The following is a 72,089-nucleotide window of genomic DNA, read 5'->3' as shown; positions in this document are numbered from 1 at the left end:
CTGTGGGTGGGACTGGCTCCCCAGTGGGTGGGACTGGCTCCCCAGTGGGTGGGACTGGCTCCCCAGTGGATGGCTGCGCCCCTTCCCATTCATGTGAAATCCATAGATTAGGGCGTAATGAATTTAATTCAATTGACTGATTTCCTTCTATGAACTGTAACAGTAAAATCTTTGAAATTGTTACATGTTACATTTATATATATATATATATATTTGGTGTTTTTTTGTTTGTAATTTTACCCCCTTTTTCTCCCCAATTTTGTGGTATCCAATTGTTAGTAGTTACTATAGCTACTATCTTGTCTCATCGCTCCAACTCCCATACGGGCTCGGGAGAGACGAAGGTAGAAAGTCATGCGTCCTCCGATACACAACCCAACCGCACTGATTTTTAACACCCAAGCCGCACCAATGTGTGGTAGGAAACACCGTGCACCTGACAACCTTGGTTAGCGTGCACTGCGCCCGGCCCGCCACAGGAGTCGCTGGTGTGCGATGAGACAAGGATATCCCTACTGGCCAAACCCACCCTAACCCGGACAACGCTAGGCCAATTGTGCATCGCTCCACGGACCTCCCGGTCACGGCCGGTTGCGACAGAGCCTGGGCGCGAACCCAGAGTCTGCGCCACCCAGGAGGCCCTACATTTATATTTTTGTTCAGTACATAAACTCAGCAAAAAAACAAATGTCCCTTTTTCAGGACCCTGTCTTTCAAAGATAATTCATAAAAATCCAAATAACTTCACAGATCTTCATTGTAAAGGGTTTAAACACTGTTTCTCATGCTTGTTCAATGAACCATAAACAATTAATGAACACCTGTGGAAAGGTTGTTAAGACACTAACAGCTTACAGACGGTAGGCAATTAAGGTCAAAGTTATGAAAACTTAGGACACCAAAGAGGCCTTTCTGCTGACTCTGAAAAACACCAAAAGAAAGATGCCCAGGGTCCCTGCTCATCTGCGTGAACGTGCCTTAGGCATGCTGCAGAGAGGCACGAGGGCTACAGATGTGGCCAGGGCAATAAATTGCAATGTCCGTACTGTGAGACGCCTAAGACAGTGCTACAGGGAGACAAGATGGACAGCTGATCGTCCTCGCATTGGCAGACCACATGTAACAACACCTGCACAGGATCGGTACATCCGAACATCACACCTGCCGGACAGGTACAGGATGACAACAACAAGCTGCCCAAGTTACACCAGGAACGCACAATCCCTCCATCAGTGCTCAGACTGTCCGCAATAGGCTGAGAGAGGCTGGACTGAGGGCTTGTAGGCCTCTTGTAAGGCAGGTCCTCACCAGACATCACCGGCAACAAAGTCGCCTATGGGTACAAACCTACCGTCGCTGGACAAGACAGAACTGGCAAAAAGAGCTCTTCACTGACGAGTCACGGTTTTGTCTCACCAGGGGTGATGGTCCGATTCGCGTTTATCGTCGAAGGAATGAGTGTTACACAGAGTCCTGTACTCTGGAGTGGGATCGATTTGGAAGTGGAGGGTCCGTCATGGTCTGGGGCGGTGTGTCACAGCATCATCGGACTGAGCTTGTTCTCATTGCAGGCAATCTCAATGCTGTACGATACAGGGAAGATATTCTCCTCCCTCATGTGGTACCCTTCCTGCAGGCTCATCCTGACATGACCCTCCAGCATGACAATGCCACCAGTCATACTGCTCATTCTGTGCGTGGTTTCCTGCAAGACAGGAATGTCAGTGTTCTGTCATAGCCAGCGAAGAGCCCGGATCTCAATCCCATTGAGCATGTCTGGGACCTGTTGGATTGGAGGGTGAGGGCTGGGGCCATTCCCCCCAGAAATGTCTGGGAACTTGCAGGTGCCTTGGTGGAAGAGTGGGGTAACATCTCACAGCAAGAACTGGCAAATCTGGTGCAGTCCATAAGGAGGAGATGCACTGCTGTATGTAATGCAGCTGGTGGCCACACCAGATACTGATTGTTACTTTTGATTTTGACCCCCCCCCCTTTGTTCAGGGACACATTATTCTGTTTATTTTAGTCACATGTCTGTGGAACCTGTTCAGTTTATGTCTCACTTGTTGAATCTTGTCATGTTCATACAAATATTTACACATGTTAAGTTTGCTGAAAATAAACACAGTTGACAGTGAGAGGACATTTCTTAGTTTGCTGAGTTTATAAATATATATATATATATATATATATATATATATATATATATATATATTGTTTTTATTATTAAAAAAAAAAAATTCTATGGGGAAACAATTCTACACATTTTGCCATGGACAAAGAGAAAAATGTGCAGTTTTATAGCTAATCTCATGCTTGTCTACACATTTTGAAATGAGGCTGAGAAAATGTTGCTGTTTTAAAGCTAATATCCTGCAATTCTACACATATTGCCATTGGGCAGAGAAAAATGTGCAGTTTTATAGCTAATCTCATGCTATTCACACATTTTCCAATGAGGCTAAGAGAATTTAGCATGTTAAAGCTAATTTCCTGCTATTCTACACAATCCCCCCCAGAGACTGTGGGCCCCATCTTGCGGCTGCAGGGAGGGGGAGGGCGGATACGCCAGTGCCCTGACCCATATGAGGTGTATCCACTACACCCCATCCAGTACATATGGTTCTTCTCAGCGTAGGTATGTGTAGATATGTACTCATGTCAAGTATGCATGCCTTATGATAATCAATACATATGACATGCCCATGACACCTTCTGACAGCCTTATGTAACTGTGGTGAAAACACCTGTCATGGACGCCCTGTGGTGCTCCGATCCCCATGCATGCATTTTCATCATCATTGAACTGCCTTGGGAGAAGATGGAGGATGGGTCCTCTTCCACTTCTCAGGAATGTATACCCGGGTCCTTTTACAGGAGACAGAATGTAACGGGGTGCTTGGGGAAAAGTTCAGCCAGTCCTCGTCTGAGTCAGAAAGAGAGACAGAGAGAGAGAGAGAGTGAGAGAGAGAGAGAGAGAGAGAGAGAGAGAGAGAGAGAAAAGAGGGAGTGGGTTGGACTTCCCCTGAGAGTCGGCGTGCGCTGGTTCAGACCGGTTCCTGTTTTCCTCTTTCCCTTCACAGACATGTAAATACCGGCCTGGCTTGCCACCAGCATTAGTCACCATTCTGTCTTGTGAGAGAGAGAGAGAGAGAGAGAGAGAGAGAGAGAGAGAGAGAGAGAGAGAGAGAGAGAGAGAGAGAGAGAGTGAGAGAGAGAGAGAGAGAGAGAGAGAGAGAGAGTGAGAGAGAGAGAGAGAGAGAGAGAGAGAGTGAGAGAGAGAGAGAGAGAGAGAGAGAGAGAGAGAGAGAGAGAGAGAGAGAGAGAGAGAGAGAGAGAGAGAGCGAGAGAGAGAGAGAGAGAGAAGTAGAGAGACGCAAATTAAGTGAGGAGAGGCTCACATGAAGAGAGAGGGAGACAGAGAGGGATAGAGAAAGAGAGCGAAAGAGAGAGAGCAAGAGAGAGAGAGCAAGCCAACACCCACTCTGGCTCACAGCTCTCTAGACTACTCTCTGTAGGTGGTTGGACACCGAAAGCAGCGATAAGGCTTCACACACACAGGGCTTCTGGGGTTGTTTGCAGAGAGGACAGGAGTTCTAGATGAAAACCCTGAAGCTGCACATCCTCCCTAGTCTGGGAGGGATTAAGGGCTTTTCAGACCGACGCCTCTGAAAAACTATTACTTTAGAGCAATTATAGCCAGTTTGATTAGTATCCCTTATTGTCCGAAACAAATAAAGGACTTTGTACTGTTGTGAAAATAACGTCGTGACATGACCAATAAAAGGAATGTGAAAAAAAGGAGGAGAATAACTCTCCTAGAATGTAAATATTGATACCACCCCCTCTTCATGTTTCATGCGTCATTTGGGGTCTTATAGATAGGGTCTCGTGGTGATTATACATGTCTTGAGCAACAACAACAACAGCAAAAAAATCCAAAGTAGCTTCAATGACCTGTGTGATGCACATACAGTGGGGAGAACAAGTATTTGATACACTACCGATTTTGCAGGTTTTCCCACTTACAAAGCATGTAGAGGTCTGTAATTGTTATCATAGGTACACTTCAACTGTGAGAGACGGAATATAAAACAAATATCCAGAAAATCACATTGTATGATTTTTAAGTAATTAATTAGCATTTTATTGCATGACATAAGTATTTGATACATCTGAAAAGTCTAACTTAATATTTGGTACAGAAATATATATTTGGTTGTTCCTGACCAGGTTTGCAAACACTGCAGCAGGGATTTTGGCCTACTCCTCCATACAGACCTTCTCCAGATCCTTCAGGTTTCGGGGCTGTCGCTGGGCAATACGGACTTTCAGCTCCCTCCAAAGATTTTCTATTGGGTTCGGGTCTGGAGACTGGCTAGGCCACTCCAGGACCTTGAGATGCTTCTTACGGAGCCACTCCTTAGTTGCCCTGGCTGTGTGTTTCGGGTCGTTGTCATGCTGGAATATCCAGCCACGACCCCTCTTCAATGCTCTTACTGAGGGAAGGAGGTTGTTGGCCAAGATCTCGCGATACATGGCCCCATCCATCCTCCCCTCAATACGGTGCAGTCGTCCTGTCCCCATTGCAGAAAATAATCCCCAAAGAATGATGTTTCCACCTCCATGCTTCACGGTTGGGATGGTGTTCTTGGGGTTGTACTCATCCTTCTTCTTCCTCCAAACACGGCGAGTGGAGTTTAGACCAAAAAGCTCTATTTTTGTCTCATCAGACCACATGACCTTCTCCCAGTCCCTCCTCTGGATCATCCAGATGGTCATTGGCAATTTTCTTAAGCCCATAACCATGTGTGTGAGCGGTATACTTTTGTATTAAAGTAGATTTGTTTAAGACTACCAATAAACACTGTGACCCTGATTTAGCCCACTGCAATAAAAGGTTAATACTGGGGCAAACCTATCTTGATTCAAATTTCAGATTATAGTATAGTGATACCTGTAACTATTTTCTGTGAAATGTACCATGTTATATAACCGTATTTACTAGAGTATGGATCTTATCCCTTTAAAAGGCTAGGAAACAACACGTCCACAAATATGTGCAACAAAGCTTATATTTGAATGTGAGTTCAAAAGTGTTAAAGGACAGGCACATTCAGCACTTCAGATGTTGTCAATGATGACATCCATTTCTATGCCTGAGCAAAAATAATAAACCACCAAACCGGTTTCAGTGCTCAGAGGCAAGTCAGGACCTGTCAAAATCTACAACCCAGAGTGTGATGTCAGGTGTTCAACTGCAGCAGTGACCAATGTTCCCTCAAATTGGGGGGGGGGGACTGGGAAAATGTTAGGTCTTGTGAGTGGAAACTTGAACATTGTGAGAATTTTGTGCAACTTCAGGCGCTCTTATACAGTGAACACTGAGGCTATACCCTTACAGTTTTAGACAGTAGCCAATAGGCTATTGTGGCTATTTGAACATAATGTAGGCCTACCAACAAAACCAATGGAGCAAATCCCAAAACATTTTCACATGGAAATATCTTTTGATTTCTATGATGTAGCCTACAGTATATGTGGTGTTCAATGCAGGTGTTACGTGCCTCCTTGAAGGAGGGAGGTGCAGGGATCAGGAGCAGGAGAGCAAGGAAGTCCCAGTGGCACAATCGTTTATTTAGATGTCCCAACTCAACAACAACATGGGGGGGGGATACACCCAAACGAGGTTGCCACACGCAGGGAAACAAACGCCGCACAAGGAGGAGAAATCTCTACTCCTAAACACATACCAAAACGGTACAACTACTGTGTGAAAGAAAACCTTGTGGTGCAGACACGCACCCCTAACAAAGTAACCACAGCAAAAATCAATTCAAATGTATTTATATAGCCCTTTTTACATCAGCTGATATCTCAAAGTGCTGTACAGAAACCCAGCCTAAAACCCCAAACAGAAAGCAATGCAGGTGTAGAAGCACGGTGGCTAGGAAAAACTCCCTAGAAAGGCCAAAAGCTAGGAAGAAACCTAGAGAGGAACCAGGCTATGAGGGGTGGCCAGTTCTCTTCTGGCTGTGCCGGGTGGAGATTATAACAGAACATGGTCAAGATGTTCAAATGTTCATAAATGACCAGCATGGTCAAATAATAATAGTTGTCGAGGGTGCAGCAAGTCAGCACCTCAGGAGTAAATGTCAGTTGGCTTTTCATAGCTGATCATTCAGAGTATCTCTACCGCTCCTGCTGTCTCTAGAGAGTTGACAACAGCAGGTCTGGGACAGGTAGCACATCCGGTGAACAGGTCAGGGTTCCATAGCCGCAGGCAGAACAGTTGAAACTGGAGCAGCAGCACGGCCAGGTGGACTGGGGACAGCAAGGAGTCATCATGCCAGGTAGTCCTGAGGCATGGTCCGAGCGCTCAGGTCCTCCGAGAGAGAGAGAAAGAAAGAGAGAAAGAGAGAATTAGAGAGAGCATACTTAAATTCACACAGGACACCGGCTAAGACAGGAGAAGTACTCCAGATATAACAGTCTGACCCTAGCCCCTACTAGCAAACAATCCCGCACAAAGACTAGCAGGCAGCGGAGGTAAATAAACCCACCGAAATCAACTAATATAGGACACAGGTGTAAACAATACAGACAAACACAAATGAAAAATGGATCGGTGGTACCTAGTAGGCCGGAGACGACGACCCCCGAACAGGGAGAGGAGCCACCCTCGGTGGAAGTCGTGACAGCAGGCCTACATTGCATTAAACTTTTAAAACGTTATTACATTATGAAGGGCTTGACATGAATTAATTATTGTTTTTTACTTGGTCTGTAACACCATTGGCCAAATAGATTGCATTGTATTGTGTTGTATGATGCAAGAAACCACTTTACAAAATAAAATCTACTATTATTACCTTAAAGAGAATTAGACAATGTAGGCTACCCCTCTGCCCATTGGCTTATTTTGCATATTCAAGCCTGTCTCAAAATACAACACTACCCATTTAGTTTGCCAATGACACAACAGTGTAAGCCTGGTCACTGACAACCACAAGGCAGCCTATAGGGAGGAGGTCAGAGACCTGGCGGTGTGGTGCCAGGACAACAACTTCTCCCTAAAATCGATCAAGACTAAGGAGATGATTGTGAACTACAGGAAAAGGAGGATCGAGCAAGCCCCCATTCTCATCAACAGGGCTGTAGTGGAACAGGTTGAGAGTTTCAAGTTCCTTGTTGTCCACATCACCAACAAACTAACATGGTCCAAACACACCAAGACAGTCGTGAAGAGGGTACGACAAAACCTATTCCCCCTCAAGAGACTGAAAATATTTGGCATGGGTCCTCAAATCCTCAAAATATTCTACAGCTGCACCATCGAGAGCATCCTGACTGTTTGCATCACTGCCTGGTATGGCAACTGCTCGGCCTCGGACCGCAAGGCACTACAAAGTGTAATGCGTACAGCCCAGTACATCACTGGGGCCAAGCTTCCTGCCATCCATGACCTCTATACCAGGCGGTGTCAGAGGAAGGCCCTAAAAATTGTCAAAGACTCCAGCCACCCTAGTCATACACTGTTCTCTCTGTTACTGCTTGGCAAGCGGTACCGGAGCGCCGAGTCTAGGTCCAAGAGGCTTCTAAACAGCTTCTACCCCCAAATCATAAGATTCCTGAACATCTAATCAAATGGCTACCCAAACTCTTTTACGCTGCTGCTACTCTCTGTTTATTATCTATGCATAGTCACTATAACTCTACCTACATGTACATATTACCTCAACTACCCTGACTAACCGGTGCTGCACATTGACTCTATACCAGTAACCCATGTATATTATTGTTATTTTACTGCTGCTCTTTAATAATTTGTTACTAATATTTCTTTTTTTTAAGGTATTTTTCTTGAAACTGCATTGTTGGTTAAGGGCTTGTAAGTAAGCATTTCACTGTAAGGTTGTATTCGCCACATGTGTAAAATAACATTTGATTTTAATTAAGACATAAGCTTTTTACCTGAATACATGTTTTGTACTCTTGTAGGAATCAGAAACTCCCAGGGCTAATAGCTCGCTAACGAGCAAAGAATATCAACAAATGTGCACCCGCGCGGCACTCTGATATGAACTGATCTGAAAAGCGCATTCGCTCGCGGGTGACTGAAAGACCGCTCATGGGCTACCCCCCCAATATAATTATACTCTGCTGCGCTCTGGCTCTCCCAACAACAAAATCATAGACTAAATCTTGCAAATATAGATTTGTTTTGGTTTGTAGCATTGAAAAGGGGCTGACATAATGTTGATTCGATCACAGAAAAAACATTGATCTATATAGTGCAAATTAAACGGGGTGAACTCAGTGAAGTTCAATCACGCCTCTGCGTGGCGTGATATTTCTTCTGCGCGGCAGTTTAGACTAGAGGGACCATTGCCAGTGAAGTGGCTTCAGCTCGGTTACACAATGTTACACAATTCAGCCAAGTTCCTCCGTTTTTCTGTTTTGCATGGCAAATGTATTTATTGCATGTTTTTGTACAAATAATCCCTTTCCTGCCTGTCTGCTGTAAAAAAAACTTGGGGTTGGGTGGTGGAGGTGGGGAGTGGGGAGTTGGGGGAGATTGAACAGACTGGACAATTGTCAGCTTCTAACCTCCTAAAGGGTAAAAAGAAAAAGAAAAATTGCCCCAAACAACAAAAGTGTGATTCACTGAATTGAGGCCAAGAAGCATAAACTAGCTTCAAAATGGGGTTTATATAGTCCTAACTAACATCTCCCCTCTCTCCTTTGCTGACAGACTTTGTAGTGCAAACTCATTCCAATTATACAGACTTTAAGGATTAAAACATGACTGGTATCTGTTTACTACATTCCTCTTATCTGGTAGGACTATTTCTGCAGCTGAACAACATGTCTGCAGCTTCAGACAGACAGGGTTCAGCTGTCGAACACTAAGGGCCCAACCGGTAGAGCAGACCTGCAGGCAGCCAGGCCAGTTGCATCAGACAACTGTTGTTATTGAGGGGTCCTGATAATAACCAGTGTCAGCAGTCACATATTGACATGTTTAGTTGCAGCAAATCAAATCAAATGTATTTGTCACATGTGCCAAATACAACAGGTGTAGACTTTACCGTAAAATGCTTTCTTGTGAGCCTTTTCCCAACATTGCAGAGTTAAAAAAGTATGAAAAATGTTCACAAAAAAAAGGAAATAGTAACACAAATAAATAAGAACAACGAGGCTTTATACAATAAGTACTGGTACCGAGTCAATGTGGAGGGGTACGAGGCAATTGATGTAATTGAGGTAATATGTACATGTAGGAAGGGGTAAAAGTGACTAGGCAAATCAGGATAGACAATCAACAGAGTAGCATCGGTGTATGTGAAGAGTGTGAAATAGTGTGAACGTGTGTCTGTGTGAGTGTGTGGCGTCAATATGCATGTGTGTGGCGTCAATATGCATATATGTGTGGGTTTTATGTGTGTGAGCATATGGAGTGTGTGTGTGTGTGTGTGTGCGTGTGTGTGTGTGTGTGTGTGTTGGAGTGTCAGTGTAGTATGTTTGAGTAAAGCCAATGCAAGAGAATCAGTGCAAAAGAACAGGGTCAATGTAAATAGTCCAGGTACCCATTTCATAAACTGTTCAGAAGTCTAATGGCTTAGGGGTAGAAGCTGTTCAGGAGCCTTTTGGTCCAAGATTTCACACTCCGGTGGTGATGGTATTGGAGTCGTGCGTGGCCATCCAGTCGTGGGTGAATAGGAAGTACAGGAGGGGACTAAGAACCCACCCCTGAGCATGTCTCACTACTCATTCATTCTACTCATTATTCATGTACACACGACTGAGTTTGTACCGTATAATCTAAAGCTATGAAAGGGAATATGCCCCTATCGTCAGTGGGGGTTGTAAGGTTAATAGGGGTTTAGGGGCTATTTAACAAACTACTGTACTTTGTCTGGAACTTTCATCAGAAAAAGCATATTCATCCTCTCAAAGTTTTGCTTGAAATTTCAGGACATTAATGTCACAGCTGCCGACAAACATCTAGTCAAACCACCACCCAACTAATTCTTTAACATTTGAAATCCTTTAATGAGGCCTTTGTTTCTATTTTCTCCCCAAGCAACCACCAGCCGGCTTCATCCAGATCATCTCCTGGTTTCCATCCTCTCAGCACTTCAGGTTAACGAGGCCACCGTCCGTAGTGAAAATGCCATTGCCTCCAATAGGGCTGGCAAGTCTTGGGATAGTGAGAGAGCCTGTGTGTGTGTGTGTGTTTGTGTGTGTGACTGCTGAGCATGTGTGTGTGTGTGTGAGTACGGTGAGGAGGCAATTGTAAAAGACTGCAATGTCACATGGATAAGTAGTCGGCATAGCTCCCTGTTCCCTTCCTCCATCCCTCCCCCTATCCCCCTCCCCCTATCCCCCTCCCCCTCTCTATCTACAACTCCAATAGTCATGCAGTACATGTCTCTCATCACCACAGCCAATCAGTGAGGGCTGAGCACAAAGGTACTTCCTGCTTAGTCAGAGAAACCAAAATGAATGGGTGAGCTTCCTGACCTCTTCCATAGAACAGCCCAAATGTAGTGACACACACGGTTTATTCGCTGGTGTCCTTATAGAGATGCAGGTTGGCCCCATGTGCAGATCTAGGATCAAATTACCCCACTGTATCCTTACCGTGACCATTAGGAGGTAAAATACTAATCTGACATCAGTCCATGGGGGCAACAACATGTTTCACAAGTACAGTACCATTCAAAAGATTAGACACACCTACTCATTCTAGGGTTTTTCTTTATTTTTACTATTACTGTTAAACAAATCAAAATATATGTTATATTTGAGATTCTTCAAAGTAGCCACCCTTTGCCTTGACAGCAGCTTTGCATACTCTTGGCATTCTCTCAACCAGCTTCATGAGTTAGTCACCTGGAATGCATTTCAATTAACAAGTGTGCCTTGTTAAAAGTTAAATACTGCTCATCCTGTGTCTCCTTGACCTGCCGCCACTCCCCCAGTACCCTCTCCCTCTCACTCTCTCTCTCTGTGTGTGATTGTGTGGGCGGATGCCCCAACCCCTCTTGCTCCAGCCTCAGCCTCCGCACCTGGTTTCCTGCAGTCCACCCAAGCTTGCCCTGGCCTGCACTCCATCTTCCCCCTGTGTTTCAATTAATACCTTGGTTACTTCATCCCAGTTTCCTCGTCTGAGTCTGCTCTTGGGTTCCCCTGTTCCACTCCGCGTAACATCCTCCTTAATGCGTTTGAGCCAATCAGTAGTGTTGTGAGAAGGTAGGGGTTTTATACAGAAGAAAGCCCTATTTGGTAAAATACCAAGTCCATATTATGGTTCATTTTCCATGATAGTACCCCAAGCAGTGGTCACGTTCAAGTTATTGTGAAGCCAGCAGGCTACACTTGGCAGTGAGATGAATCGGACGGGGTACATACACTCTTAGAAAAATGGGTTCCAAAAGGGTTCTTCACTATTTGAAAAAAGGGTTCCAAAAGGGTTCTTCATTGTCCCTATAGATTAACCTTTTTTGGATCCAGGTAGAACCATTTTGGGTTCCATGTAGAACCCTCTGTAAAAATGGTTCTTTATGGAACCCAAAAGGGTGCTTATACCTGGAACCAAAAAGGGTTTTTCAAAGGGTTATCCTATGGGGACAGCCGAAGAACCCGAGGTTCTAGATATAACTTTTTTTCTGGGTGTACTGCCAAAACACGTTGCCTTTCAAATTAGAAACAGCTCACAGACACACTCACGACGTAAACGTTTTCCCATCCCATCTCCCATTCAGAAATTCCTCATATCTCCAAGGTTTCTTCAACAAGTGTCCCAAAACTGCTGAATTTACTCACACAGCAAGCAGTTAGCTGAGCTCCAACAGCAATTTCATTGGCTGATAATGGCAATTGGGTTGTTATGGTTAATTCTTCACAGGAATCAGACAGCAACCAGTGGCCCCAAGAATATAAGCAAACGCATGCATGACCAGGACAAAATAAAGAAGTGGTTGTGAGTTTGTATGTGAAAGTGCAATGCAGATTAGTTAATTATTTGTATATTTTATTGATGATATTATGAACTTGTAAATTATGCAAAAATATTTTTAGAGGGCTGACAGAAACACAATTGTTGTTTGGAACATAAACTAAAGAGTATTCAGCTTTGTGCATATGACCATTTGTATAACAGCTTGTTGTTGAGAGATACATCCAGGAACAAGAGCAGCATTGTCTCAGTTGAAATCAGTGAGTTTGTAAAACAGAGATGCCATGCATATGAACTTACCATCACTCAACAACCCCTTCAACTGCAGGTAGTGAGCGCCATCTAGTGTCAACATATGGTAATGGCAACCAGAAAGATAATCTTTTTTTTTTTTTTTTTTAACTAGGTAAGTCAGTTAAGAACAAATTCTTATTTTCAGTGACAGCCTAGGAACAGTGGGTTAACTGCCTGTTCAGGGGCAGAACAACAGATTTGTACCTTGTCAGCTCGGGGATTTGAACTTGCAACCTTTCAGTTACTATTCCAAAGCTCTAACCACTAGGCTACCTGCTCTTTCAATAAAATACTCAAGAAACATCATGAATACTTTAATAATAGTAAAGATTGTACATGAAACGCTAAGGATAATTTTTGATAGGTTAACAAATATTTGTAATCAAGTAAAATCCATGCAAAGCGAGGGCTGTGTACCATTTCTATAATGCTTTCCTTCATGTCTGGTTCCACACTCATAGTTACTATAGGGATTCCAGTCCTTTCCAGACATAGTCCACAGTCCGGTAGTTGTGTACGTGCCATCACTTCCCCTGGAACTCCAAATGGCATTGTTCTCAGGGGTTACCACTGTGTCGTTGATCCACCAAATGATGTCCAACAAATGGTGTGTTTTTAAACCACTGAGTATACACACCAGTGTAGGTGAGGCACCAGGGTTGTGCCCAGATGAGGAGAGGATTACTACAGTGGGATTAGAAGGGTTCAAACCTGAGGAGAGAAAGAACATCAACATGCATGAAGCTCTTGGGGTGAAAGGTGTTGGAACCAAACACGTTTAGAAACATTTGGAACTCTGTACTACAGTATATCTTGAACAAATGTTATTGAATACAGACAATTGGGTCGTTCCACGAAATGAGAGGCTTTTGTGTCTTTTTGATATTTAAGTAGAAATTGTGCACCAATATTGAATTTTAAAGCCTGTTATATTATTATCATGTTTGCTCCCACTCCCCCACTCTGGCGCTCGAGGGTGCCAGGCTGCCCTTCATTACGCACACCTGTCACCGTCATTACACGCATCAGCGCTCATTGGACTCACCTGGACTCCTTCATTTTGTTGATTGCCCCTCTATATCTGTCTGTTCCTCAGTTGTGTTCCCCATGTCAGCATTATTGTAGTTTACTTTTCCCGTGTCCAGACGCTGTCCGTGTCTGACACCACTATTGGAAGCATCAGGGAGTCTTTGTTTTTTGTTTTTGTTGGCAACGTTGGGTCCATATGCCGTCGCCGATGGAAACGGGGGTGCCTCAGCTAGCTCGTTAGGCTTTCACGCCTCACCCGGCCCGTCGGCTTCCACGTTGGCTCGTTAGGCTTCCACGCCTTAGCTGGCTCGTTAGGCTACCAAGCCTCAGCCGGCTAGTCGGGCTTCCACGCCTTAGCTGGCTCGGGACGTTTTCTTGCCTCGGTTGGCTCGGCAGGCGTCCATCCCACGTCATGCCCCAGCCGGCTCGTCGGACTCCCACGCCTCAGCCGTTTCGTCAGGCTTTCACGCCTCACCTGGCCCGTCGGCTTCCACGCCTCAGCTGGCTCGTCGGGCTTCTACGCCTCAGCCGGCTAGTCCAGCACCCATGCCTCGGCCGGCCCGTCAGGCTCACCCAGTTGGGACGCCGGCTGTACTGTCACACCTGCTCCCACTCCCCCGCCAGGAAGCCTGGCGCTCAAGGGTGCCAGGCTTCCCTTCATTATGCACACCTGTCACCAGCATCAGTGCTCATAGGACTCACCTGGACTCCTTCAAATTTGTGGATTGCCCCTCTATATCTGTCTGTTCCTCAGTTGGTTCCCCGTGTCAGCATTATTGTCGTTTATGTTTCCCCTGTCCAGACACTGTCTTTGTTCTGTTTCATGTCTGTGTTTTTATTAAATGTTCCCTACCTGTTCTTGCTTCTCTTCTCCTCCATCTGTCCTTAAAATTATAGTAAATTAAGTAAATAAATGGGATTTTCAATATGAATAAATATTTGCTAAAGTTTCAAAACTCAGCATCAACCCTGTGTAACCTTGGAACATTTTAACCCACTTCACCCAAACTTTCTCCAGGTTTCAAATCAAATCAAATCTTATTTGTCACATACACATGGTTAGCAGATGTTAATGTGAGTGTAGCGAAATGCTTGTGCTTCTAGTTCCGACAATGCAGTAATAACGAACAAGTAATCTAACTAACAATTCCCCAAAAATACACAGTGTAAGGGGATAAAGAATATGTACATAAGGATATATGAATGAGTGATGGTACAGAGCAGCATAGGCAAGATACAGTAGATGATATCGAGTACAGTATATACATATGAGATGAGTATGTAAACCAAGTGGCGTAGTTAAAGTGGCTAGTGATACATGTATTACATAAGGATGCAGTCGATGATATAGAGTACAGTATCTACGTATGCATATGAGATGAATAATGTAGGGTAAGTAACATTATATAAGGTAGCAATATAATAACTAGGTTTCCTAGTTATTATATTGCTTTGACAAAGCCATATCTGAAGATGATTATTTACTTATTGTTATGATTCATTTACATCCATCCCTCTTTTTAAGGTCATCCCTGTTACGTGAACTGAGCTTTTGTTTTAATATGGTGAAACTATTCCTTTAACTATTCCTTTTTCACAAAAAACATTGAACATATAATTGTCCAATCATAGTGTAAAAAACAGCTTAGCTGGTTCTGCTCTTTTTTGGCAATTGTCTGGTGTTGTGGGGAAAACTGAGCGGGTCGAGCATAACACATCAACCCTGTTACCCATAGATAGACAGGCTAGACATTATTTAACAAAACATTTTTGATGGTAAAGCTTGCATGCAAATGCCACTCCCTGTTACACACAACAAGCTTTCAATCCCACCTGTCACAAGGGGATTTATGGCTGATTTCAGATTAAATCCTCAACCGTGTCACAGTTAATGTTGTTACTTTATTTGGCACTTAATAGAGAGCAAAAGTAAAAGGCGTATTTTTGTAGACACTTTCCCTATGAATTGCCCCCATAGGAATGACTGAACTAACCAGAGGTAAATCATGTCCAGAGTCTAGGACTTCAAGCGGTCGAGTTTTATTGCCACTTACTATAGTCATTTATGAAAATGAACAAGTGCTGTTGCCTAGTCACTTTACCTCTACCTATATGTACAGTACATAGCTACCTCAATTACCTCGTACCCCTGCACATCGACTCGGTACTGGTACTCCCTGTATGTAGCCATGTTATTTTCTGTTCCCTGTATATAGCCATGTTATTTTATACTCCCTGTATATAACCATGTTATTTTATACTCCCTGTATATAACCATGTTATTTTATACTCCCTGTATGTAGCCATGTTATTTTATACTCCCTGTATATATAGCCATGTTATTTTATACTCCCTGTATGTAACCATGTTATTTTATACTCCCTGTATATAACCATGTTATTTTATACTCCCTGTATATAACCATGTTATTTTATACTCCCTGTATATAACCATGTTATTTTATACTCCCTTTATATAACCATGTTATTTTATACTCCCTGTATGTAGCCATGTTATTTTATACTCCCTGTATATATAGCCATGTTATTTTATACTCCCTGTATATAACCATGTTATTTTATACTCCCTGTATATAACCATGTTATTTTATACTCCCTGTATATAGCCATGTTATTTTATACTTCCTGTACAAAGCCATGCTGTTTTTTACACCCTGTATATAGATAGCCATTATATTTTCTACTCCTATAGATAGCCATTATATTTTCTACTCCTATATATAGCCATGTTATTTTCTACTCCCTGTATAGATAGCCATGTTATTTTCACCTCTCTATATATAGCCATGTTATTTTATCCTCTCTATATATAGCCATGTTATTTTATCCTCTCTATATATAGCTATGTTATTTTATCCTCTCTATATATAGCCATGTTATTTTCTAATCCCTGCATGTAGCCATGTTATTTTCTACTCCCTGTATAGATAGCCATGTTATTTTCACCTCTCTATATATAGCCATGTTATTTTCTACTCCCTGCATGTAGCCATGTTATTTTCTGTTCCCTGTATATAGCCATGCTATTTTCTACTCCCTGTATATAGGCATGTTATTTTCACCTGCTCTTAAACGCTAGTAAAACCAAATGCATGCTTTTCAACCGATCGCTGCCTGCACCCGCATGCCCGACTAGCATCACCACCCTGGATGGTTCCGACCTTGAATATGTGGACATCTATAAGTACCTAGGTGTCTGGCTAGACTGCAAACTCTCTTTCCAGACTCATATCAAACATCTCCAATCGAAAATCAAATCAAGAGTCGGCTTTCTATTCCGCAACAAAGCCTCCTTCACTCACGCCGCCAAGCTTACCCTAGTAAAACTGACTATCCTACCGATCCTCGACTTCGGCGATGTCATCTACAAAATGGCTTCCAACACTCTACTCAGCAAACTGGATGCAGTCTATCACAGTGCCATCCGTTTTGTCACTAAAGCACCTTATACCACCCACCACTGCGACTTGTATGCTCTAGTCGGCTGGCCCTCGCTACATATTCGTCGCCAGACCCACTGGCTCCAGGTCATCTACAAGTCCATGCTAGGTAAAGCTCCGCCTTATCTCAGTTCACTGGTCACGATGGCAACACCTATCCGTAGCACGCGCTCCAGCAGGTGTATCTCACTGATCATCCCTAAAGCCAACACCTCATTTGGCCGCCTTTCGTTCCAGTACTCTGCTGCCTGTGACTGGAACGAATTGCAAAAATCGCTGAAGTTGGAGACTTTTATCTCCCTCACCAACTTCAAACATCAGCTATCTGAGCAGCTAACCGATCGCTGCAGCTGTACATAGTCTATTGGTAAATAGCCCACCCATTTTCACCTACCTCATCCCCATACTGTTTTTATTTATTTACTTTTCTGCTCTTTTGCACACCAATATTTCTACCTGTACATGACCATCTGATCATTTATCACTCCAGTGTTAATCTGCAAAATTGTAATCATTCGCCTACCTCCTCATGCCTTTTGCACACAATGTATACAGACTCCCCCCCCTTTTTTTCTCTACTGTGTTATTGACTTGTTAATTGTTTACTCCATGTGTAACTCTGTGTTGTCTGTTCACACTGCTATGCTTTATCTTGGCCAGGTCGCAGTTGCAAATGAGAACTTGTTCTCAACTAGCCTACCTGGTTAAATAAAGGTGAAAAAAAAAAATAGAAAAAAAAATAAACCTCTCTGTATATAGCCATGTTATTTTCTGTTCCCTGTATATAGCCATGTTATTTTCTGTTCCCTGTATATAGCCATGTTATTTTCTGTTCTCTGTATATAGATAGCCATGTTATTTTCTACTCCCTGTATATAGCCATGTTATTTTCTACTCCCTGTATATAGATAGCCATGTTATTTTCTACTCCCTGTATAGAGCCATGTTATTTTCTACTCCCTGTATAGAGCCATGTTATTTTCTACTCCCTGTATATAGCCATGTTATTTTCTACTCCCTGTATATAGATAGCCATGTTATTTTCTACTCCCTGTATAGAGCCATGTTATTTTTTTACTCCCTGTATATAGATAGCCATGTTATTTTCTACTCCCTGTATAGAGCCATGTTATTTTCTACTCCCTGTATATAGATAGCCATGTTATTTTCTACTCCCTGTATAGAGCCATGTTATTTTCTACTCCCTGTATATAGATAGCCATGTTATTTTCTACTCCCTGTATAGAGCCATGTTATTTTCTACTCCCTGTATATAGCCATGTTATTTTTTACTCCCTGTATATAGATAGCCATGGTATTTTCTACTCCCTGTATATAGCCATGTTATTTTCTGTTCCCTGTATATAGCCATGTTATTTTCTGTTCCCTGTATATAGCCATGTTATTTTCTGTTCTCTGTATATAGATAGCCATGTTATTTTCTACTCCCTGTATATAGATAGCCATGTTATTTTCTACTCCCTGTATATAGATAGCCATGTTATTTTCTACTCCCTGTATATAGATAGCCATGTTATTTTCTACTCCCTGTATATAGATAGCCATGTTATTTTCTACTCCCTGTATATAGATAGCCATGTTATTTTCTACTCCCTGTTTATAGATAGCCATGTTATTTTCTACTCCCTGTATATAGATAGCCATGTTATTTTCTACTCCCTGTATATAGATAGCCATGTTATTTTCTACTCCCTGTATATAGATAGCCATGTTATTTTCTACTCCCTGTATATAGATAGCCATGTTATTTTCTACTCCCTGTTTATAGATAGCCATGTTATTTTCTACTCCCTGTATATAGATAGCCATGTTATTTTCTACTCCCTGTATATAGATAGCCATGTTATTTTCTACTCCCTGTATATAGATAGCCATGTTATTTTCTACTCCCTGTATATAGATAGCCATGGTATTTTCTACTCCCTGTATATAGCCATGTTATTTTCTGTTCTCTGTATATAGATAGCCATGGTATTTTCTGTTCTCTGTATATAGATAGCCATGGTATTTTCTACTCCCTGTATATAGCCATGTTATTTTTTACTCCCTGTATATAGATAGCCATGGTATTTTCTACTCCCTGTATAGAGCCATGTTATTTTTTTACTCCCTGTATATAGATAGCCATGTTATTTTTTACTCCCTGTATATAGATAGCCATGGTATTTTCTACTCCCTGTATATAGATAGCCATGGTATTTTTTACTCCCTGTATATAGATAGCCATGTTATTTTTTACTCCCTGTATATAGATAGCCATGGTATTTTCTACTCCCTGTTTATAGATAGCCATGTTATTTTTTACTCCCTGTATATAGATAGCCATGGTATTTTCTACTCCCTGTATAGAGCCATGTTATTTTTTTACTCCCTGTATATAGATAGCCATGTTATTTTTTACTCCCTGTATATAGATAGCCATGTTATTTTCTACTCCCTGTATATAGATAGCCATGTTATTTTTTACTCCCTGTATATAGATAGCCATGGTATTTTCTACTCCCTGTATATAGATAGCCATGGTATTTTCTACTCCCTGTATATTTATTTATTTTAATATTATTTCACCTTTATTTAACCAGGTAGGCAAGTTGAGAACAAGGTCTCATTTACAATTGCGACCTGGCCAAGATAAAGCAAAGCAGTTCGACACATACAACGACACAGAGTTACACATGGAGTAAAACAAACATACAGTCAATAATACAGTATAAACAAGTCTATATACGACATGAGCAAATGAGGTGATATAAGGGAGGTAAAGGCAAAAAAAGGCCATGGTGGCAAAGTAAATACAATATAGCAAGTAAAACACTGGAATGGTAAATTTGCAGTGGAAGAATGTGCAAAGTAGAAATAAAAAAGAATGGGGTGCAAAGGAGCAAAATAAATAAATAAATTAAATACAGTAGGGAAAGAGGTAGTTGTTTGGGCTAAATTATAGGTGGGCTATGTACAGGTGCAGTAATCTGTGAGCTGCTCTGACAGTTGGTGCTTAAAGCTAGTGAAGGAGATAAGTGTTTCCAGTTTCAGAGATTTTTGTAGTTCGTTCCAGTCATTGGCAGCAGAGAACTGGAAGGAGAGGTGGCCAAAGGAAGCAAATTTCTGCTTGAAAAAGCTAGCCTTGGCTTTTCTAACTGCTTGATTATAATGGTTTCTAGCTTCCCTGAACAGCTGCATATCACGGGGGCTGTTCGATGCTAATGCAGAACGCCATAGGATGTTTTTGTGTTGGTTAAGGGCAGTCAGGTCTGGGGAGAACCAAGGGCTATATCTGTTCCTGGTTCTAAATTTCTTGAATGGGGCATGTTTATTTCAGATGGTTAGGAAGGCATTTAAAAAAATATCCAGGCATCCTCTACTGACGGGATGAGATCAATATCCTTCCAGGATACCCCGGCCAGGTTGATTAGAAAGGCCTTATTCGCTGAAGTGTTTCAGGGAGCGTTTGACAGTGATGAGTGGAGGTCGTTTGACCGCTGACCCATTACGGATGCAGGCAATGAGGCAGTGATCGCTGAGATCTTGGTTGAAGACAGCAGAGGTGTATTTAGAGGGCAAGTTGGTTAGGACGATATCTATGAGGGTGCCCATGTTTAAGGCTTTGGGGAGGTACCTGGTAGGTTCATTGATAATTTGTGTGAGATTGAGGGCATCAAGTTTAGATTGTAGGATGGCTGGGGTGTTAAGCATGTTCCAGTTTAGGTCGCCTAGCAGCACGAGCTCTGAAGATAGATGGGGGGCAATCAGTTCACATATGGTGTCCAGAGCACAGCTGGGGGCAGAGGGTGGTCTATAGCAGGCGGCAACAGTGAGAGACTTGTTTTTAGAGAGGTGGATTTTTAAAAGTAGAAGTTCAAATTGTTTGGGTACAGACCTGGATAGTAGGACAGAACTCTGCAGGCTATCTTTGCAGTAGATTGCAACACCGCCCCATTTGGCAGTTCTATCTTGCCTGAAAATTTTGTAGTTTGGAATTAAAATGTCTGAATTTTTGGTGGTCTTCCTAAGCCAGGATTCAGACACAGCTAGGTTGGCAGAGTGTGCTAAAGCAGTGAATAGAACAAACTTAGGGAGGAGGCTTCTAATGTTAACATGCATGAAACCAAGGCTATTGCGGTTACAGAAGTCGTCAAAAGAGAGCGCCTGGGGAATAGGAGTGGAGCTAGGCACTGCAGGGCCTGGATTCACCTCTACATCGCCAGAGGAACAGAGGAGGAGTAGAATAAGGGTGCGGCTAAAAGCAATAAGAATTGGTCGTCTAGAACGTCTGGAACAGAGAGTAAATGGAGGTTTCTGGGGGCGATAAAATAGCATCAAGGTATAATGTACAGACAAAGGTATGGTAGGATGTGAATACAGTGGAGGTAAACCTAGGTATTGAGTGATGAAGAGAGAGATATTGTCTCTAGAAAAATCATTGAAACCAGGAGATGTCATTGCATGTGTGGGTGGTGGAACTAATAGGTTGGATAAGGTATAGTGAGCAGGACTAGAGGCTCTACAGTGAAATAAGCCAATAAACACTAACCAGAACAGCAATGGACAAGGCATATTGACATTAAGGAGAGGCATGCTTGGTCGAGTGATCAAAAGGGTCCAGTAGGTAGAGAGGTTGGTTGGGGGTCACGGCGATTTAGACAGCTAGCCAGGCCATCGGTAGCAAGCTAGCATAGGATGGAGGTCTGTTATTAGCCACCTCTTGCGTTCCGTCAGTAGATTAGTGGGGTTCCGTGTGGTAATAATAATAAATAAATAAATAAATTGTCCGATTGTCTATTCAGATAGCAGCCGATAAGACAGCTAACGGTTAGCAGGCCGCACTTGGGCGTTCAGGTAACGTCGCGACGGAGGAGCCAGCCGGATAACTCCTTCAGGTAGATAACGTCGGCAGTCCAGTTGTGAAGGCCCGGTGGGGCTCCGCGTATATAGATAACCATGTTATTTTCTACTTCCTGTATACAGCCATGTTATTTTCTACTCCCTGTATATAGATAGCCATGTTATTTTCTACTTCCTGTATATAGATAACCATGTTATTTTCTACTTCCTGTATACAGCCATGTTATTTTCTACTCCCTGTATATAGACAGCCATGTTATTTTCTACTTCCTGTATACAGCCATGTTATTTTCTACTCCCTGTATATAGATAGCCATGTTATTTTCTACTTCCTGTATACAGCCATGTTATTTTCTACTCCCTGTATATAGAATACCATGTTATTTTCTACTTCCTGTATACAGCCATGTTGTTTTATTTTTTACTCATTGTTATTTGTTAATCACTGTATATTTATTCCTTGTGTCGCTTTTTAAATGATTTTTAAATGTTTTACCTTAGCTTTAACTCTGCATTGTTGGACATTGACCCATAAGTAAGCATTTCACTGTTAGTCTACACCTGTTGTCTGCAAACCATGTGACAATTGATTTGAGTGGCTCTTTATGACAGAATGTTAAAATGACTTGAAATCAAACATTTTTTGGAACACTTCTCAAAAAGCACCGAATTGGTGGAACGACCCAATTGTGGCCTGCGTTGTGGGAGAATGTGTACAAAAACAATTCACCTATACATTTACATTTTATTAATGCAAAAGGGATTTAATTCTAGCCTACCTTCAACAAAGAGTTGGATCCCTCTACTGAATACCACTCTTTGAGGAGACTTGCTCCCATGTACACACCTAAGGAAAAACATGACCATAATTATCATCAGAACACTGCAAAAGTCCACATAGTACCTACAATGCAATCTGGATTGAAAGTTGAGCTGAAAGTTACCCCAGTAGTAGTAAAGTGAAACACAGTCCTCGTGCTCTGTTCATTCTGTCTGTTTCAGTTGGTGCTCTGGAGAGGAGAAAAGCCCACCTGCTGTGAGTCTCTTATTGGTGTCTTGTCCTCCTAGTATCATACAGCTCTCTCCTCTCACATGGACTTCTACTGCAGGGAAAGATAGTTCTTCACCTCAGGTTTTTATTTCAGCATTTAGCCCAATCCTGCTAAGAACCGTCAGTTAATCACTAATTAGGAGAATATCAATAAATGATACAGTCATACGGCTACCTCCTCTAAAGATACAGACTTTCTCACAACTAAGTTGGTCTAGAGGAGGGACACCGGTGCAAAGAGGAAATGTTGTGAAAAACTATCTGGGTGGAACATGAGTTTTTTTTTCCCAAGGCACGTGTTGTCCCCCTCTATTGCAGGCTCAAAACAAGTAGATCAGTTATTCAGTTTGAAGGAGTATAGAAAAACAAGAAGAACTGGCACGAGTGGTTGTGTCTGAAACAAATGTAGACTCATGTACGACTTCTCCAGTTCTGCCCACTCTGGAGTATTTGGGGGATTCTGACAATGAGGATTGTCTGTGGTAAACCACAAGCGGCTTAACTTTACTTCTCCCTTTGCCATTATACTGTTAGTCAACCCACGAGAAATATTCACTCTCAGAACATGGCAATAACAAAACAACAACATCAACCTGAGAGTTTATTAGGAGTTGCTTTGGAAGGCCATTACAGAGTACCTTATACAGATGCAGAATTTTAATTTGAGCCAGTTTGCTACAACAGGAAAATAATCCTGCAGCAACTGGAAATATGAATTATTATGTGGATTGTAATTAAAGGATATTTTCGGTAGGGGTTGACAATTCTTTTTTTACGGCAAATCAGTCAGAAATGTTAAAGTGGAAATTACAAGCCTTAGAAGCCTTTTTAAACATTGAATAAACAACAAGTTTGCATTTCCTGCTATGCAGGAAAATACTCAGCAACAAAAGAGTTATCAAATTAAGATCCTACATCTATAGATACAGTACAATGTTATTACATAGTATACCTTACATTAATCTCTACAAATCAGTTGTTGTTTCTCTCAAGTCCTTCTGTAGGTCCACAGTAATAAACTGCCATGTCATTCTCTTTAGATCCATGGATCACTAACTGCTGCTGGTGAAATGGGCTGCTATCCTTGGTCTGGACAGTGAACATGTTGGGATGGAAGCCTTGACCGTAGAGCAGATGGGAGGTGTTGGTCAGGGGGTAGCTCAGTACTATCTCAATCCTCTCTCCTGTACTCTGCCTGTACCAGCTTACAGTGGCCAACCTACAGTTAGTGGACAGAAGGCAGTCCAGAATGGCATCCTCCCCCACTTTCAATGATAAGCTCTTCAGTGATACACCCAGAGATTCTCCCAAATGTAGACCTGTAGAATTCATAACAGAATGTCAAAGAAGACAAGTCATATAGGCCTAAAGACAGTGGCCCGGTCTAGAAACAACCCATAGTTCTCGAATCAATTCTGTTTAAAAAATGCATTACATTTCATAATGTCTTAATAATATGCCTACTGAACTTCCACAGAGACATAATGTCACAATTACTGAATCTGGTTATTTCAAAATAATGTTTCCTATGATGTTTTGAGATTGTTATTGTGAAATTGACTTACCATTTTGAATGACTGACATGGCCTGGTTCAGTGCTCTATTCTGTAAAATGATGAAAAATAAGCATTCAATCCCAGACTGCCTTACTGTATAGACTCTACTTGAGGTTTCTCTGGGAGGTGAAGGGAGGCTGTGTTTGTTAGTCCAACTGAGTATCACAGAGGAACTGCCTTCCAACATGTAGTACACATAACTCATTAGACCATTTTGACTTCAGATGTGCGTCTATCACAGTCTGCAAAGGTAGCATTACTTTTAGGCTCTCATCTATTGTACTTTATTTTTGGGATGTGTTAATTTATAGTGCATTCGGAAAGTATTTTCTTGACTTTTTCCAAATGTTGATAAGTTACAGCCTTAATCTAAAATGGATTCAATTGTTTTTTCCCCCTCATCAATCTACACACAATACCCCATAATGACAAAGCAAAAACAGGAAAACTGAAATATCACATTTACGTAAATATTCATGTTACGGCTTTCTAGTTGTGATGAAGGAGAGTCGGACCAAACTGCAGCGTGTCGATTGCAATCCATATTTATTCAAACAAACGTAACAATGAATAAACACTAAACACTACAAAACAATAAACGTAATGAAAACCGAAACAGCCTATACTTGTGTCAACTAACAATGCGACAGGAACAAAGACACTAAGGACAATCACCCACGACAAACTCAAAGAATATGGCTGCCTAAATATGGTTCCCAATCAGAGACAACGATAAGCACCTGCCTCTGATTGAGAATCACTACAGACAGCCATAGACCTTGCTAGATAACCCCACTAGCTACAATCCCAAATATATACACACCAAAACCACAAGACAAAACACACCACAAATACAAAAACTCCATGCCACACCCTGGCCTGACCAAATACATAAACACAAATACACAAATACATAAACACAAAATACTTTGACCAGGGCGTGACAATTCAGGCCCTTTACTCAGTACTTTGTTGAAGCACCTTTGGCAGCGATTACAGCCTCGAGTCTTCTTGAGTATTATGCAAAAAACTTGGAACTCCTGTATTTGGGGAGTTTCTCCCATTCTTCTCTGCAGATCTTCTCAAGCTCTGTCAGATTGGATGGGGAGTGTCGCTGCACAACTATTTTCAGGTCTCTCCAGAGATGTTCGATCAGGTTCAAGTACGGGCTCTGGCTGAACCACTCAAGGACATTCAGATACTTGTCCCGAAGGCACTCCTGCAATGTCTTGGCTGTGTGCTTAGGTTCGTTGTCCTGTTGGGAGGTGAAACTTCACCCAAGTCTGAGGTCTTGAGCCCTCTGGAGCAAGTTTTCATAAAGGATCTCTCTGTACTTTGCTCCATTCATCTTTCCATCGATCCTGACTAGTCTTCCAGTCCCTGCCTCTGAAAGACATCCTCACAGCATGATGCTGCCACCACCATGCTTCACCATAGGGATGGTGCCAGGTTTCCTCCAGAGGTGACGCTTGACATTCAGGCCAAAGAGTTCAATCTTGGATTCATCAGACCAGAGAATCTTGTTTCTCATGGTCTGAGTCATTTAGGTGCCTTATGGCAAACTCCAAGCAGGCTGTCATGTGCCTTTTACTGAGGAGTGGCTTCCGTCTGGCCACTCTACCGTAAAGGCCTGATTGGTGGAGTGCTGCAGAGATGGTTGTCCTTCTTGACGGTTCTCCCATCTCCACAGAGGAACTCTGAAGCTCTTGGTGGTTACAAACTTCTTCCATTTAAGAATGATGGAAACCACTGTGTTCTTGGGGACATTCAATGCTGCCGAAATGTTTTGGTACCCTTCCCCCAAACTGTGCCTCAACACAATTCTGTCTCGGAGCTCTACAGACAATTCCTTTGACCTTACGGCTTGGTTTTTGCTCTGAAAGGCACTGTCAACTGTGGGACCTTATACAGACAGGTGTGTGTTACAAATAATTTCCAATCAATTGAATTTACCACAGGTGGACTCCAATCAAGTTGTAGAAACATCTCAAGGATGATCAATGCAAACAGGATGCACCTCAGCTCAATTTCCAGTCTCATAGCAAGGGTCTGAATACTTATGTAAATAAGGTATTTTGCCAAAATGTCTAAAAACCTGTTTTCACTTTGTCATTATAGGGTATTGTGTATAGATTGATGAGGATTTTTTTTTATTGAATCAATTTTACAAAATGTGGAAAAGTCAAGGGGTCTGAATACTTTCTGAATGCACTGTACATAGAGGACTGTGAATGACATACAGTGTGTGTGTACAATAGCATGTCCATAGGCAAAATATGTGGATTCAGCATAACTGCCCCAAACTTTCTGATTCAGTTTTTCGATGGGCTATTCATTGTCTGTTTTTCTGTCTCATTGAAAATGGTGTCTTGCTGAAAATGTGTTGCATCAGTTCAGTATTTCACGCAAGTGTAGTATGTCAGTGTAGTACTAGAGGACTGGACAGTTATATAGCATGGGCGGTAGTTAGATTTCCCTGTCACAACAGGGTCGCAAGTTGGTGCAGTTTGAGCACTTTCCATTTAATTAATACACTGGTGCCAATGGTGGGATAATCCTCGGGCAGTCTCAAGATAATGCAACTGTTCTAATCACCACACGAGTAGCCTATACTGAAATTGGATCCTCAGCTTCAGTATGTGGGCAACACTCCTGCTGAACCCACAACAGTTATAGATTGTGCTCCCAACAGCCGCATCCCTTTTCCTGCTAGTCCAAGACAGACCTTTATAAAATTATGATAGACTTATTGTAATTATTAAAAGTCTAAGTTCAAGTTGAGTTAACTGAGGTTTGTTTTTACTCTAGGCTGAACACAGCTCTACTGGAAAGACAAGTAGAAATGGGATTTCAAAATTTCACTTTCGTTTCCACACAACAGACACGCCCACAAGTCTACTGAGAAACAGATACACAATACTATCAGGTCAAACTGATCCATAGGCTCAGCTGGTTGTGGATAAAATCTCCAAGCAATCTTGCTAGGTAGGTTTGTTTAGTTTACTTTATGTTACTCTTTGAACCATGTTCATTTTATTACGGTCATTGGCTTTAAGAATTCAATGTTGCATGATGGTATATGAATATGTTATTACATTGACAGCATGTCCTTCAACTTCGGGACGGTACCTGGAAGTTGTCCTAATTTTTCTACACCAGTTTTGCATGGTGAGAAACCCTCATCAATAACTTTTGCAACAAACCTGTTGGGAGGGGACGGCAGACCTGACTCGGGTAAAGTCCGCAAGGGGAATGTGATAAATGCACCTGGGGGGTTTGCAGGTAAGCAAATAGGTGTTGACTATCATGATGTTGGAGTACATTTCTTAAAGGTCCAATGCAGCCGTTTTTTATCTCAATATAAAATAATTTATGTGTAACAATTAAGTACCTTACAGTGAGTGTTTCCAATTAAAATGGTCAAAAATAAACAAAAATAGCTTAGCAAAAGAACAATTTCTCAAGCAATAATTTTGCTGGGACTGTCTGGGAGTATGGAAGGGAAAACTGAAAACTAGCTGTTATTGGCAGAGAGGCTTAGAACTCTCTTTCTTATTCGTATTTTAACTAATTTACTGCCTGATGTCACCAGGCAGGCCAAAACTCCATTCCACTCCACTCAATTTCAGGGGGTCTTTTCAAACAGCTCATACACTAAAACGGCATTATAATGATTTTCACAATTTCACAGTACTATTCCAACCTTATAGTGTGGAAATATATATAAAACACAGGGAAATCTACACTGGGCCTTTAATAGTCTAACAGGGAAATCTGCACAGGGCCTTTAATAGTCTAACAGGGAAATCTACACTGGGCCTTTAATAGTCTAACACGGAAATCTGCACTGGGCCTTTAATAGTCTAACAGGGAAATCACACTGGGCCTTTAATAGTCTAACAGGGAAATCTGCACTGGGCCTTTAATAGTCTAACAGGGAAATCTACACTGGGCCTTTAATAGTCTAACAGGGAAATCTGCACAGGGTCTTTAATAGTCTAACAGGGAAATCTACACTGGGCCTTTAATAGTCTAACAGGGAAATCTGCACTGGGCCTTTAATAGTCTAACAGGGAAATCTACACTGGGCCTTTAATAGTCTAACAGGGAAATCTGCACAGGGTCTTTAATAGTCTAACAGGGAAATCTACACTGGGCCTTTAATAGTATAACAGGGAAATCTACACTGGTCCTTTAATAGTCTAACAGGGAAATCTGCACTGGGCCTTTAATAGTCTAACAGGGAAATCACACTGGGCCTTTAATAGTCTAACAGGGAAATCTGCACTGGGCCTTTAATAGTCTAACAGGGAAATCTACACTGGGCCTTTAATAGTCTAACAGGGAAATCTGCACAGGGTCTTTAATAGTCTAACAGGGAAATCTGCACTGGGCCTTTAATAGTCTAACAGGGAAATCTGCACAGGGTCTTTAATAGTCTAACAGGGAAATCTACACTGGGCCTTTAATAGTATAACAGGGAAATCTACACTGGTCCTTTAATAGTCTAACAGGGAAATCTGCACTGGGCCTTTAATAGTCTAACAGGGAAATCACACTGGGCCTTTAATAGTCTAACAGGGAAATCACACTGGGCCTTTAATAGTCTAACAAGGAAATCTACACTGACTGCACCGGACCTTTAATCACCTATTGTGTGTTGTGAGACTCATTGCCACTCTCCAGTAGAGTACAGTTACCTGATAATTCATGATTTTCATTAGTTTGCTCTTACACTATACTCTCTCAACTCTAGGCCTGCTAGGGGCAGAACAGTGGAAAAGTAAGATGGAGTCCCCATGGAGGGAGGTGGCATGGACTGAGGAGTGAGTAGGGTATCACAACAATACACTCAAACTTACCTATGTACACCAACTAGGCCTACTAAACAATCCACCATGTAATCATATTTAATTGATAATGACCAATGTTTGCCCAGTCGCAGGGAGACCCTGATGGAGTCTATCAGTTCCTATAAGCCTGGTTGTGAGGCTTTGTCTGAGGCTCGGGTTCTGCTGCTGGGTCCTGTCGGAGCCGGCAAGTCCAGCTTCATCAGCTCTGTTCAGTCAGTCTTCACAGGAAGATTCACTAACCGAGCCATGGTTGGCTCTTCCTCTGCCAGCTTCACCAAAAAGGTAGAGGTAAAAAAACATAGAAAGTATTTGAGTTTGTTAGAAACTGGGAGTTTTGGGGCTGGATGATATAGATCAATTACATGCGTAAATAAAGATTTAGTTAAGTTACAAAAACTATTATTGGTAATCACTCCATATTGTAAACCACATTGTATATCCTTACACGTATAATTCTGTCTGTGTTCTCTATCTCAGCTCCAGTTGTTCAACATCCGTGGGCGGAGTCCAGAGCAGCCTACTGCGCTGGTCCTGTGTGATGTCATGGGTCTGGGAGATGGGGAGACCACTGGACTAACCCTCCATGACACTCTGGCTATCATCAAAGGCCATGCACCCGAGGGACACAAGGTACGTGAGGGAGCACGGACACAGGTGCCACCGTTGTGTGTAAGAAAGAATGCAAGTATTGGATGTCGCCGTTAAAATTACAGGGGCACAGTGTGTGTAACATTCCTATAACTCGGAGTTGAGCAACAGCGGCCACAGTGTGTTCCAGGTCTGCTCTAACACACAGTGTGTGCCGATTTTTGTTCCAGTTTAGTTCTAACACACCTGATTCAACTAATCACAGTCTGCAATTTAGACCACTGTTATGATTCAGATGAGATAGTGCTGGGTTGGAACATACTCATGCAGGCAGCTTCACAGGATAGGAGTTGCTCACCCCTGATATACATTTCTCTGTTCAGTAGAGAATATTATAAATACTCTCTCAGCTGGTTGGTTTGAACAACCAAGCTAATGTTCTCATCCATCCTCTACAGTTCAGTCCTGAGCAGCCTGTGAGATCAGAGACTGTGGGGTATGTAAAGAAGCCGTCCCTTAAAGACAAGGTCCACTGTGTCGTCTTTGTGGTGGATGCTTCTAAAGTGTCCAGCTACACCAAAGGTCTGGGCACCACCTTCCAACAGCTCCGAGAACACATCAGTGACCTGGGTGAGCAATACAAGAAGCTTTTTCGCAATGGCAGTAATGGTTGTAGGAACTGTGGTCAATTCTGTCAGTTGACAGTGTGTGAAACAAATGTGTTTTGTAGGTGTGCATCAAGTGGCACTGCTGACACACGTGGACCAGGTGTGTCAGGAAACTGCCCGTGACATCACCCAGGTGTACAACAGTCAGATCGTTCAGCAGACGGTATTCTCAATAATACCCTTTATTGACGTTTTAGTTAGCTATTGGAACATCAGCTATTGGAACATCTGACATTTAACCACCCTGTATGAACATCCTTGACTGACTTGTGTATTTGGTTTTACTGTCATGGTGGGGACAAGAAATCCCCACAAGGATAGTAAAACAAGGAAAAAAATACTATTTTAAGCTTAGGGGTTAGGTTTAGGGTTTCACTTTGGGTTAAGGTTAGAATCAGGGTTAGGGGTAGGTTCAGGGCTAGGGTTACGGGTTAGGATTAGTATCAAGGTTAGGGTTAGGATAAGGGTTAGATGTTAGGGAAAATAGGATTTTGAATGGGAATCAATTGTTTGGTCCCCACAAGGATAGTAAAACAAATGTGTGTGTGTGTATGTGAGTAGATGACCAACGCTGGGGCTCTGCTTGGCATGTCCACCTCCTACATCGTCCCGGTGAAGAACTACTCATCTGAGCTGGACGTTGATGAGAACACAGACATCCTTCTGCTCAGTGCTGTGGACCACATCCTGCAATACGTGGATCTGCATTTCCAGGACTGTGCAGCAACATACCCTAAATTGTCTCTTTAAAAAGGCTGTGAAATGATATTTAAAAATGCATTACATATGTCTATCATGTTTTATGACTTGCTTGAACTATTGTTAACTTTTTAATTTGATTTGATTTGATTTAATTTGTCCTTTACAGAAGTCTTGCTTTGACTAAGACAAATAAGTAAAAGCCATTTTGAACGGTGTACATGTTGTCTGTCTAGGAATGTTTTAAGCTGTTTTGTACAATAGGGGCACTCTCACAAGGGATTATGGGTCACTGGCCACATGTATATAGGTACAATGTGTTAGCTCAGCATAGGTGAGCAAGTACAGTGGGGCAAAAAACGTATTTAGTCAGCCACCAATTGTGCAAGTTCTCCCACTTAAAAAGATGAGAGAGGCCTGTAATTGTCATCATAGGTACACTTCAACTATGACAGACAAAATGAGAAGAAAAAAAATCCAGAAAATCACATTGTCGGATTTTTTATGGATTTATTTGCAAATTATGGTGGAAAATAAGTAGTCGTTACAGTACCCCCCCCACCCCACCCCCCCACGACACCGGCCTCGGGGACGACCCGGAGGGCGAGGCGCAGTGCAATCCGGATGGAGACGGTGGAATTCTCGCAGCATGGAAGGATCTAACACGTCTCCACCGGAACCCAGCATCTCTCCTCCGGACCGTACTCCTCCAAGTCCACAAGGTACTGAAGGCCCCTCGCCCGACGTCTCGAATCCAAGATGGATCGAACGGAGTACGCCGGGACACCCTCAATGTCCAGAGGGGGCAGAGGAACATCCCGCACTTCAGCCTCCTGAAGCGGGCCAGCCACCACCGGCCTGAGGAGAGACGCATGGAACGAGGGGTTAATACGGTAATTAGTGGGTAGCTTTAACCTACAACATACCTCGTTCACTCTCCTCAGGACTTTAAACAGCCCCACAAACCGCGGACCCAGCTTCAGGCAGGGCAGGCGGAGGGGCAGGTTTCGGGTCGAGAGCCATACCCTGTCCCCTGGTGCAAACACCGGGGCCTCACTGCGGTGACGGTCTGCGCCAACTTTCTGGCGCAGTATGGTGCCCTGAAGGTGGACGTGGGCAGCCTCCCAGGTTTCCTCCGCGCGCCGGGACCAATTGTCCACCGCAGGAGCCTCGGTCTGACTGATGCCAAGGAGCCAGAACCGGCTGATACCCTAATACACATTGAAAGGGAGAAAGGTTAGTGGAGGAGTGGCGGAGCGAGTTCTGGGCCATCTCTGCCCAGGGCACGAACTTCGCCCACTCCTCCGGCCGGTCCTGGCAATAAGACTGCAGAAACCTACCCACATACTGGTTTACTCTCTCCACCTGCCCATCACTCTCGGGGTGAAAACCTGAGGTAAGGTTGACCGAGACCCCCAGACGAGCCTTCCAGACCCTTGACGTGAACTGGGGACCCCAATCAGACACTATATCCTCAGGCACCCCATAGTGCCGGAAGACGTGTGTTAACAGGGCCTCCGCGGTTTGTAAGGCCGTAGGGAGACCCGGGCAAAGGGAGGAGACGACAGGACTGAGAAAAACGATCCACAACGACCAGGATCGTGGTGTTACCCTGTGAAGGTGGAAGATTAGTTAAGAAATCCACCGACAGGTGCGACCACGGCCGTTGTGGAACGGGTAAGGGTTGTAACTTACCTCTGGGCAGGTGTCTAGAAGCCTTGCACTGGGCGCACACTGAGCAGGAGGAAACATAAATCCTCACGTCCTTAGCTAAAGTGAGCCACCAGTACCTCACATCAAGACAGCGCACCGTCCAACCTATCCCAGGATGACCAGAGGAGGGTGACGTGTGGGCCCAATAGATCAGTCGGTCGCGGACAGCAGACGGAACGTACGGACGCCCAGCTGGAGACTGAGGGGGAGAGGGCTCTGCACGTGACGCCCACTCAATGTCCGCTTCCAGCTCCCACACTACCGGCGCCACCAAACAAGAGGCTGGGAGTATGGGAGTGGGATCCGTGGACCGCTCCTCTGTGTCATACAGCCGGGACAGTGCGTCTGCCTTCACGTTCTGGGAGCCTGGTCTGTAAGAGAGGGTAAACACAAAACGGGTGAAAAACATGGCCCACCTTGCCTGACGAGGATTCAGTCTCCTCGCCTCCTGCATGTACTCCAAATTGCGATGATCAGTCCAGATTAGAAAAGGGTGTTTAGCCCCCTCAAGCCAATGTCTCCACGCCTTCAAGGCCTTGACGACAGCCAACAACTCCCGGTCCCTCACAAAAGAAGGCACAGGGGCTTCAGTGGCGTACCCGAGCGTTGAGAGAGCACTGCTCCTATCCAAGCTTCGGATGCGTCCACCTCCACCTCCACTATGAACGGAAAAGAGGGATTCGGATGGGCCAACACAGGAACCGAGGTAAACAGAGCCTTCAGGTGACTAAAAGCCCTGTTCGCCTCAGCCGACCACTGCAAGCACACCGGGCCCCCCTTTAGCAGTGAGGTAATGGGAGCAGCAACCTGACCAAAACCCCGGATAAACCTCCAGTAGTAGTTGGAAAACCCTAAGAATCACTGCACCTCCTTTATCGTGGTGGGAGTCACGCACGGCTGCAATGCGGTAACTCTCCATCTCCACTCCTGACGTGGAAAGCCCTAGGAAGGAGACGGACTGTTGGAAGAACAGGCATTTCTCAGCCTTGACGTACAGGTCATGCTCCAACAGGCGACCAAGCACTTTGCGCACCAGGAACACATGCTCGGCACGTGTAGCGGAGTATATCAGAATGTCATTGATATACACCACTACACCCTGCCCGTGCAAGTCTCTGAAAATCTTGTTTATACATCAACCCATACGGCATGAAGAGGTACTCATAATGCCCTGAGGTGGTACTAAATGCCGTCTTCCACTCGTCTCCCTTCCGAATACGCACCAGATTGTACTCACTCCTGAGATCCAGTTTAGTGAAGAAGCGCACCCTGTGCATTGACTCAATCGCCGTAGCGATAAGAGGTTAACTATACCTCACCAGGATTTTATTGAGACCTCGATAATCAATGCACGGGCGCAAACCTCCATCCTTCAGGTAAAATGGAGGGCTGAATGTACCCCTGACGCAGGGATTCGGAGACATATGTCTCCATAGCCACCGTCTCCGCTTGTGACAGGGGATACACGTGACTCCTGGGAAGTGCAGCGTCTACCAGGAGATCTATTTCACAATCCCCCCGTCGATGGGGTGGTAATTGAGTCGCCTTCTTTTTACAGAAGGCGAGAGCCAATACGGCATATTCTGGGGGAATGCGCACGGTGGAAACCTGGTCTGGACTTTTCAGCGTAGTATCACCAACGGAAACCCCTAAACACCTACCTGAGCACTCTCGCGACCACCCTGTGAGAGACCTCTGTGGCCAAGAAACAGTGGGGTTATGACAAGCTAACCAGGGTAGGCCCAGCACCATGGAATACACAGGAGAATCAATAAGAAAAATACTCATCTTTTCCCTGTAACCCCCCTGCGTTACCATACTCAAAGGAGTGGTGGCCTCCCTGATAAACCCTGACCCTAATGGTCGACTATCTAAGGCATGAAAGGGGAAAGGCATATCCACAGGAACAATGGGGATCCCTAAACTATGAGCTAATCCTTTATTAATGAAATTCCCAGCCCCGCCTGAATCTACTAGAGCCTTATGCTCGATCATTACAGCGGTAATGATCGATCAGGGCCCTGTTGCTCCATCTAGCGCCGGGAAAATTCAGGAAAAGTAACAGAGACAAACATATGTGCAACAGAGGGCTCTGGATGAGAATGGTGCCTACTCACCTGGGGTGACGCCAGAATGCTCTGCTTGCTACCTCGATTCTCAGAGGAAACAACCCGGCACCGACCAGCAGTGTGCCGTCTGCGGCCACATACGGTGCACAAGCGGTAACCCCCTCCGGTCTCCCTGCGCACCTTTCCCAGTTTCATGGGTATCGGAGAGGGTATGCGGGAGGAGGAAACAACCAGACCCCGATCTGGACGTCCACGAGTAGCCAGCAGGTTGTCCAGCCGGATGGATAGGTCTACCAGCTGGTCAAAGGTGAGGGTGGTGTCTCTGCAGGCCAGCTCCCGACGGACGTCCTCACGTAGACTACAGCGGTAATGATCGATCAGGGCCCTGTTGCTCCATCTAGCTGTGTATTGTTCACGGGTCTCGTGCCGTGTATTGTTTACGGGTCTCGTGCTGTGTATTGTTTACGGGTCACGTGCTGTTTATTGTTTACGGGTCTCGTGCTGTGTATTGTTTACGGGTCTCGTGCTGTGTATTGTTTACGGGTCTCGTGCTGTGTATTGTTTACAGGTCTCGTGCTGTGTATTGTTTACGGGTATCGTGCTGTGTATTGTTTACGGGTCTCGTGCTGTGTATTGTTTACATTTCTCGTGCTGTGTATTGTTTACGGGTCTCGTGCTGTGTATTGTTTACGGGTCTCGTGCTGTGTATTGTTTACGGGTCTCGTGCTGTGTATTGTTTACGGGTCTCGTGCTGTGTATTGTTTACAGGTCTCGTGCTGTGTATTGTTTACGGGTCTCGTGCTGTGTATTGTTTACGGGTCTCGTGCTGTGTATTGTTTACAGGTCTCGTGCTGTGTTATTGTGTGTTATTGTTGTCTTGTGTATTTATTAGGGGTTTAACCTCGCGCTTTTGTTTGGGTTACATCCATGTGTCTTAGTATACGTGTTTGATTTGGGCTTCGTTTCTGTGCCTTTCAAGGCATGTTGTATTTTTGGGTGGAGTATTAAAACTCCCTATTACGTATTCCTGCGCCTGTCTCCAATCAATCAATTATACACGTGACACATAAGGCCTTTGTGGAGGTAAACAAGGAGGGGACTAAGGCAGCGGCTGCCACTGCTGGCACTGTGCCATTCTGTATGATCCAAGTGGAACGCTTCACGGCAGACCACACCTTCCTCTCCTTTATAGACACATCCTGTTCCCCGGCAGGTTTTCCTCTCCTCTGTAGAAGAAGTGTAGAGAGAAACTGAATCCACTAAGTCAAATAAAAAAGACTGTCTAAGTTTATTTTCTGTTTGGAAGGTAGCATTCTGTATGATTAGGTTCTCCCATACACTCTGTTATTATTTGGATTTAAGAGTGTTAGCTAGCTATTATCCCTATCTGTTAAAAAATAAGCATTAATTCCTAATAAATTTAAAAATATTGTGTGATTGGTTTACGTTCACAATAAGATAACACTTTATTTCCATTTTGGTAAAGTGATAGAAACTTTATTGGCATTGACAGAGCTGATTTGTTTTAAACTTACAAGCAATCACACTTTATCAAATATACAGAGTAATATATAAGAAAGTATTTCCTCAAGCAAGCACACTATATAATGTAACAGGGCATCATCTGGCAAATTCCATATCAACAACAGAATTTCAATTATAGTACGTATTTCACAATACATAAAAATCATTGTACATTCTGTTGTTTTGTAATCAATGCATTATGTTGTCATATGAGTCCCGATATGTTCATCTCTGTTTATATCAGATGAGTTTGCTGATAGTGAGGCCCAGCAGCAGAGGGACTAGGCTCAGTCTGATGGACCAGGCTGTGTTATGGGCTTTGGTTACAGTTACAGGTAAAGGGGCTGTGTTACAGGTGAATTGCACAAAGTTTATGTAACTTGAGGGCAGCAGTTGATCAATATAGTTGCACACGTTGGTAGATGTACAGCCCTGGATGTTCACCATATAATTGATTGAGCCAAGTACTGTCAAAGAGAACAACATATTTAGTTTTCCGAACATCTTTCTCTCATAGAACAACTCAAATCTAATTGTTTTGAATCAACAATAATACCATGAGCTCCAAAAGTATTGGGACAGTGACACATTTGCTGTTTTGGCTCTGTACTCCAGTACTTTGAAATTATACAATGACTTGAGGTTAAAGCGCAGACTGTCGGCTTTAATTTGATTATATTTTCATCCATATCGGGTGAACTGTTTTAGAAAATATGTGTATTACAGTTGTCAAAAGTTGAGTATTTGGCCCCATATTCCTAGCACACAATGATTACATCAAGCTTGTTACTCTACAAACTTGTTGGATGCATTTACTGTTTGTTTTGATTGTGTTTCAAATGATTTTGTGCCTAATAGAAATGAATGGTAAATAATGTATCGTGTCATTTTGGAGTAACTTAAAAAAATAAAAAATAATAATAGAATATGTTTCTAAACACTTCTACATTAATGTGGAGGCTACCATGATTATGGTTAATAAATGAATGAATCATGAATAATTATGAGTGAAGACACGACTCTGATGCATATGGGAATATCTTTGGTTTGTCGCCATGACATTCAGAAGCTGAGCTTCGACCTTCAAAAGTTGAGGAGTCAAAGAAATTGGATTTTGGTTAGGAAGTAAATCTTATACAATGTTTGACTCTGTTTATATCAATTGATCTAATCACTTTTTGTCAAATAGAATATGTACAATATAAATTGAGGGTTCATAATAAAACATAATAATACAATTTGGGGAAATCGGGTCTAGACTTAATTTGTATTATTATTCATAATATTATCATTAAAAAGCCTAACTCAAAGATGAATGAGCTTCAAAACAACTTAAACAACATTTTCCTAATTCCCTCAGATTAAACTAAATTAATCGGGTGGAGTCTGCCACTAGCACAGTCAGTTTAGTCAGCTCAGCTATCCCCATTGAGACCGTGTCTGTGCCTCGATCTAGGTTGGGCAAAACTAAACATGGCAGTGTTCGCCTTAGCAATCTCAATGGAATAAAGACCTCCTCCATTCCTGTCATTATAGAAAGAGATTGTGATATCTCACATCTCAAAATAGGGATACTTAATGTTAGATCCTTCACTTCCAAGGAAGTTATAGTCAATGAACTAATCACTGATCATATTTTTGATGTGACTGGCCTGAATGAAACATGGCTTAAGCCTGATGAATTGATTGTGATAAATGAGGCCTCTCCTCCTGGTTACACTAGTGACCATATCCCCCACGCATCCTGCAAAGGTGGAGGTGTTGCTAACATTTACGATACCAAATTTCAATAAAAAATTTTTTTAAATGACTGCGTTTTCATCTTTTGAGCTTCTAGCCATGAAATCTATGCAGCCAATTCAATCACTTTTTATAGCTATTGTTTACAGGCCTCCTGGGCCGTATACAGTGTTCTTCACTGAGTTTGCTGAATTCCTATTGGACCTTGTAGTCATGGCAGATAATATCCACATCTTTGGTGACTTTAATATTCACATGGAAAAGTCCACAGACCCACTCCAAAAGGCATTCGGAGCCATCGTCGACTCAGTGGGTTTTGTCCAACATGTCTCCGGACCTATTCACTGCCACAGTCATACTCTGGACCTAGTTTTGTCCCGTGGAATAAATATTGTGGATCTAAATGTTTTTCCTCAAAATCCTGGACAATCGGACCACCATTTTATTATGTTTGCAATCACAATTTATAATCTGCTCAGACCCCAACCAAGGGTCATCAAAAGCCGTGCTATAACTTCTCGGACAATTCAAAGATTCTTAGATGCCCTTCCAGACTCCCTCCACCTACCCAATGACATAAGAGTGCAACAATCGATTAACCACCTACTGTAACTGAGGAACTTAATTTAATCTTGTGTAATACTCTACATGCAGTCGCACCCCTAAAAACATTTATCATAAGAAACTAGCTCCGTGGTATATAGAAAATACCCGAGCCTTGAAGCAAGCTTCCAGAAAATTGGAACGGAAATACACCAAACTGGAAGTCTTCCGATTAGCTTGAAAAGACAGTACTGTGCAGAATTGAAGAGCCCTCACTGCTGATCGATCATCCTATTTTTCCAATTGATTTGAGGAGAATAAGAACAATCCTACAATTATTTTTGATACTGTCGCAAAGCTAACTAAAAAGCGGCATTCCCCAAGAGAGGATGGCTTTCACTTCAGCGGTGATAAATTCATGAACTTCTTTGACGAAAAGATCATGATCATTAGAAAGCAAATTACGGACTCCTCTTTAAATCTATTTATTTCTCCAAAGCACAGTTGTCCTGAGTCTGCACAACACTGCCAGGACCTAGGATCAAGGGAGACACTCAAGCTTTTTTAATCGTATTTCTCTTGACACATTCATGAAAATAGTCAAAACCTTCAAGCTACATACTGGACCCTATTCCGACTAAACTACTGAAAGAGCTGCTTCCTGTGCTTGGCCAACCTATGTTGAACATAATAAACGGCTCCCTATCCACCGGATGTGTACCAAACTCACTAAAAGTGGCAGCAGTAAAAGCCTCTCTCCCAGAAAATATAAAAAACCATTGGCCTATATCAAATATCCCATTCCTCTATAATTGTAGAAAAAGTTTTTTCCCAGCAACTCACTGCCTTCCTGAAGACTAACAATGTATACGAAACGCTTCAGTCGGTTTTTAGACCCCATCATAGCACTGAGACTGCACTCTTGAAGGTGCTAAATTACCTTTTAATGGCATCAGACCAAAGTTCTGCATCTGTCCTCGTGCTCCTAGACCTTAGTGCTGCTTTTGATACCATCGATCGCCACATTATTTTGGGTGAGATTGGGAACCCAAGTTGGTCTACACGGACAAGTTCTGGCCTGGTTTAGATATTATCTGTCAGAAAGTTATCAGTTTGTCTCTGTGGATGGTTTGTCCTCTGACAAATCAGCTGAAAATGTTGGTGTTCCTCAAGGTTCCGTTTTAGGACCTCTATTGTTTTCCCTATATATTTGACCTCTTGGTGATGTCATTCAGAAACATAATCTTAACTTAACTATGCAGACGATACACAGCTGTACATTTCGATGACACATGGTGAAGCCCCAAAATTGCCCTCCCTGGAAGCCTGTGTTTCAGACATAAAGAAGTGGATGGTGGCAAATGTTTTACTTTTAAACTCGGACAAAACAGAGATGCTAGTTCTAGGTCCCAAGAAACAAAGAGATCTTATGTTGGATCTGACAATTAATCTTGATGGTTGTACAGTCATCTCAAATAAAACTGTAAAGGACCTCGGCGTTACTCAGGACCATGATGATTCAGAAAAATTCATCCATGTCACTTCTAAATTAGACTACTGCAAAGCTCTACTATCCGGCTACCCGGATAAAGCACTAAATAAACTTCAGTTAGTGCTAAACACGGCTGCTAGAATCTTGACTAGAAACAAAAAATGTGATCATATTACTTCAGCGCTAGCCTCTCTACACTGGCTTCCTGTTAAGGCTAAGGCTGATTTCAAGGTTCTATTGCTAGCCTACAAAGCATTACATGGGCTTGCTCCCATCTATCTTTCCGTTTTGGTCCTGCCGTATATACCTACATGTATGCTACAGTCACAAGACGCAGGCCTCCTTATTGTCCCTACAATTTCTAAGCAAAGAGCTGGAGGCAGGGCTTTCTCCTATAGAGCTCAATTTTTATGGTATGGTCTCCCTATCCATGTGAGAGACGCAGACTCGGTCTCAACCTTTAAGTCTTTATTGAAGACTCCTCTCTTCAGTAGGTCCTATGATTGAGTGTAGTCTGGCCCAGGTGTGTGAATGTGAACGGAAAGGCACTGGAGCGTCAAACCACCCTTGCTGTCTCTGCCTGGCCGGTTCCCCTCTCTCCACTGGGATTCTCTGCCTCTAACCCTATTACACTGGCTTACTGGTGCTCTTCCATGCCGTCCCTAGGAGGGGTTCGTCACTTGAGAGGGTTGAGTCTGACGTGATCTTCCTGTCCGGGTTGGCGCTCCCCTCGGGTTTGTGCCGTGGGGGAGATCTTCGTGGGCTACTGTATACTCGGCCTTGTTTCAGGATGGTAAGTTGGTGGTTGAAGATATCCCTCTAGTGGGGTGGGGGCTGTAATTTGGCAAAGTGGGTGGGGTTATATCCTGCCTGGTTGGCCTTGTCCGGGGGTATAGTCGGACGGGGCCACAGTGTCTCCCGATGCCTCCTGTCTCAACCTCCAGTATTTATGCTGCAATAGTTTGTGTTGGGGGGCTAGGGTCAGTCTGTTAAATCTGGTGTATTTCTATTTTCTTATCCGGTGTCCTGTGTGAATTTAAGTATGCTACCTCTAATTCTCTCTCTCTCTTCTCTCGGAGGACCATGCCTCAGGACGACCTGGCCTGATGACTCCTTGCTGTTCACAGTCCACCTGGTCATGCTGCTGCACCAGTTTCAACTGTTCTGCATGCGGCAATGGAACACTGACCTGTTCACCGGATGTTGCTGTTTTCGACTTTCTCTCTCTACCGCACCTGCTGTCTCTAACTCTGAATGATCGGCTATGAAAAGCCAACTGACATTTACTCCTGAGGTGCTGACCTGTTCCACCCTCTACAACCACTGTGATTATTATTATTTGACCCTGTTGGTCATCTATGAATGTTTGAACATCTTGGCCATGTACTATTATAATCTCCACCCGGCACAGCCAGAAAAGGACTGGCCACCCCTCAGAGCCTTGTTCCTCTCTAGGTTTCGTCCTAGGTTCCTGCCTTTCTAGGGAGTTTTTCCTAACCACCATGCTTCTACATCTGCATTGCTTGCTGTTCGGGGTATTAGGCTGGGTTTCTGTATAGCACTTTGTGACATTGGCTGACGTAAAAAGGGCTTTATAAATACACTGCTTAAAAAAATAAAGGGAACACTTAAAATTCACAATGTAACTCCAAGTCAATCACACTTCTGTGAAATCAAACTGTCCACTTAGAAAGCAACACTGATTGACAATAAATTTCACATGCTGTTGTGCAAATGGAATAGACAACAGGTGGAAATTATAGGCATTTAGCAAGACACCCCCAAGAAAGGAGTGGTTCTGCAGGTGGGGACCACAGACCACTTCTCAGTTCCTATGCTTCCTGGCTGATGTTTTGGTCATTTTTAAATGCTGGCGGTGCTTTCACGCTAGTGGTAGCACGAGACGGCGTCTACAACCCACACAAGTGGCTCAGGTAGTGCAGCTCATCCAGGATGGCACATCAATGCGAGATGTGGCAAGAAGGTTTGCTGTGTCTGTCAGCGTAGTCTCCAGAGCATGGAGGCGCTACCAGGAGACAGGCCAGTACATCAGGAGACATGGAGGAGGCCGTAGGAGGGCAACAACCCAGCAGCAGGACCGCTACCTCCGCCTTTGTGCAAGGAGGAGCAGGAGGAGCACTGCCAGAGCCCTGCAAAATGACCTCCAGCAGGCCACAAATGTGCATGTGTCTGCTCAAACGGTCAGAAACAGACGCCATGAGGGTGGTATGAGGGCCCAACGTCAACAGGTGGGGGTTGTGCTTACAGCCCAACACCGTGCAGGACGTATGGCATTTGCCAGAGAACACCAAGATTGGCAAATTCGCCACTGGCACCCCGTGCTCTTCACAGATGAAAGCAGGTTCACACTGAGCACGTGACAGACGTGACAGTCTGGAGACGCCGTGGAGAACGTTCTGCTGCCTGCAACATCCTCCAGCATCATCGGTTTGGCGGTGGGTCAGTCATGGTGTGGGGTGGCATTTCTTTGGGGGGCCGCACAGCCCTCCATGTGCTCGCCAGAGGTAGCCTGACTGCCATTAGGTACAGAGATGAGATCCTCAGACCCCTTGTGAGAACATATGCTGGTGTGGTTGGCCCTGGGTTCCTCCTAATGCAAGACAATGCTAGACCTCATGTGGCTGGAGTGTGTCCGCAGTTCCTGCAAGAGGAAGGCATTGATGCTATGGACTGGCCCGCCCGTTCCCCAGACCTGAATCCAATTGAGCACATCTGGGACATCATGTCTCGCTCCATCCACCAACGCCACGTTGCACCACAGACTGTCCAGGAGTTGGTGGATGCTTTAGTCCAGGTCTGGGAGGAGATCCCTCAGGAGACCATCTGCCACCTCATCAGGAGCATGCCCAGGCGTTGTAGGGAGGTCATACAGGCACGTGGAGGCCACACACACTACTGAGCCTCATTTTGACTTGTTTTAAGGACATTACATCAAAGTTGGATCAGCCTGTAGTGTGGTTTTCCACTTTAATTTTGAGTGTGACTCCAAATCCAGACCTCCATAGGTGGATAAATTTGATTTCCATTGATCATTTTTGTGTGAGCACATTCAACTATGTAAAAAGTATTTCATAAGAATATTTCATTCATTTAGATCTAAGATGTTATTTTAGTGTTCCCTTTATTTTTTTGAGCAGTGTACATTTGATTGATATAGGCTATCTCAACAAACATTTTACATTTTTGGGGGGGGGAACACCTGATCTATAGTTGCACAAATGTGATGAGTTTTTGTATAATGAACAACAAAACAAGTCACCATTGCCGCTGAAGCTCAAGCACTGGTCCTCCACCCCCAGGCAGGCCACAGTGCTGTTATGCACAACGCCTTGGAAGCTGCTGTAGGAGGTACATTGTCTTCCGTTAGCCAGTGAACTCGGGGCTGTAGGAAGAGAACGGAAATGGATATCAGTGGATATGCATTCTACAGTACATTCAGTGGACATAGCTAGCTCCAGTATCTAAAAATAACTATTTTCATTGGTAATGCAATGGAAACACATTCAGGAAGCATATTGGCCTGGTTCTGATAGCGGATTTGAGCCAATGACACAGTACAGTGGGGTCTGACATTATTGACACCCTTGATACAGATAAGTAATAGTGACTGAATAAAATAAATAATTAAAAAAAATATTTTGTATGCAATAAAACTAGGGACATATGATTTTATACTAATAAAACTGCTCAGCGAAAGAGACTTTGTTTAACAAGTAATAGATTCTTTCTCAAAAAGGTAGGGGTGAAATTGACACCCCTAAAAATTCATATACAGTGGATGCAAAAAAGTATTTAGTCAGCCACCAATTGTGCAAGTTCTCCCACTTAAAAAGATGAGAGAGGCCTGTAATTTTCATCATAGATACACTTCAACTATGACAGACAAAATTAGAAGAAAAAAATCCTGAAAATTACATTGTAGGATTTTTAATGAATTTATTTGCAAATTATGGTGGAAAATATGTATTTTTTTGCACGCTCCCTCAAAACTGAAGACATTTGTGGCATTGTGTTGTGTGACAAAACATTTTAGAGTGGCCTTTTAATGTCCCCAGCACAAGGTGCACCTGTGTAATGATCATGCTGTTTAATCAGCTTCTTGATATGCCACACCTGTCAGGTTAATGGATTATCTTGGTAAAGAAGAAATGCTCATTAACAGGGATGTAAACAAATTTGCTCACAACATTTTTGAGAAATCATGAAACGTGGGACCAACACTTGACATGTTGCGTATATATTTTTGTTCATAGTAATCAATATAGGATCTTGCGAGACAGTGATTCAGCTTTGATCTAACTTTACTTAACAAGCACCATTGTGAGAAGTGGTAATCTTCTATTTGTAATAATAATAATACGTGATGAGTAGGTCTATAAGGCGTAGGTTCTACAAGGACAAAGAAATAAACTTTGATTTGATCAGCTTGGACACATGGTTACAATATACCCTATTACAGAATAAAAGAAGACAAAGAGGTGAACTATCAATTCATATAATTTATTTGCATAGATTTTGTCATCAAATCATTTGACCAAGTAGTGAACATAAATAATTACTAAGAAGAATAGCAGGAAATTAATTTTAAAACAGCCATACAATCAATCTTTTAGCGTGGTGTATTTAGGCATCTTAATAAAATATAATCAAAATGCATTATTACCTCCAACTTGGCCTAATTCCCATTTTCAATCTCCCATACCATGGTAGACTGGGACCTGTGTCTCAACCAATAGTCAATCTAGGCTAAATATCCCAAGCAGGGCTACAGCAACTTCCAGAGAGGGTCAGGCTCTTGAGCTTTGCGGTGGCCACTCTGGTTTGTGTGTCCTTGGGAGAACGGTGTCGTAGTAACCAGGTGGTCACATATAGATCTGGGTTCCATTCAGTGGTGGTCGGTCCATTTAAGATTAGGGAGGACAATAATCTTTTTATGAGCGTGGCCTTATTTCTATTACAGCATTTTGGATGACGGTCATTCATATTCCATTCTACCAGCTCAATGTAACATCAATAGGTTTAGGCTACTATATGACACTTGCATTTTCCCTGTATCCATCATGAGGTTGTTACAACATTTGAGTAATCAAGGTGACAGACAGTGACACATTCAATACTGCCTTGCACACCCTTGCCTGCATCTAGCTGATCTAGGGTGTAATCATTAGTCCAACATTTGTTAACAAGAGTTTCTATTGGACAAATTCAGGTATCTGAATTTAGTTTTCTTCCGTTTAAGATTTTTTTTCAACAGAATCGGCAGAATGAATACATCCCTGATCATACGCAAACACAGTTCACTTTCATAGCAGCCACATACAAACAGCATGATCACTTGGAGGGGGGGGGGGGGTCACTATGGGATTTAGTCAAGATATTCTAAAGAGGTAGGGTTTCAGACATTTTCTAAAGATGAGCATGGATGCTGTCCAGATGTGTAAGAAACACACTCGGATCATATATTTCTTCAAACTATGACAATTGAAATCAGGACATCAAATACATTGTTGAAAACCAAATTTAATTTAAATAAAGGACACAAGTCTCTTACCAGACAGAGTTTCATTGTTGCACCCATTGGTGTTACAGCAGAGCTGGTTAGAGGCAGCCCTTATGATGCCCAAGTTCCCTGACACTGTGACTTCAGTGTTAAGAGGAGTTACACAGATGGAGGATGGTGAACACATTTTGAGTACCACGGTGGTATTATCGGGACCTTCACCAGTAACAGATCCAAAACCAGAGAAGAATAGATCAATTTAGAATATAATCTGATGAAATAGTATCATAGAGCAATGAGTCAATTACCAATTGAGTCAATTACACTGTAATCTTACAGGAGTGTTCAAAAGCATCCTTCATGAGGAAGCTAACAGCATCATTTAATTTGTCTTGAAGCGTTAGCATGTAGTGGACAACAAACTCTAAACACACCTTTTATGGTTCTGGTTGCAGTGAGACATCTTTCATTTGAGGCTGGACAGGTAACTAAAGAAGAGGTTGTACATGCTGCATCAGTGCAGTTGAAACACTGCAGCATCTCAACTGAAAAACAAGAACATTTAAAAAAAATTACTGTAAAGGCCATTTAGCTATGATGAATATTTACACAGGCATTTGGGAGTGATGCAGTTAAGAAACCATTTATCTTGGTAGACACCTCTAATTGTGAGAGGTCAGTCGTGTTACCTGAGCAGAAGTGAATGCAGATGAGAGAGAGAGTCAAGATGAGCTTCATCGTGGACAGATCGACAAGCAGGTGAACAGCAGTGGTACTGTGGGCTGATCTGGGCTGGTAGACAGGCAGGTGAGGTGCAGTGGTACTCTGGGTTGGGAAACCAGTGTTGGGAAACCAGTGAGGAGGAGGAAATGTGGAGACAGAGATTGGGAGGAATATGAAGTAAAAGTATCTTAATAGAAAATGACTCAAGTAAAAGTGAGTCAGCCAGTAAAATACTACTTGAGTAAAAGTCTAAAAGTATCTGTTTTTAAATATACTTAAGTGGTGGACAAAGTATTCAATTGTCATACTTGAAAGTAAAAAGTAAATGCTGAAACATATAAAAATGTAAAATATATCAAATTCCTTAATTTAAGCAAACTAGACGGAATTATATATATAAAAAACATTTAACAGACAGGGACACACTCCAACTCAGACATAATTTACAAACCAAGTAAGAATGGCAACGTGTTACTTTGATACAGTACATTAATCATACCATATTGTTGTCTTGAGTGAGCATTCGTATTCTAACACCTGACTACTTTTAGGTGTCAAGGAAAACATATGGGAGTAAAACGTCCATATTTTGCTTAGAAATGTAGTGGAGTAAAAGTTAAGGTTGTCAACAATATAAATAGTTAAGTACATACAGATACCCAAAAGAACTACTTAACTAGTACTTTCAAGTATTCTTACACCACTGGCTGAAGGATGGACATGCAGATAGTGGAAAGAGGACATGAGAGAATGCCAGAAAGATGGAATGCAATTCTAACAGAACCACAAAAAAATGCTAAACAAGGGAAATGTTATGAATTATGATCAATAGATTTTAAACATTAAATACAACTCACCAATATCTTGCATTAAATGAAAATGCTCTATGATGCTTTCGAAAAAGACAGACAAACACCCAACGAGGCAGGAAGTAACAGGCGTATTTCAGTGGTGGCACTTTTATTTAACAAGAGAGGGTGATGTAGAAACTCATGTTGCGTTCATAACTAGTGGTAAAATTGGAAAATGTGCGAACAAGCTGTGTCTACCATAAACTAAAAGTACAGTTATCATGCCCATAAACAAATAATAGTGCTCAAAAAACATGAATAGATTGTGTTTATAAATGATGTTTTGTTGCATTTAGGTGCCAGAAAAGCTGTCGACGTAATTTCCCTGGTATGTGACGCTAGATTTCAGCATGTGGGAGAAGTCGGATCTCAGAGAGATCCCATTAGTAATTAGCAGTTGGAGGGGCGTGTACTTTCATGTAAGACAGTTTCAAGGTGTGACAGCTTGTGTGCAGGTTAGCTACAGTACATGTGGCTTGGCTGCATAACAAGTTCAAATGCTCTGCAAAAACAAAAATGCTCCAATAATCTATTGTACTGTACAACCATGGTGAATTGAAGTCTGTAAAGGAACACTCAACCCACCTATGAACATACCGTACCTTCAAAGGTAAAAGATAGATGCATAGGGGTTTAATGAATCCATAGAGTGGATGAACCTAACTGGACCTAGTGATTCTGCTAATAAACACCAACTCTTAGAAAAGCAGCTAGAAAAAACTAACATATCAGTTATATCACCAGGTTATAGCAACAAGTTCCCATTTTGTTTTATACAGACTGACAAATCCAATTCTTTATTTTACAGTTCATGTGTGGTAAGAGTTAAACCAATGCAAAACCACTCAGCTGACAGACAATGCAGACTCCAGAGGCAGGAAGTGAGTGGTTGAACACAGGAAGGTTAAAAGAGAGATCAGATCCGCTTTCAGCCTTAGACCACATCCTGTTATGTGCTCCACTGGCTTGTACCAACACAACACCAGAAACTACTGTGTAACCATAGAGATAGATACAGAATTTAAAATCTATATGTAACACATTTCCTTCTGTTCCGTTGAGCAAATGATCATTGTATGCCTTTTCTCTCTCTATCTTCAAACACAAACAGCGCATTTTAAACGATTATAGTTCAAGAAGAACAGATAGTATCAACAATCTTTTGAAATGAAATATGCATTGAGTCAGTCTGCACATGATAACGTTGGTTTGGTGTTTGTAGCTTCAGGAGCCGTGCCAAATCCAAATACTTCCCATTGTAGCCTGGAGCGTTTATTTATATATATTTATTTATTTCACCTTTATTTAACCAGGTAGGCTAGTAGAGAACACCTTTATTTAACCAGGTAGGCTAGTAGAGAACACCTTTATTTAACCAGGTAGGCTAGTTGAGAACACCTTTATTTAACCAGGTAGGCTAGTTGAGAACACCTTTATTTAACCAGGTAGGCTAGTTGAGAACACCTTTATTTAACCAGGTAGGCTAGTTGAGAACACCTTTATTTAACCAGGTAGGCTAGTTGAGAACACCTTTATTTAACCAGGTAGGCTAGTTGAGAACACCTTTATTTAACCAGGTAGGCTAGTTGAGAACACCTTTATTTAACCAGGTAGGCTAGTTGAGAACACCTTTATTTAACCAGGTAGGCTAGTTGAGAACACCTTTATTTAACCAGGTAGGCTAGTTGAGAACACCTTTATTTAACCAGGTAGGCTAGTTGAGAACACCTTTATTTAACCAGGTAGGCTAGTTGAGAACACCTTTATTTAACCAGGTAGGCTAGTTGAGAACACCTTTATTTAACCAGGTAGGCTAGTTGAGAACACCTTTATTTAACCAGGTAGGCTAGTTGAGAACACCTTTATTTAACCAGGTAGGCTAGTTGAGAACACCTTTATTTAACCAGGTAGGCTAGTTGAGAACACCTTTATTTAACCAGGTAGGCTAGTTGAGAACACCTTTATTTAACCAGGTAGGCTAGTTGAGAACACCTTTATTTAACCAGGTAGGCTAGTTGAGAACACCTTTATTTAACCAGGTAGGCTAGTTGAGAACACCTTTATTTAACCAGGTAGGCTAGTTGAGAACACCTTTATTTAACCAGGTAGGCTAGTTGAGAACACCTTTATTTAACCAGGTAGGCTAGTTGAGAACACCTTTATTTAACCAGGTAGGCTAGTTGAGAACACCTTTATTTAACCAGGTAGGCTAGTTGAGAACACCTTTATTTAACCAGGTAGGCTAGTTGAGAACACCTTTATTTAACCAGGTAGGCTAGTTGAGAACACCTTTATTTAACCAGGTAGGCTAGTTGAGAACACCTTTATTTAACCAGGTAGGCTAGTTGAGAACACCTTTATTTAACCAGGTAGGCTAGTTGAGAACACCTTTATTTAACCAGGTAGGCAAGTTGAGAACACCTTTATTTAACCAGGTAGGCTAGTTGAGAACACCTTTATTTAACCAGGTAGGCTAGTTGAGAACACCTTTATTTAACCAGGTAGGCTAGTTGAGAACACCTTTATTTAACCAGGTAGGCTAGTTGAGAACACCTTTATTTAACCAGGTAGGCTAGTTGAGAACACCTTTATTTAACCAGGTAGGCTAGTTGAGAACACCTTTATTTAACCAGGTAGGCTAGTTGAGAACACCTTTATTTAACCAGGTAGGCTAGTTGAGAACACCTTTATTTAACCAGGTAGGCTAGTTGAGAACACCTTTATTTAACCAGGTAGGCTAGTTGAGAACACCTTTATTTAACCAGGTAGGCTAGTTGAGAACACCTTTATTTAACCAGGTAGGCCAGTTGAGAACACCTTTATTTAACCAGGTAGGCTAGTTGAGAACACCTTTATTTAACCAGGTAGGCTAGTTGAGAACACCTTTATTTAACCAGGTAGGCTAGTTGAGAACAAGTTCTCATTTGCAACTGCGACCTGGCCAAGATAAAGCATAGCAGTGTGAGCAGACAACAAAGAGTTACACATGGAGTAAACAATTAACAAGTCAATAACACAGTAGAAACCAAAGGGGGAGTCTATATACAATGTGTGCAAAAGGCATGAGGAGGTAGGCAAATAATTACAATTTTGCAGATTAACACTGGAGTGATGAATGATCAGATGGTCATGTACAGGTAGAGATATTGGTGTGCAAAAGAGCAGAAAAGTAAATAAATAAAAACAGTATGGGGATGAGGTAGGTGAGAAAGGGTGGGCTATTTACCAATAGACTATGTACAGCTGCAGCGATCGGTTAGCCGCTCAGATAGCTGATGTTTGAAGTTGGTGAGGGAGATAAAAGTCTCCAACTTCAGCGATTTTTGCAATTCGTTCCAGTCACAGGCAGCAGAGTACTGGAACGAAAGGCGGCCAAATGAGGTGTTGGCTTTAGGGATGATCAGTGAGATACACCTGCTGGAGCGCGTGCTACGGATGGGTGTTGCCATCGTGACCAGTGAGCTGAGATAAGGCGGAGCTTTCCCTAGCATGGACTTGTAGATGACCTGGAGCCAGTGGGTCTGGCGACGAATATGTAGCGAGGGCCAGCCGACTAGAGCATACAAGTCGCAGTGGTGGGTGGTATAAGGTGCTTTAGTGACGAAACGGATGGCACTGTGATAGACTGCATCCAGTTTGCTGAGTAGAGTGTTGGAAGCCATTTTGTAGATGACATCGCCAAAGTCGAGGATCGGTAGGATAGTCAGTTTTACTAGGGTAAGCTTGGCGGCGTGAGTGAAGGAGGCTTTGTTGCGGAATAGAAAGCCGACTCTTGATTTGATTTTCGATTGGAGATGTTTGATATGAGTCTGGAAAGAGAGTTTGCAGTCTAGCCAGACACCTAGGTACTTATAGACGTCCACATATTCTAGGTCGGAACCATCCAGGGTGGTGATGCTAGTCGGGCATGCGGGTGCAGGCAGCGACCGGTTGAAAAGCATGCATTTGGTTTTACTAGCGTTTAAGAGCAGTTGGAGGCCACGGAAGGAGTGTTGTATGGCATTGAAGCTTGTTTGGAGGTTAGATAGCACAGAGGTTAGATAGGGTTTCCCAAACTCGGTCCTCGGGGCCCCAAGGGGTGCACGTTTAGTTATTTGCCCTTGCACTACATAGCCGATTCAAGTCATCAACTATTCATCAAGCTTTGCTCAATTGAATCTGTTGTGTATGGCAAAAAAACTAAACATGCACCCCTTGGGGTCCGAGAACCGTGTTTGGGATATGCTGGTTAATGCAAATGTATTTGTGACACACAAATATGTATGATCATAATTTTGATGTTTTATTTTGTTGTTTATTTTACGGGGCCGTCCCTTGTATCCTTTTCTAGGCCTCCTAGGTATTTACATTTAAAGTAATGTATATGATTATTGCGGCTAGGTGGAGCTGTGACGTCAATGGAGAGAGTAAGTGAGATCATCAGGTCTTGGAGGTTTCTTCTTCAATCTAGGAGAATTCCTACACTACTAATGTTTCTCTGTGTCATCATTTTACCCTGTTAATTCAGGTATGTAATGTGAAAATGTGCAATATGACTCTCAAAATATTGAGGTAACATGGTTAACTACATAGTCCATGAGTTGATGTTTGAAGGCAATTGATTTGAGTTTTAACGGAGTGACAAACTGGTTGGTATTTCCCCCATTGTAAGTAATGGAGGTTGGCTAGTTTGCTAATGGTTTACATGTAAGAGAAGGGATTAAGATAGTGTCAGAACTTTTTATACTTCTTGTACAAAGTTTTAGTTCCTCTTTGTTTTATTGTCTATAAACAAAGGTTCAGTTTATTTCAGTTAATATATTTAAAAACGTGATGTCACAATAAAATGTGTTGAAGTGATAATGTTTGTACGACAATAGCATTTAACAGTTAGCCAGCTTGATGCTAACAAAATTCAGCTTGGCTAAGCGGCTAGCTCCAGGCTAGTTAGTTTCAATCAATGTTAGCTTACATGTTAGTGATTTATAATGTTTGTTTAGCACAGGCCTCCAGTAAACATACCCTCGTACAACTGACTATCCTACCAATCCTCAACTTTGGCGATGTCATTTACAAAATAGCCTCCAACACTCTACTCAGCAAACTGGATGCAGTCTATCACAGTGCTCTCCGTTTTGTCACCAAAGCCCCATATACCACCCACCACTGCGACCTGTATGCTCTCGTCTGCTGGCCCTCGCTACATATTAGTCGCCAAACCCACTGGCTCCAGGTCAGCTATAAGTCTTTGCTAGGTAAATCTCCAGCTTATCTCAGCTCACTGGTCACCATAGCAACACCCATCCGTAGCACGCACTCCAGCAGGTATATCTCACAGGTCATCCCCAAAGCCAACACCTCCTTTGGCCGCCTTTCCTTCCAGTTCTCTGTTGCCAATGACTGGACGAATTGCAAAATCGCTGAAGTTGGAGACTTATATCTCCCTCACTAACTTAAAGTGTTAGCTATCTAAGCAGCTTACCGATCGCTGCAGCTGTACACAGCTCATCTTTAAACAGCCCATCATATTACCTACCTCATCCCCATATTGTTTTTATTAAAATAATTTTTTTCTCTTTTGCACACCCGTATTTCTACTTGCACGTCATCATCTGCACATCTATCAATCCAGTGTTAATTTGCTGAATTGTAATTATGTCACGAGTCCGACTGAGGGTGTTTCCCCTTGCCGGGCGGGTGGCGCTCGGCGGTCGTCGTCACCGGCCTATTAGCTGCCACTGATTGTTTTTCCTCCCCCTCCTTGTATGTTTAGTGGTAGCACCTGTGTATGGTTAATTAGTTTGTCTTTATTAGACAGCCGGCCCGCCTGGTTGTTGTGCGGGATTATTTCAATGTAACCTTCGGCTCTGTTGTAGAGGTACGTGTTTGTGCCTGGTCGTGATTTGTTCCATTGTACATTTTGATTCCCTGTGTTTGGGAACGTAACTTTTGTGAGCACCCTGTGGTGCGTTAGGTGCTATTAAAAGACGCACAGCATTGAACTCTCTGTCTCCTGCATTTGACTCCACACCCACGACACCCGGAGCATTACAAATTACTATGGCCTATTTATTACCTTACCTCCTTACTCCATTTGCACACATTGTATATAGATTTTTCTATTGTGTTATTGACTGTACTTTTGTTTATCCCATGTGTAACTCTGTGTTGTTGTTTTTTGCCACACTGCTTTGCTTTATCTTGGCCAGGTCCCAGTTGTAAATGAGAACTTGTTCTCAACTGGCCTACCTGGTTAAATAAAGGTGAAAAAATGTATACATTTTTAGAAATATATATATACACAGTATATCAGTAAATCACATATTGCACTTTTGCACAGTATATCACAAAAGTGAGTACACCCCTCACATTTTTGTAAATATTTGAGTATATCTTTTCATGTGACAACACTGAAGAAATTACACTTTGCTACAATGTAAAGTAGTGAGTGTACAGCTTGTATAACAGTGTACATTTGATGTCCCCTCAAAATAACTCAACACACAGCCATTAATGTCTAAACCGCTGGCAACAAAAGTGAGTACACCCCTAAGTGAAAATGTCCAAATTGGGCCCTAAGTGTCAATATTTTGTGTGGCCACCATCATTTTCCAGCACTGCCTTAACTCTCTTGGGCATGGAGTTCACCAGAGCTTCACAAGTTGCCATTGGAGTCCTCTTCCACTCCTCAATGACGACATCACGGAGCTGGTGGATGTTAGAGACCTTGCACTCCTCCACCTTCCGTTTGAGGATGCCCCACAGATGCTCAATAGGGTTTAGGTCTGGAGACATGCTTGGCCAGTCCATCACCTTTTTACCCTCAGCTTCTTTAGCAAGGCAGTGGTCATCTTGGAGGTGTGTTTGGGGTCGTTATCATGTTGGAATACTGCCCTGTGGCCCAGTCTCCGAAGGGAGGGGATCATGTTCTACTTCACTATGTCACAGTACATGTTGGCATTCATGGTTCCCTCAATGAACTGTAGCTCCCCAGTGCCGGTAGCACTCATGCAGCCCCAGACCATGACACTCCCACCACCATGCTTGACTGTAGGCAAGACACACTTGTCTTTGTACTCCTCACCTGGTTGCCGCCACACACACTTGACACGATCTGAACCAAATAAGTTTATCTTGGTCTCATCAGACCACAGGAAATGGTTCCAGTAATCCCTGTCCTTAGTCTGCTTGTCTTCAGCTGTTCAACTGTTTCCGGGCTTTCTTGTGTATCATATTTAGAAGAGGCTTCCTTCTGGGACGATAGCCATGCAGATGGTCTGAGCACGTATGGTCTGAGCACTGACAGGCTAACACTCCACCCCTTCAACCTCTGCAGCAACGCTGGCAGCACTCATACGTCTATTTCCCAAAGACAACCTCTGGATATGACGCTGAGCAGGTGCACTCAACTTCTTTGGTCGACCATGGCGATGCCTGTTCTGAGTGGAACCTGTCCAGTTAAACCGCTGCATGGTCTTGGCCACCGTGCTGCAGCTCAGTTTCAGGGTCTTGGCAATCTTCTTATAGCCCAGGCCATCTTTATGTAGAGCAACAATTCCTTTTTTCAGATCCTCAGAGAGTTCTTTGCCATGAGGTGCCATGTTGAACTTCCAGTGACCAGTCAGTATGAGGAAGTGTGAGAGCGTTGGCACCAAATTTAACACACCTGCTCCCCATTCACACCGGAAACCTTGTAACACTAACGAGTCACATGACACCGGGAAGGGAAAATGGCTAATTGGGCCCAATTTGGACATTTTCACTTAGGGGTGTACTCACTTTTGTTGCCAGCTGTTTAGACATTAATGGCTGTGTGTTGAGTTATTTTGAGGGGACAGGAAATTTACACTGTTATACAGCGTACATTCAAGCTGTACACTCAATACTTTACATTGTAGCAAAGTGTCATTTCTTCAGTGTTGTCACATGAAAAGATATACTCAAATATTTACAAAGATGTGAGGGGTGTACTCACTTTTGTGATATACAGTATATATATATATATATATATATATATATATATATATATATAATGTGAATGTGTACAGTAGGTGTATGGTTATAGTTTTTTAACCTGAGACCTTTTATTTCTTTGAGCAGGAATATGAAATGTGAAGATGTAATACTACAACAGAGTTGTGATGGATAATTGATTGACAACAAAAAATATTTTACAAAAGACAACAATATTTTAATGAATCTTGGAGAATGCCTACTACTGGACACTACTACAATTTCTCTGTCTCATCATTTTACCATGTTAATTCAGGTTTATTATCTGCTGACCACGCCTCTGTCTGAGGAGTGTAACATATGCATAAAGGTGGTTTATTGTTTGTAGCTTAAACAGTTAAAAAACATTTCTATGATAACCTATAACCATTCAAATGCATTGGCATTTATGCAAATATGGTTACAGTGTGAAAAGTATAATTAGTATCAAAAAGCAACCTAAGTTGAATCAGTCTACACATTCTAGAGTTGGTTTGGTGTTTGTAGCATTAAAGGTTAAAGACTGGTAGCAACCTGAATTTTCTCCATTCAAGTCTATTGCCATTGAAATGCATTGGAATTCTTGCAAATAATGGTTCTAGTGTGAAAAGTATTGGTTGTGTCAAAACTTCTTTTTTTTTCAGACTGAAGACAGTCTGGCTTTAAGGTGGTAGTAGGTGACTCAGTTAATTATCTTGGATGCGTGCTAGGCAACTATCTGACAAAAACATTTCTAAAGTGAACCATGAAATCAGGTTCCTGGCCAGAACATCCACATTTCTGGATAAGGCGGCAATGTTGGCATTGGCAGGGGCTCTTGCTCAGTGCCTCTTTGATTAGGCATGCTCTTCCTGGTACAGTAGTGCCCCCAAGATAACTTAAAAACAAACTGAAGACATTTCAGAAAAAAATATTCTGAAATATTCTTAAACTTCTAGCACCTACTCCTCTTGACTATACCCATTTCGAAAGCCTCAGATGGCTCAAAGTGGAGGAGAGATTCTCTCAGACTAAATTGTGTCTTGTAAATAAGATTGTCCACAGTATGGTCCCAAAGTACCTATGTAACTATTTTAACTTGGTCAGGGATTACCATAACTATTCCACTACAAGGAGGGAAACAGAGGAATAGTCTTCCAAAAAACGTGACATTCATAACCGCCATAGTGGATTTCAAATAGTAGCATGTCTCAAAACTGAGCCGTAAGACTAAAATATGTCAGAGAAAAGAAAATGCCTGGGATAATACAGTGCTTTCAGAAAGTATTCTGTGATACAATTTACATAAGTATTCACACCCCTGAGTCAATACTTTGTAGAAACACTTTAGGCAACGATTACAGATTTGAGTCGTCTTGGGTAACAGCTTTGGAGATTTTCTCAGTTTCTTCTTTGCAGTTTTTCTCAAGCTCTGTTATGTTAGATGGTGAGTGGCAGTGAACAGCAATCTTCAATTCTTTGCACAGATTTTCAAGTCTGGGCTTTGGCTGGGCCAATCAAGGACTTTCACATTCTTGTTATAAAGCCATGCCAGGGTTGCATTGGCTGTATGCTCGGGGTCATTGTCCTGTTGGAATGTAAATCTTCGACCCAGTCTAAGGTCAAAGTTGCGCTCCGAAGTTCTCATCAACGATTTTCTTGCATTTGGCTCCATTCATTGTTCCCTCTATCCTTACCAGTCTCCCAGTCTCTGCCACTGAAAAGCATCCCCATAGCATGATTCTGCCACCACCATGCTTCACGGTATGGGTGGTGTTAGACGGTTGCTGACCTCAGACTGGGGCGAAGGTTCACCTTCCAACAGGTCAAAGACCCTAAGCACTTTGCCAAGACAACGCAGGAGTGGCTTCGGGACAAGTCTCTGAATGTCCTTGAGTGGCCCAGCCACCAGCCAGAGCCTGGACTTGAACTCTATCTAACACTCGATCTAAGTAGTACAACAAGAAGGATTACTAGGCCATAGATGATCCAATGGAAAACTGTTGCTCCCCAAGCACCAAACAGGGAAGTCAGCCAGGTAAAAGGCCAGCTAATGTTAGGGTTTGTTCCTTACGTCCTTCCTTGTCAATCATTGGTTAATTGGTGAAATTGGCATTATGACAATATCTTTAATTAAATTGTTCAAAAACCTTTATTAATGCAATTGCAGACAGAAGTTGACAAACAGGAACATAGCACGCATGTTTCTGAGTAAGTTCTGCATCAAACAAAAGTTTGATAAAAAAAAATCTCAATTTGTTTTATTAAACCGAAGTCCCGCCTTAGTGATGTCACTGACTATGTCATTACCTTTTTACTCCTGAGACCAAAACCCTGCATCCATAGCTATACAAACATAGAGTTTCAGTGTTTATCTAAAAGCTAGGCAATAAATGTCCCACTCAATACTCAAAGTTGATTTATTGTGGAATGTCTGAGTAGTCTCTTATCTCCCACACGCCCTTGCAGAGTTCTGTCTCAATCACACATCTCTAAGAAGGGTCTTCTTTATAAGAGAGAGAGAGAGAGAGAAAGAGCAAACAACTGTGGAAGAATTCTAAAACTATATAAAGAATGTATATATTGTTAATCTGTAGTTTAGGACCCTATAAATGTAAGGAGGGAGGGGTCTTATAACCCCTCCCCTTCTATTAATAAAACATAAGCATAATTAATTAATCTAATACATCGAACATTTTGGTACAACCCTTTTCATGACCCCTAGGTGAACCCGACACTACCGTCACCAGCCTCTCCTTCCATTAAAGCGCCCCTTAGCTTGTCTAATTGTTCTATGGCAGTGGAAATATTTCCACTTGAGTCTGGAATGAAAGTACAACATGAAGTTGCCAACAGATAATCCAAGGCTGCCCTATTTTACAAAGTCATTTACCTATTCATTTGGTAATTAGTACTTTATTAGGATCCCCATTAGCTGTTCCAAAAGCAGCAGCTACTCCTTCTGGGTTCCACACAAAACATGAAACATAATACAGAACATCAATAGACAAGAACAGCTCAAGGACAAAACTACATAAATGTTTGAAAAAGAACCACGTAGCCTACATATCACACAAACTATCTAGGTCAAATAGTGGAGAGGCATTGTGCCTTGAGGTGTTGCTTTATCTGTTTTTTGAAACCAGGTTTGCTGTTTATTTGAGCAATATAAGATGGAAGAAAGTTCCATGCAATAAGGGGTCTATATAATACTGTACACTTTCTTGAATTTGTTCTCGATATGGGGAATGTGGAAAGACCCCTGGTGGTATGTCTGGTGGGATAAGTATGTGTGTCAGAGCTGTGTGCAAGTTGACTCTGCAAACAATTTGGGATTTTCAAAAAATGTATGTTTCTTATAAAAAGAATAAGTGATTCAGTCAGTCTCTCCTCAACTCTTAGCCAAGAGAGACTGGCACGCATAGTATTTATATCAGCCCTCTGATTACAATGAAGAGCAAAACGTGCTGCTCTGTTCTGGGCCAGCTGCAGCTTAACTAGGTCTTTCCTTGCAGCACTGGACAACAAGACTGGACAATAATCAAGATTAGACTAAACTAGAGCCTGCAGAACTTGCTTTCTTTGGACTGTGGTGTCAAAAAAACAGAGCATCTCTTTATTACAGCCAGACCTTTCCCCATCTTTACAACCATTGAATTTATATGTTTTGATCATGACAGTTTACAATCTAAGGTAACCCCAAGTAATTTAGTCTCCTCAACTTGTTCAACAGCCACACCATTCATTACCAGATTCTAGAGGTCTAGAACTTAATGAGCTACCCCCCTACTTTTCTCAATTTCAGCCTGAAGACATACCCAAATCTAACAGCCTGTAGCTCAGGCACAGAACCAAGGATACAACCAAAACATGTTTTTTAATTTTACATCATCATCTTTAAAGTGAACAAGATAAAACAAACATTCAGATTTCAGTTAAATTTGAGTGAAAAACATAAGAGGGCAACAGTACTTGTGCAAAGTTTCAGAATGATAACTTCCAAAATAAGTGTGCTACATGACATTTATCATGAAGTCACCCAGGTGTCCCACACAAGTAGCCCAAATGTACCCAAGTGGCCAAATTGGTGAAGGTATACATTATGAAACAAATAACTATATACAAAATACCAAAATGGCATTCTAACACACCACCCCAAAAAATAAAGAAAAAAATATGGGAAAAAAATATGAAGAAAAAAAGATATACATTTACAAAATAACATGGGTAACTATTAACTATACATACTTTCAATATTTGGAAGACCCTCAGTCCTCTATCAAATCAAATGTATTTATATAGCCCTTCATACATCAGTGCTGTACAGAAACCCAGTCTAAAACCCCAAACAGCAAGCAATGCAGGTGTTGAAGCACGGTGGCTAGGAAAAACTCCCTAGAAAAGCCAAAACCTAGGAAGAAACCTAGAGAGGAACCAGGCTATGAGGGTGGCCAGTCCTCTTCTGGCTGTGCCGGGTGGAGATTATAACAGAACATGGCAGAGATTTTCAAACGTTAATAGATGACCAGCAGTGTCAAATAATAATAATCACAGTGGGTGTAGAGGATGCAACAGGACAGCACCTCAAGAGTAAATATGAACAGTTTAGGGTTCCATAGCCGCAGGCAGAACAGTTGAAACTGGAACAGCAGCAAGGCCAGGTGGACTGGGGACAGCAAGGAGTCATCATGCCAGGTAGTCCTGACGCATGGTCCTAGGGCTCAGGTCCTCCGAGAGAGAGAAAGAGAGAATTAGAGAGAGCATACTTAAATTCACACAGGACACCGGATAAGACAGAAGAAGTACTCCAGATATAACAAACTGACCCTAGCCCCCCGACACAAACTACTGCAGCATAAATACTGGAGGCTGAGACAGGAGGGGTCAGGAGACACTGTGGCCCCATCCGATGAGACCCCCGGACAGGGCCAAACAGAAAGGATATAACACCACCCACTTCTGCTGTAAAGCAGAGGGTCACCAAGCATGTGGCGCAGGTGATGGGGGACTTAATTTTGCAAAGAACACAGAGACGCCTCCATGCTGTGCCCTTTTGGCCCTGAGGCACATCCATGCCTGCAGAAATAAATTTGGCCAGATGAACACCACTTGTGGCAGGAGCTGGATGAACCAGCTTCAGTGGGGGATGGACACCTTGGCCCTGGAGGCTGCCATTCGGAGTCAGTGTCACTGTGAAAGATAATGTTTAGTTAGAATAGTTTCACATATGAGCCCTGTATCAACAGGTATAATAAACATATATATACAGTATATAGAGAACAGGGAACATAAGGTTGAATATATTATTATGACCTGCTAGATCTACTGTCTCATTTATATTATGACATTTCAGCTAGATCTACTGTCTCTATTATATTATGACAGACCAGCTAGATCTACTGTCTTTATTATATTACAACAGACCAGCTGTATCTACTGTCTCCATTTCACTTTGGCCATTGTTGTGGGCCTGCCCTCCCCTCAACAGCCTCAAATAGGCTATTTCATGTGGGTTGGGGTGGGGCGGCAGACACACGCATCTCACATTTCATGACATTACATATTTATATATTGCTTTTAAAATGAAAGAAAATCACAAATAAGATTTTATAGTATTAATTTCAAACAAGGGCATTAGCATGATAAGAATTTACCAGTCCAAAACAATGTCCTCTCCCGTTCAAAAAATATTCCCCCACAATCGCTAAATGAATCGTCCTACAACAATCTCTGTCTCACTTTCCCAATCAATTTATTCTAAAATTGTGTGTACATCTGTATATCTAGACTGAGATTTAGCTTTCCCTGACTTAGTCGCCATACTGATTGATATATAAACAGCTGAATCTGCGCGTTTACCAATATTACCAGCGTAATATGTGTTTCTCCTTCCGGTATGAAACTTCAATAGCGAATTACTCTCTTTACGCTGGAGCTTACTACATGGGTTGGTCTTGCAACACATAAACATGACCTATTGCCGTTTACCTCAGCTCATTGGCTATCTACCCAGCTAGATTTCAAGACGATCAGTGGTCATTGGGTTAAAATACAGTCAATCAACGAAACAGCGGGCAAATCATTGGTGCAGAAGGATGTCATGACTTGTTGTCTTCAAATCGGTTTCTTTCAGTCAATACGTCTCGCGAAATGACCCATCACGTTTGATTGTGTTACAAACAAACCAGTTGATTGCAGTGAAACCAAACATAACTGGAAAAGTCACGTTCTGTGTGGGTTATTTACCTGGAATGTGTTGTCAAAAATGGAATGAGACGGAATTCACGACACAAGTGGTTCACACAATGTTTCGTGTTAGGCTATAAAAACGGATTTTATCAAACAAAAGATCATTCATTGTGTAACAATGAGCATTGGAATTGCAAACAGACGAAGATCGTCAAAGGTAAACAATTTATTTTAATGCAGTTTGTGATTATGTTACGCCTGTGCTGGTTGAAATAGTTGTTTTTTATGGGGCTCTAAAATCGCATCGTATTATTTCGCAGTTAATACTTCTTTCAAATCTGACAACGCAGTTGGATTAGCAAGATTCTAGGCTTTAGATACATGTGAGACACTTGTATTTTCATGAAGGTTTAATATGACTATTTATGTAGCGATCACCTTATGTTGTGGAATTTCAGCCCACTACCGGGTTCCGTGCGCAGAGAGGTTAAGGAATAATTTGTACCAAATACAATGCTCTGAGTTTTAGAGACGTTCAGGACCAGTTTATTACTGGCCACCTATTCCAAAACAGACTGCAACTCTTTGTTAAGGGTTTCATTGACTTCATTGGTTGTGGTTGCTGATGCGTATATGGCTGAATCATCAGAATACATGGACACACATGTTTGTTTAATGCCCGTGGCAGGTCATTGGTAAAAATAGAAAGGAGTAGAGGGCCTAGAGCTGCCTTGCGGTACACCACACTTTACATGTTTGACATTAGAGAAGCTTCCATTAAAACCTCTTTGGGATAGGGGGCAGCATTTTCACTTTTGGATAAATAGCGTGCCCAATTTAAACTTCCTGCTACTCATGCCAAGAATATAAGATATGCATATTATTAGTAGATTTGGATAGAAAACACTCTGACGTTTCTAAAACTGTTTGAATCATGTCTGTGAGTAGAACAGAATTTATGTTGCAGGCGAAACCCTGAGGAAAATCCAATCAGGAAGTGCCAGATGCTAGAATATGCATATAATTGACAGCTTAGGATAGAAAACAGTCTAAAGTTTCCAAAACTGTCAAAATATTGTCTGTGAATATAACAGAACTGATATTGCAGGCGAAACCCTGAGGAAAATCCAATCAGGAAGTGCCTCTTATTTTTAAACCGTTGTGTTCCTATGCACCCCTATTGGCCATTGAAAGGGATATTCCTTTTTCTACGTATTCCCTAAGGTGTCTACAGCATTTTGACATAGTTTCACGTCTTTATGTTGAAGAATGAGCGTAAACGACTATATTGCGTAAGTGGCCAGCGGAGGGCTCTCAGAGTGATTCTTGCGTAAAAGACAGAGGTAGTCATTTTTCCTCTCGCTCCTACTGAAAAGCCAATTGTCCCGGTTGATATACACTGCTCAAAAAAATAAAGGGAACACTTAAGGAAATTTCCACGACATTTGGCGACGGGGATGGGATGTGAATCTTCACTCGGTGACCGCTCCTGACGACCTAGGTAATCGTGCACAAGGGATCCCTCAAACTCGGGATCTCAGGGAGACCACACTTCGGGAACGGAGCAGATGGACCAACCTAAGATCGGAGAGGCAGCGAGCCGAGTGGATACCACATCCTGAACATAGTAAAAAAAAAGATTTTAAAAAAAGAGGTGAGGTGAGCAAACCACACTTGAAGTTGAGTTTTTTAAATATGCCTCTGTTACGTATACTCTGAGTGTGAATTCCTTTGTAAGGAGGGCACCTTGGAGGTGTAAACAGGGCCGAGTCAGAGGAGAGTAATCTGAGAGGTTGTGGACTCAAAGATACTCGGCTCTTGGTCGGTTACGGGTGACTTAGAGCCGTCCTGAAACTGAATTGATCACAGTGGGGATTGGTGCGGTCTGTGGGGATGAGGAGCCAGGGCGACTGTGTGTTCTGTGTGAAACACGGTACTTGGTGAAGCCCTATTGGAAGAAGGACCTCATTCTGAAGGTGTGTGACTGTAAGTGACCCTCAGAGGTGGTGAATTCCAATCATTTTAAATGTGCTAGCCAGGTATGCCCTGGGTTACTCTGTGTGAGCATTTTGTTTTGTAGGAGCATTCTGTGTGGGCGCGGTAGGTTGACTCTGTGTGGGTAACCTTTTTATGTTCTGATGTTCTGTGTGGTCATCTGACCAATCCTGTGTGGGTGATCATCAAAATTATGTGTGAGTACTTTAATGAAGGAATTCCTGTTATAACTGTTTTTCTCTCCCTGTGTGTGTGTGTGTGTGTTTGTGTGTTTGTGTGTGTGTGTGTGTGAGTGAGATCTTGTGTTTGTGTGTGTGTGTGTGTGTGACTAAGGAGCCATGGGAGCACGCAAGTGCAAAGAACCAGGCATTCCGGACCTTCCTACTGGAGCATTGAAGGTTATGGTAGATAAATGGGGTAGGGATATTCTGGAACAGGTACTTCTATGGCATAGAGAGGGTGGTTTTCCTTTGACAGGGACACTAAGTGTGACGCTGTTAGACGAGATAAGACAGAGATTGGTAGAGAAGGAAGGTAAACTAGGAAAAAGGGATCAAATTGACTGGGTGAAATTCAGGAAATGGGAAAGGGAAGCTGACAAACGGAAGAAGAGACAGGACACATTTCGGTGAAAACCCTGTCAGAATATGGCTGTTCAGACTGAGGAAGGAGAAAAGAAGGGGAAAGATGAAACAGTGAGAAGGAATAGGAAGGATGATGATGACAGAGACTGTCCCCCTCCCTACTGTACTCCTCAAACTCTCTACCCAGTGCTGCCGGACCTCCCTCCTCCTCAGCCGCCTCCTGCTGCTCCGCTGGATGCAAGACCACTACAACCTGCAGCCCCACCCCCTGTCTCTCCCAACACCACTGTGATTGATCGTCTGGCACGGAGCCTGGCTGAAGTCCTGGCAGGGTCTGGAGTGACTCCGGCCAGTCTCACTGGAGTCGCAGTGGGGGGAGCACGCCAGAAGGGTAAAAAGATCAACAATCCTTTTCTCGAGGCTCCTCCACTCAGCTCCAGTGAGGAAAGTGAGGACGGAGGGGCACCCCAGCTGACTCCCCCGTTGAAGGGCGTGTCTCTACCCCCTTCCCATACGACCCAGCATCAGATATGTATCATCAATACCCTCTGATGGCCTGTCCCAACCCTCAGCCTCGACCTGATGATGCTAATGCTGCTGCCGCCGCAGCATGGAACCCCATTGTGTATGTCCAGAGGATGTGGAGACATGATGAAATCAAAGACATTGTAGAGGACCTACCAGACCCAAGTAAGGACGCTGTGAAATATTCAGCAGAAATTAGGGTATTGGTGGGTCAGTACAAGCCATCTGCTGCTGAGATAGCCCATATCTGTAAAAAGAAACTGGGACAAAGGTGGGCAGATGTACAGGGACAGTTTGATTGCAACTACCTGTGGGCTGAGAATGGCGCATATCAGGACCAGGTAACGGCGCTGCTGGCCAGGATTGTGGAGATGTATCCAACTAAGGACTGCCATCAGAGAATGCACTAGGAAGAAAGATGAGGGCCTGGAGGCTTTCAGAAAGAGACTTGAGAGCTGTTTCAGGCTACACAGTGGTATCAGACCAAACAAACATGCATATGTGGATCTGCTGAAAGACGCACTGGTGAGGGGTCTGACACCGGGCCTGGAGAAAGCTGTGACGACTACCTGCATCAGTTGGGAGACTGAGCCATTAGCAACGGTGGTACAGCACTGCAAGCATGCTGAGAGACAACAAAGTACTCAGAAAGAAGAAAAATAAAGGAAGAAAAGTAAAGACACAGAAACTACAGGCTGCCCAGATGACGTTTTACCAGGGAGCAGCCCCAGCAGGGACAGGACGAGGGGGTGGAGTGCGCAAGTGCTACAACTGTGGGAAGCCGGGTCAGTTTGCTACTTACTGCTCCGAGCCAACGAATCCACAGAGGAACAATGGCAGGGGCGGACCGAGAAGAGGGGCCCGAGAGGAGGGGGCAAGAGGAGGAAGAAAAGGAGCACATGCATGGACAGCCCCATTCCAACAGCCGTGGCAGCCACCTCCCAACCAATGGCAGGTCGGACCACCACACGGGGTCCAGCAACAGCAACAGTGGGGCACAGAAGGAGTCCCTCCAGGCAGAGGACAACCTGGAGCCTGGCAGACGGGCCGCCGGCACAGACGACCCTATACAATCCAGGACAGGGACAGGAGGAGGAGTATTGACATGATGAGGAGACAGGGACAGTTGTGCTAAAATCCTCAGAGCAACAAGAGCATTTGTTTTTAAAGTGTCACACCCTTCCGAGAGCAGAGCCAACCGTGGAGGCTTGCGTCAATGGTGAGTCATTAATATTTCTTGTTGATACTGGGGCTGCTATGTCTGTCATTAACTGCAAGGCTATGATAAAACCTTGCATGTCTAATGAAATAGTAAAAACTGTAGGGGCTTCAGGCCTCCCACTCAGAGAGCAGGAAACTATGCCTCTGCCTGTCTCTGTTTGTGAGGAGAAGTGTAAACATCAATTTCTCTACTCTGACCACTGCCCTGTCAATCTGATGGGCAGGGACCTCCTGTGTAAACTTGGCATCAACATAACATGTGGCCGAACTTGTTTAACTGTTATTCACGAGGAAGAGGAGGAAGTGGGGGTGCGATTGATGTTAATGTCTGAGTGTTGTGACTGGTATTATGCATGGGATGTTGATGATAAGGTGCCCAATATTGCTCGTATTTTCTCAATGGCCAAAACCCATTGGGGTCACGAGGGCAGTTTCATGTCTGAAGCAGGCTTACATTGCACCTCCCATTTTTCACCATTGACAAGAGATCTCCATTATGAGAAACAATGGCTGTGTGCTACATTACAGGATGAGTCAGTGCAGTGTAAGGGTTTATACTGTAGCAGTGATTTCTGTGCTTTAGGGGTTAATCTAACCCCTGCACAGAAAGAGCTCTACCTGTTTGAGGATAGCGCACCACATGTGTCCCTGGCAAAATCAGACAGAGTAGAATGGGTGGATACTGGAATTTGGATGAAATGCTTGGTTGATGCTACAGACTGGGAGATGCGCCCTGATGGGTCAACTTATTCACCCAGCACACTGACAAGTTGTTACCCACTCAGTTGGGGAACACCAACTGAGAGGGGTGTGCATGGTGTTGATCAGGTTTCTTTTTCTTCCAATATCATGTTGTTGGCGCCCCCCCCCCCCCCTTGGGTTGTGCCGTGACGGAGATCTTTGTTGGCTATACTCGGCCTTGTCTCAGGATGGTAAGTTGGTGGTTGAAGATATCCCTCTAGTGGTGTGGGGGCTGTGCTTTGGCAAAGTGGGTGGGGTTATATCCTTCCTGTTTGGCCCTGTCCGGGGGTGTCCTCGGATGGGGCCACAGTGTCTCCTGACCCCTCCTGTCTCAGCCTCCAGTATTTATGCTGCAGTAGTTTATGTGCCGGGGGGCTAGGGTCAGTTTGTTATATCTGGAGTACTTCTCCTGTCCTATTCGGTGTCCTGTGTGAATTTAAGTGTGCTCTCTCTAATTCTTTCTTTCTCTCTTTCTTTCTCTCTCTCGGAGGACCTGAGCCCTAGGACCATGCCTCAGGACTACCTGACATGATGACTCCTTGCTGTCCCCAGTCCACCTGGTCGTGCTGCTGCTCCAGTTTCAACTGTTCTGCCTTATTATTATTGGACCATGCTGGTCATTTATGAACATTTGAACATCTTGGCCATGTTCTGTTATAATCTCCACCCGGCACAGCCAGAAGAGGACTGGCCACCCCACATAGCCTGGTTCCTCTCTAGGTTTCTTCCTAGGCTTTGGCCTTTCTAGGGAGTTTTTCCTAGCCACCGTGCTTCTACACCTGCATTGCTTGCTGTTTGGGGTTTTAGGCTGGGTTTCTGTACAGCACTTTGAGATATCAGCTGATGTACGAAGGGCTATATAAATTTATTTTATTTGATTTGATGTTGTTGAGTGAAGACTCACCCCTCCTGAGAGGGGTCCCTGAATGCCTATGGGCAAGGGTCAAGTATGATTTTGGAAGAATAAAGGGAGCTGAGCCAATGGTAGTCACTCCTAAAGATACCAGGTGCCCATCTAGGGCACAGTATCCACTCAGTAGGGAGGCAATAGCAGGTATTACTCCTGTTCATGCATCCTTGTTAGCTAATGGTGCTTTAATTCCCTGTCCAGAATCACCCTAAAACACCCCTATCTTGCCTGTTAGAAAACCTTCCGGTGATTGGAGATTGGTCCAGGACTTAAGGCCTGTGAACGATGCAGTTTTTGCCTGTGCCCCGGTGGTTCCTAATGTTACTACACTGTTGGGGGCGGTACCACCCACAGCAGAGTGGTTCTCTGTGATTGATTTGACAAATGCATTTTTCAGTATTCCAGTGGCGCCAGAATCTCAGTTCTGGTTTGCTTTCACGTTTCTAGGAAAGCGATTTATTTGGACTGTGGCTCCAATGGGTTACGTGGAATCCCTGCTATTTTTTCAGCGGCTTTAGCACAAAATCTGGAGGGTTTTATACCCCCTGAGGGCAGCACTCTGATTCAGTATGTGGATGATTTGTTGATGTGCTCCAGCTCAATGGAAACTTGTGAAACTGATACTCGGGCTCTGTTGATATTTCTCGCAGAGAATGGCCACAAAGTTTCAAAGAAGCTACAGACAGTGACAACCTTTTTACAGTTGGTTTCACAAACAGTGAGGTATTCGGGTTATGACATCTCTCCCAATGGCAGGCAGCTGGGTAAAGAGTGGATACAGGCTATTCTCCCTGTCCCACAGCTGGTTACTAAACGACACATTATGTCATTGACTGGTATGGCAGGGTATTGTAGGGCGTGGTTACCTGACTATGCTGAGGTGGTGCAGCCGCTTGCTGACCTTATTTATGGCCACAAAATGGCTATGATTGTCAAAATTAAGTGGACACCAGAGGGACTGACTGCTCTGACCAGACTGAACCAACTCATGACTACTTCTCCCTGTTTGGGGCTCGCTGACCATTCTAAACCTTTTAACCTCTTTGTTTGTGAGAAAAATGGTTTTATGTCATCTGTTTTAACACAGGAACATGGAGGAAAGCAGCGCCCAGTTGGGTATTATTCCAAACAGCTGGACAGTGTGGCCAGAGGTCTGGTTTGTTGTTTGAGAGCTGTGGTTGCTGCCACTGAAGCTGTGTTGACTTGTGCAGACATTGTTGCCATTTGTGAACTCACTGAACACGTTCCTCATGCTGTACATGCTCTTATTTCACAGGCAAAGACGGCCCATCTAACACCAGCTCGACTGCTCCATTATCAGAATGTTCTTCTGACAATGTGTCATGTGACCCTGAAGAGGTGCACAGTGTTAAATCCTGCTACTTTGTTGCCCACAGAGGATGATGGAGAGCCACACGACTGTGCTGAAATGTTGGAGCTTGTCTCTAAACCAAGGTCAGATTTAACTGATGTCCCTTTGCAAAATGCACATTTGGAACTGTTTGTAGATGGCTCTGCTCAGCGTTCTGAGAAAGGAGAACCGTTGGTTGCGTATGCGGTTACTACTGCCTCAACCACACTGGAAAGTGCTAAATTACCCTCCCACCTTTCTGCTCAAGCAGCAGAACTCTTTGCACTCACCAGAGCTTGCATATTAGCTAGAGGCCAGTCTGCGACTATCTATACAGATAGCAGATATGCCTTTGGTGTGGTACATGATTTTGGTACTCTGTGGAAACAGCGCGGCTTCCTGACCTCCTCTGGTAAGACGATCTCTCATTCAAAACTTGTTGATAACTTGCTAAAAGCTATTTTGCTCCCTTCTGAAATTTCTGTTTGTAAGTGCCTTGCTCATGCTAACTCTTCCGACCCTGTCTCCAAAGGTAATGCTATGGCTGACTTGGCAGCTAAGGCAGCAGCTGTCTCCTGGAGGCCCCTGTGTTACTGATGGTTTTACTTCCTGATCATAACCTCTTCTCTCCCACTGATATCTCTGACTTGCAATCCTCTGTATGTCCTGTTGAGTTGAGGAAGTGGAAACGACTATGTACATATGACCAGGTGCAGAAACTCTAGCTGGGCCCGGCTAGGCTACCAGTCTTACCACGTTCATGTTTCCCCTACTTAGCTAAGTTGTCACATGGAAGGGATCATGTGTCAAAGGGGGGAGTTGTTGATTTTGTAAATACATTTTGTTTTGCACCTGGGTTTTCTGTGTTTGCTGAACAATTTTGTGCAAAATGTGTGATTTGTATGACTAACAACATGGGAAGAGGGATTCCCTTGCCACTGTTTGGCTCATCCAACCCCTGAAAGACCATTTGAACACATAATGATGGATTTTATTGAACTCTCTCCTTGTCAAGGTTACAAATATTGTCTGGTGATAGTGGATGCCTTCTCCAAGTGGGTAGAGGCTTTCCCATGTCGACATTCCACTGCTATGGCAGTAGCCAAGAATCTCCTGAGGGAGATCATCACAAGGTGGGGGTTACCATCTAAATTAACCAGCGACAATGGCTCCCACTTTGTAAACCTGGTGATACCTAACTTGACTGAGAGTCTGCAGATAGACCTCAGGACCCATTGTAGCTATAGGCCCCAATCCGGTGGTTTAGTTGAACGCGCTAATCAAACCCTAAAATCTAAGATGGTGAAGTTTATGGCAGAGACAGGGCTTTCTTGGGTCACTGTGATCCCCCTGGCTCTGATGTACATGCGAGGGTGGCCCCACAGAACCACTGGATTGGCTCCTCATGAGGTTCTGACAGATAGACCAATAAGGATGATTAATTCTCCCTTCTCACAGAACAAGCTGACACTGATGGGCTGTGACGATGACATGGTAAGTCATTGTACTGCTCTAAACAATGTTCTGAAGGCTATTTTCCCCAGGGTGAAAGCGGCTCTACCCCAGCCACTTGTGGGGATCCTGCACAAACTGCAACTAGGTGACTGGGTGGTGGTGAAAGACCTGAGACGAAAGCATTGGAACCAGCAGAGGTGGACCATACCAGATGATGCTGATTACCCCCACTGCTGTTCGCGTAGGTGAGAGGTCTACTTGGATCCACGCCAACCACTGCAGGAAGGTGCCATACTTCCCACCAGACCCTGAGGATGGAGGACCAGAGACGCCGGAAGTCACAGACTAAATGGCCATGGGAGGATCAGGCCCAGACTCTACACATCATGTTTCTTGCTCTGGTCTTGAGCCTTCTCATTACAGTTGCCATATGGACAGTGACTCAAGGACAACCGGTCCTGGAAAGACAACATGATACGGACTCGACTGATAACCGTTCAGTCCCACTGCGGGACTTAAATAACAGCCACTCCAGCTCGAGCAGGCTCAGGACAGGAGTCCAGCAAACAATAGCCGCTCCCATATCGAAAGAAGAAGAAGGTCGATACATCCACTGGATTAGTATCACAGTAGGAATCACGAGGGAAACACTTGGTGGTCACTGCTTAACTGTACAGTAAAGACTGAACTGATGTTAGGAAATACCTCCTGTTATGTATGTAGCTTGTTTCCACATTCAGCGATCTCCCCATTCTTACAGTATTCAATAGAGGTCAGCCTTAATGACACTCTATGTGCACTAGAAGTGCTCTTGTCCAATGAGAACACAGGGGGTCAACCCTCACTAGGTAGAACACTGAGGGATAAATGCATTAATGGCAATTTGTTATCAACAAAAGATTTACGGTGGGAATTGATCGTTCACATTGGTGTAGTAGAATCATCTTAGAACCTAGATCCCGTGTACCAGAACCTATTCAAGTCCAACCCCGGTGAACCCCATTTAGGACCTGTCATTGTCATAACCCAAGCAATATTTCCATACCACAATTTAATGAATCCTATCTGGGAATGTCAACATGTGTCAATTATAGTGTTTTCCCAATAAGATGTAGCTGGAAGAAGGGAACATGCAGCTCTGGATACCCCATTAGACTGAGGGTGGGACACACCATTATTGATGCCGAAACTGACGATTGTTCTCCTCATCAATTTGGCTCGGCAACATTTACTGATCATTATTGGATTTGTGGTGATAAAGCTAATCTCTACCTACCCACAAATTGGACAGGGTGCTGTATTTTTGGTAAACTAAACATATCCCTTGTGGTAATGCATAAAACTAAATCCTCTATTCCAATCAGGTTAAGACTAATTAACTTAAGAGGGACATCTCGCAATCCAATAATGTCCCCAGTGACTCTCGACGATCCTCGAAATTTAAAAAGTTCTGGCGTGGTTTAATCCCCTGGTGTGGGGCATTGGAGAATGCACGTGAGTTGGATAGGCTAGGATATCATTTGGAATCCCTGGTAAATTTGACCACTGCAGGGTTTTCTATGATAAGACGAAAGTTACAAGCCACTCAACTCATGGCAACACAAAATAGGGTGGCACTTGACATGTTGCTAGCACGTGAAGGAGGGGTGTGTCAAATTATAGGAGATCACTGTTGTACATTCATACCCCAGGGAGATGACAATTTGGAACATTTGAAAGAGCTTAGTGGTGTTCTCGAAAGGGAACACCAGCCTGACATCAACTGTAATCCGTTAGGATGGGTTCAGTCAGTGTTTGGTGCTTGGACTGCGACCATTTTCCACTGGTTCATCTATGGTCTAATATTACTGATTGCTTTGTTGCTAATTATCATTTGTGTGAAGAAATTGTTTAATAAAGTGGTTGATGTTGTTCTTACTATGCCCTTGCTTGCAAATGAAGTAGGTGTAGATAAAGAATCTGAGAT

At 43.1% G+C, this 72,089-nt stretch overlaps 3 protein-coding genes and 1 long non-coding RNA gene across 5 annotated transcripts in view; 2 read left to right on the top strand and 2 right to left on the bottom strand.

Annotated features, from left to right (window-relative positions):
- Positions 1 to 12,481: 12,481 nt before the first annotated feature.
- Positions 12,482 to 22,890, bottom strand: LOC109888601 (uncharacterized). The gene is made up of 3 exons (XR_002255154.2): positions 22,556 to 22,890; positions 22,391 to 22,458; positions 12,482 to 12,970 (listed from the first exon to the last, which is right to left on the bottom strand). It is a non-coding gene; the product is annotated as an uncharacterized LOC109888601 (long non-coding RNA).
- A 4,178-nt stretch (positions 22,891 to 27,068) lies between these two features.
- On the top strand, positions 27,069 to 31,244 carry ifi44g (interferon induced protein 44g). Of its 2 annotated transcripts, none has more exons than XM_020480305.2 (8): positions 27,069 to 27,203; positions 27,322 to 27,500; positions 28,975 to 29,044; positions 29,158 to 29,359; positions 29,549 to 29,701; positions 30,118 to 30,289; positions 30,390 to 30,490; positions 30,889 to 31,244. In XM_020480305.2, the coding sequence occupies exons 2-8, from the start codon at positions 27,323 to 27,325 to the stop codon at positions 31,075 to 31,077; spliced, it is 1,065 nt and encodes a 354-aa protein (XP_020335894.1). In that variant the 5' UTR covers positions 27,069 to 27,203; position 27,322; the 3' UTR covers positions 31,078 to 31,244. The 2 variants fall into 2 exon arrangements, with proteins under 2 accessions (XP_020335894.1, XP_020335895.1); XM_020480306.2 differs by having other exon boundaries at positions 27,070 to 27,203; positions 29,158 to 29,353.
- A 5,033-nt stretch (positions 31,245 to 36,277) lies between these two features.
- Positions 36,278 to 47,531, bottom strand: LOC109889107 (phospholipase A2 inhibitor and Ly6/PLAUR domain-containing protein). Its single transcript, XM_020480304.2, has 6 exons — positions 47,209 to 47,531; positions 46,318 to 46,453; positions 46,063 to 46,173; positions 45,680 to 45,844; positions 43,388 to 43,510; positions 36,278 to 36,799 (listed from the first exon to the last, which is right to left on the bottom strand). Exons 2-6 carry the CDS (start codon positions 46,364 to 46,366, stop codon positions 36,573 to 36,575), a joined length of 675 nt encoding a protein of 224 aa, XP_020335893.1. The 5' UTR covers positions 46,367 to 46,453; positions 47,209 to 47,531; the 3' UTR covers positions 36,278 to 36,572.
- Positions 47,532 to 67,207: 19,676 nt separating this feature from the next.
- LOC116373959 (uncharacterized) overlaps positions 67,208 to 72,089 on the top strand; it is a 5,047-nt gene continuing 165 nt past the window's right edge. Inside the window, exons 1-2 of the mRNA XM_031822516.1 lie at positions 67,208 to 69,080; positions 70,213 to 72,089. The exon at positions 70,213 to 72,089 is cut by the window's right edge and continues 165 nt beyond it. Of these exons, the coding sequence (XP_031678376.1) occupies positions 67,904 to 69,080; positions 70,213 to 70,217 (1,182 nt within the window). The 5' untranslated portion in view covers positions 67,208 to 67,903 and the 3' untranslated portion in view covers positions 70,218 to 72,089. The remainder of the gene's footprint in view (positions 69,081 to 70,212) is intronic.

Source organism: Oncorhynchus kisutch, linkage group LG4, assembly GCF_002021735.2.
Source record: "Oncorhynchus kisutch isolate 150728-3 linkage group LG4, Okis_V2, whole genome shotgun sequence".
Taxonomy (NCBI): domain Eukaryota; kingdom Metazoa; phylum Chordata; class Actinopteri; order Salmoniformes; family Salmonidae; genus Oncorhynchus; species Oncorhynchus kisutch.
This window is presented reverse-complemented; position numbering and strand designations above follow the sequence as displayed.

Excerpts from the sequence above, each read along its gene's own strand:
- ifi44g (XM_020480305.2), top strand. The coding sequence starts at position 27,323 with ATGTCCTTCAACTTCGGGACGGTACCTGGAAGTTGTCCTAATTTTTCT. Across the intron at positions 27,501-28,974 it reads TGCACCTGGGGGGTTTGCAG|GCCTGCTAGGGGCAGAACAG; the intron begins GTAAGCAAATAG and ends TCTCAACTCTAG. Across the intron at positions 29,045-29,157 it reads GAGGTGGCATGGACTGAGGA|TCGCAGGGAGACCCTGATGG; the intron begins GTGAGTAGGGTA and ends ATGTTTGCCCAG.
- LOC109889107 (XM_020480304.2), bottom strand. The coding sequence starts at position 46,366 with ATGAAGCTCATCTTGACTCTCTCTCTCATCTGCATTCACTTCTGCTCA. Across the intron at positions 45,845-46,062 it reads TGCAACCAGAACCATAAAAG|GTCCCGATAATACCACCGTG; the intron begins GTGTGTTTAGAG and ends TTACTGGTGAAG. Across the intron at positions 36,800-43,387 it reads CTTGAGCTTCAGCGGCAATG|TACTTGGCTCAATCAATTAT; the intron begins GTGACTTGTTTT and ends TCTCTTTGACAG.